Below are 72,089 nucleotides of genomic sequence, written 5' to 3'. Positions count from 1 at the left end.
CACTCAGCGCTATTGGTTACTATAAATGCCAGTTAGTATCTGTGTCAAGTCCCTCACTATCTGCCTGTTTTTGCAGGAAACATGATATTTGAGGAAGCAAACAACACTCTGCTTTCCATTTCATGGGATCTTGAACACACATACCTTCATTCAGGCTTTCATTCATGCACAATCGCCTGTTTAAATGCACAGACCTATTTCTACATCCCTGTGTGCCAATTATACATCCCGATGTTATCATATGTTTCTTAATTACATCCCATCTGTTGCAATTTTGCGGTTGGCAGTGGAAATGTGCAAGAGCGTACACTTATTTAATACAACATATTGCCACATTTTACCGTTGTGCATAAATCTGTTTGACACAGTTACAACTGTTATAATTACCTGCGACACAATGATGTCTTGTTAAAGGACCTTTATGTAAAAATACACCTGTCCTGTCATCATACATTAGTGTTACTACACCTAGTATGCAGTGTGCACATAGGAAAACAAATCCAGGATTTCTGGGTAATAAAGTCCAAACCTATAAACAGTAACCCTCTGCTGCCAAAGATGCACATGCAGCTTTACTTTCAATATAAAAGTGTGCTTTAGTTACATTCACAACATGTCAAACTTGATTTGTTTTCTCTTAACATACAAGCAAGTGCTCAACACTTCATGCGCCTCGCATTACATAACAAGGAGACTCACAATCTCTCAGGAGAGCCTCTCTCTGCAGATTTACTAGGAACTCTCACCTCTGCACCAGCCTTGTCATCACGTTCAACCATTCACAAACAGAACAAACACGTCTACAGTGAACAGATGATGCAGCACCCTCTTGTGTCAACTGTTGGCAACAAATTAAATCTCTGGGATTGAAATTCAAAGGTCGTACCCAAGCTAATAGGTGTTTTTATTAGATTCAGAAACGAATTTAATGTCAGATGAAGTCATTTGAGCTTCTGCACGTGGTTCTTTTTTAAAAATCTATTTACACTCTACACTACCAGTGCGTTTCCTTCTATAAATTCTAAAAATACACAAAACACATGCCAGTTATAAAGAAGCAACAGATTTTACCTGCAGAAAATGAGTCTTGTTAGGTGCCATCTGAACAGGTGGCCTCAATTATGTCCTCCTCCACTACAAGACATGTCATCCCCACTGGATACATGCTGAGGATTTACTGCCTGCCAGCACTTTATCAGTATTCTGATGAACAGCGAAAAAATCAGGTCCAGTGGATCTGTTTAATTTGACTTGACAAATTGAGAAAGTCCCTTTAATAAAATAGTTGAGGTTTTTTTTTTACATAGTTAGAGGCAATTCATTATTTTCCACCTCTATTAATTTCCCATCAGTCAAACAAGATAATGAGATCTGTCAAAAAAAGAAGAAAATGTTTATATTCTTTGGTGGTTTATTGTGGCTATTAAATGAGAATAAAATCCTTACATTTTATTATGGGGAAAGGATTTTTTTGTGAGGTTAAAGATTAAAGGCATGTGTGTGTGTGTGTGAGTCTGTGTGCACACAAAAACAATGAATGGGCTTTAGAGGGATATAGTAAAAGCATGATTGTTTGTGAATAATGCATGGACAGATAGCAGTATGAGTCTCTGGGGTATTTAAAGTAGACCTCTCTCAATGCCTGGGCCACTCAGAGGCAATTATCTTGAATAAGCAGTGAAACAAGTCAACAGTATACACAAGTGGGCCACCAGGTAACCCTTTCTCTAAAAACACAAAGACTAAATGATCCCCAGGCATCAGCTGCCTAACAAGTAGCATCAGCACTATGACAATTCAGAGATGCAGAATGAAGACTAAAAGCACCTAAAATCAAATTACTTTTTTTATTTTTTTGGCTTTTGAAATCCGATTTGTTCTCCTCTTATTACTTCAAAAAGAAAAGAGTACTTTATAGATGAAAATGACTGTTTAAAATGCAGATTTGAAAGCCTTAAGGACTCTTTATACTTCAAATGAACTTGTTTCTACAGTGTAACATCCAATCATGTCTAAAGGCGAAAGTGTTTCTACCTGCTCCGAATGGACACGCTCGCTGCATACCCTTCCATCTCCCTCCCGGTTATTCTGTTTGTTTTATGAGTGCCTTCTAACCTTGATGCAATGAATCGCACACATTTGGGATAGCAGACAGTACACGCAGAAGTAGTTGTCCGAACAAACTTCCATTCACCAGTACAATTTATGTGAAAAGTGAGTTTTATTGTTTGTTTCAAACTTATCAGATGCAGCACTCCAGTGATACTTCCTCCGGGAAGTGTGTTTCAAGCGGTGATAGCCGATCCATCAAGCTCTTTGTTTCAATCATACTGAGTCTTTTACACTTCATCTTGAGTCTTGGCCTGTGTTCAAATAATCTGTTGCTTCCCTTCGGCACTTGATATTCTTAGAGCAATACATCATGCTTCCACACTCTGACCTGGAAAAAGCCATTCTCACCCCTTATTTCCTCAAGACTTGTCCACTGTAACTTGCACCTTTCTGGCATAAATCAAAAGTCTCTCCCTGTACTCCAACTAATTCAGAATGTAGCAGCTCGCCTTCTTGCTGGTTTTAACAGGCGACATCACATAACCCCAATCCTGGCTTCCCTCCACTGCCTCCACTGTTTGTTTTTAAAAAATTCAGGTCCAGAGGATCAGTTTTATTTTGACTTGATAAATGAAGAAACAGCTTTCCAATCCAAGCACTTGGATAAAACAGTGTTTTTGGACACAGAGGCAATTCATTATCGTACACCTCTTCATTTTCCATCAGTCTGATAAGGTAATGAGACTAGAAATTGTTATTTTGTCAGAACATCACCCCGATCCTGGCTTCTCTCCATTGGCTCCATGTTTGTTTTAGAAATAATTTTAAGATTTCACGTTTAAAGCTTTCTTGGGGCTTAAAATTGGGGGTCAACATTTCGGAGTGACTTTACAACATTAGCTCTTGAAGCAGGGTATTTCTGGCTGTTCCAAAGTCAAGGCTTAGATCTAATGGTGACCGTGCTTTTAACATATATGCAAAGTCAGTGACTTCTTTTAAATCCCCATTTTTATAGACTTGCGGTTATGTGATGTCTTTGTGTTGTCTTTATCTTATCTCATTTTAATTTAGTTGTGTTTTTGTTTTTTGTCAATACTGGTTTTTAAATGTATTTCGATTTATCACAGACATTTTTGATTCAAATAAAAATGTAAATGAGAGGCACTCTGTCTCCACTGAAGACTGGTTTGTGAAGCAGTCATTTGTCTAACTCCCCATACTCTTTCTGAGCATTGTTGGAGTGTTTTAAAACATAGAAACAATACATAAAGTAAATGCATGCTGGGCAGTTTGCAGTCTTGATCTTTCAGAGCAGGAGGCTGCACACACAGGTATAACTGATGGAGTTATCACTCATTTAATCCCCCTCCATAAGTGTCAAATATCCGATATCTAAAAGAAAGTATGTCTCTATTGCGTTTCCTGCATGGACACTGTCAGAGATGAGGTGTTTTAAAGCTTTAAAAAGCCTCCAGTCCCCCTTTAAAAGAACTCCCTGTGGTGACTCACTGGCAGTTCTGTCATGCAGAGCCCAAACCAGTCTTGCCCAAAAAGAAATGAATGTTATCGGGGTCCAAAGGCTTCAATATGAAGCACCTCAAATATAAATACATTGAACACTAACTATGCGACCCATGGCAGATGATTTCTACTCTGAAGTTGACTTTATGTTTCTGGGAACACAAATAGCCTGGCGAACATGTTTTTCTCTAATGATGCACACAAACAATTTCATTTTGGATATTGATAGTATGTCATCACCTCACCAACTGTAGCTGCTAAATGACAGAAAAGGATGTCTGTATACCTTTGATTAGGAATAATGAGGTGTTCGAAGTAACATAGAAACAGTTTGTTTATTTTACTGAAGCCATTTAGTTATTCATTATATTCAGACTGATGGTGTAAGACAATAATCCATCTTTTAACAAACCAAATTCTTCACAATAATCCTGTTACCATGACAAGATCACTGTTTCTAATGAATGAGAATCTAGAGAAAATACAGCAGCTTTACTGGATTAACAAACCACACACATTTCCTCTCCCAATGTGGCTAAATGTAATAATTTGGCAATACATTCAGGCTTGTGTTACAAAGAAGATGTCCCATGTTGCTGGGCCCAGTGAAACCCAGAATGTATGTAGTTTTGGGGAGGAAGCAAAACTTAGTAGAAGTTCAGTAAGAGCAGAGCAGAGAAGTTCAGAAAAAATCTTCTTCATCACAAAATCCTCAGAATGAAGTGCACTGTATAAACTGGGGTGCAAGCCTATCGGTTGATAAGTCTGGTCCAATTTATACAAGAATCTGTCTCTTTGAAAACATCTTTCAAATCACGGAGTGCAGACGGAACATGGTACTGAACCTGTCCTGCCACCTGCAGATAACCGCATGGACCTAAGCAGGTGTGGATGACAGACAAGGCCAACAATCACTCCTTAATCTAGTCTTCCCTGCTTTATGGTCTTCTATTAAAATTGTATATTTGATGTGATGTGGAGAGATGTTTGTTTGTATGTGTGCGTCTGCCAAGTTAAACCTCCTGCAGTTGCATCAAAATATGATCTTAGAGGAACACTGAAATTACATCGCAATTTGTATTTACTCTCTCCTCAAGTGTTCATTTTAATGCAGGCGACGACATGATGTGCCATGAAATTACCAACTGGGGTAATATCCACTTGTGTCCGACAAAATTACCATGTTGGCAGTGTGAGGTCTGAGGTCTGCAGCAAAACAGGGGCTTTATTTTGTTAATGTGACAAAATGAATCTCTGTCTAACTCATGACAGCGATCAGATTATTGGTCCGTGCTCTCTCTTGACAGAATTTAGGAATATGTTTTATAAACTTTGAGAAGATTGGTTTTATAATTGCACTTCTCTTGCGCATTAGTTGTGCGCTTTGCTGCTGCTCATGGCCCACTATAACCAAAAGTAACTTGTAGAGAACTGCAGCGCAGCTAATATGTCATCATAGCTTCTTTATTTATGACACCTACCACCAAATTACGCTAATGTAATTTTTCCACATTTTGTTGCTGTAATATCTGCTGCTTTTCCCACCATTTGCTAACCTTGCAAGACAAGAGATTTGCAAAGATCACAAAATCACAAGACCATGTAAAAATCCACCTTCCAGGCTTTATGCTATGCATTTTTGTCTAAGCACAGTGGTTATTAGTGATGGGAATTCCGTCTCTTTTTAGTGAGCCGGATCATTTGGCTCAGCTCACCAAGAAGAGCATCTTCATTTTACCTTTCATAATTCAGGCAAATTTGGCGCTGTTTTTACTTGCGATTAGTATTTGAACGCATATATCACTTGAATTTCAATAATTTGCTGTAGCCAACTGCATTTACAGCTGTAAAATCCCTTGTAACTCTCTGAAACCACCCAATGAACGCACTAATTTGCTTGAAGAACAACTCTGCTACACAAAGCAGATAGAAACGCCTATAAAAACCTAAGTATAGAATAAAAATAAAAAAGACAGCTATTGACATTTTATTTTTTTATATTTATATAAACACACACCACACACACACACACCACACACACACACACCACACACCACACACAAAGTACTGAAATTATAAATTAAATAACAACTCTAAGTAAATGTGCTTTGTTACATGCCACCACTGACATCTGGACAAATAAAACCAAAATGTTTTTGGTATAGTGTAAAAAATAAAATATTTTTGCACCACACTCCTGTCTCGTCCTCACACCTCTCTCTCCTTCAGCATGTCTCCCTCCTCTTGTGTCTTGTCACCTCTCAGCGCTGCTACCCCCGCCCCTCCCTTCTTGGTGGTACGCTCCTTGTCAATCCTTACATGATTGGTTGCACAGCATGCACGTCACACCCGTAGCCAATGCCTGCAGTGCCTGCAGGTACTTTTCCTAAAGAGAAAAGTTTAAAATAAATAAATAAATAAATAAAATAAAATAAAAAATAAATAAAATAACCACATCACTAGTGGTTATAGCTGGCGACTCCTAAAGAGGTTAGAGTATTTCTTCATCAGTGAAGAGCATAGAACAACTGTTTAGGCATTTCTGGATGGAAAAGACTTATTCTGGCTTCTGTAAGAGTTTGACTGTTACATTGTTCGTTGGTGATGATCCAATCACTTGGCCTGTATTTTTTGAAAGTTCCTGCCCTTTTCCAAACAGCTTCCAATGCCAACTTTTCAGGTGGCATAAACTATCCAGTGCAGTCAGGTTATCCAGTACTCACCAACTTAATTGTTGAAATCTGGTAGAAACATGATTAGTCGGACAATCGAACAGGTTTCAAACAAATCTTTACATTATCTAAACAGTAAAAACTGGTGAAGTGACTATTCTGACTCCTGGCTCAAATCTGACCTACCACACTTGCCATAGTTGTGCATTCACAATGCGCTATGAGGGATGATTACAGACATTCAGAGCTTCAGCACTATGATAAAATGGTTTCGATAATCTGTCTGGTTATTTGACTTCTCAACTGTCTTTCGTCCTAGCGGTGTCACCATCCTTTCAGATCTCAGCAATTACTTTAATGAGTACAATGTCACAATCATAACTGATAGAAATGATAGGCAAAACTATAAAAACTGGAATTATGCTCTAAATTATGACTTGTCTGGTATATTGTGGTTTCATCTAGAGCATATTATGACAGGCACTCTCTGTATTTAGGACAAAAACAAGAAAAAAGGCTTCTCTTTATGTAATGATGTTGGTCATATTAAATGAATAATTCACCACCCCAGCAGACTTCCCTGATCTGCAAGCCCATTTATTTGACTGTGAGTTGCAATAATATATTCAGTCCATATTCCATCCAGCCCATGCACTCTGCTGTCCCTGACAGTCTGTATCTGTCGTCGAATGAGTGGTTGCCTCCTTTTTACCAGCTGTGTCCTTGATCATTAACTTCTGAAAGAAAGAAAAAAAAATCTGCAGAGAGAGAAAGAGATGCAAATATGTGTTGGACTGTTTTAACTCCAGCTTCCTCCCTCAGCTGCTGACTTCCCTCTGCTAAATAATATTCACCTAACATTCATCATCTATTGGACTGATACAAGCATCTTTGTACACAACAGAGTCCAAATGCAGGCTTTGTTTTGCTGTTGTTATTCAGAGCAGGAGCATAAATGAAAAAAGAATAAACAATCTCTGTTAAATTGCACGCCGTGTCTGGAGAAATCTGATTAATGGTCTCTTAACAAGCGCTCCAAGGAAGCTCTGCCACTCCCGTCACCCAGGAATCCAGTGTGAAAATGAGGGAGTCAAGGGTAAGAGTGACCTTTTCAAATATGCTTGTTCGTAATGGTTCACACAGACGCCTGAAATTCTGCCCTTAATTTTGGCTGCACACAGTTCCGGCACACAGACACAAACAAGAAATGAACAAACTTCTTTTTTTTTTCACACATCTCCAGGCTCAAGTTTTAGCTCTGCGATACTGATTGGAGTCCCACTGCTCTGAAGGGGAAAAAAATGACCATTCGTGTTATTAGGTTAAAAAAAGTAGGCAGAGCCAAACTTCTTCCTTAATTCAAAGAAAGAGAGAAATTTTATGAGGAACCGATTGCAGACATGGATTTAATGGCTCTGGTAACAGCCAAGATGGTGGGCCTCAAAACTGTATCATTAATATTTTGGGTTTCTCCTCTTTGCGTGTCATAACATGAGCTCAAAAATGTTTTTGTTATGAGGTCCCATCTTAAGGAAGCCCTGCGAGACAAGTGAGGAAAAACAATCCGATCCATTTTTCTCTGATTTGAATATTTTTCTCCTGTGTTTATGACTTAAAGGTGGATATGTAGTTCTAGTTGATGCACCTTTTTTTCAGAAATTAGAGATGTGCACAACCACAACCAAAGTGGTGGTTGTGCACATCTCTAATTGGGAAAACAATATATTTACTTAGACCGAGCCACACAACACTAACTTGTTGTACCAGCCATTCCAGACAGGATTTGTGTCAGGTAATGTTAAATTGTTTGTCCGTGGACATTCAGCTTAGTTTCTAGTTTGCATTAGCAACAGTTTGTAAACCCACAACATTGCTAACTAGAAAATGTTTCTAAATTAATTATTTTTTCATCTGTAAAAGAAGGTGCCTTTTTTTCCAAGTGTTATTTAAGGCAGTTTAGAAAATGGGGTTTTTTATATTTTCACAGAAATAATAATAATAATAAGATTATCATGAGAAACCTCTGTTTTCCCCACCTGTTCAAGAGAAAACTATTTAGTTCAAACTTAGAAAATGGATTCTCAGAATTTAGTTTTGCCTCTCAGGGCTTCTGTACAGTCAATGTACAATACAGTCAGTCAAACAGATCAACATTATGTCTAACACTGAAGGACAGTGTTTGACAAGTGAAGAAACTGGTGCTCAGCCTCTTTGTTCTATTATAAATGACTTTCAAGGACGGAAAACTTCCTCAGCTGTTAGGCTGAATGTGTCAACCTGACCTGAATGAAAAACAACCCTGTGTTATGCTCATGTTTCATATTAGAAATGCTGATATGGATACTGAAAAATACTAATACTAATAAAACCAACATGTCTAACCATCAGGGTGGACTTTACTTGAATTTATGACAAAACAACAAATTTTCAGGGTTGCTGGTTGCTTTTTCAGTTTGAGTGTTTCTGCCTCTTCGAATATCCCAGTAACAGCTGTGTCATCTGCCCCAGGAAATATTCTATGGCCATTTATTAGAAATCCATTTAAGGGAGGATGGTGAAGAACCTCAATAGCCTGTCACTCATCTATATGTCTGCAAACCCTGCCCTCTGGTGGCAACAACTCAGAGAGTCATAAATTCAATTTTAGTATCCAGTGGAGGCTTTTCTTCCACACAGTTGTGAATGTGTGACTCCCTGTGATCCTGCAGAAAATGAAATAAAGGGATGACAGTGTGAAAGAGACCTGGCCTGTGACATCATTCGCCTAACTGATGCTACTGAGGCAACTACTACTACTGAGCAGCACCTACTGTGCTTACACATCTACCTGCTCCTGATTATGTTTTTTTTCATGTATGATTTACGTGGTGTGCCAACCCACAACACACAACCACACACACCACACACACACACACCCCACACACACACACACACACACACATATATTAATATAATATATATTATATATATTATATATATATATATTTATTTATATTATATATATATATAACTGGCGTAATCCACTGCTAAAAATACAAAGATTATTAAGCAACAGCAGCAAAGGATAAAACCGTTTTGATGTCAGACATGTTATACTAAGGTTATAGTTTTCAGTGCAATTTATTTAATGGAGCACAACTCGAGCTGCCTCAGCACAGCCTCAGCGCCCACCTGCAGGAGTTTAAGGTATTTGCTCAACTCTCCTCAATATCTATGTATACATATCTGCTGGGAGTGATTAAGTCGGAGCCTAGACGACAAAGTCTAAATGTATTCTGCTGCTACAAATAAAACATTCAAATTGTGAGTCTGCCATTATGTGAACCTTCTCTGCTTAACACATGTCCATTAGTGTACCAATAAAGATAACCTTGATCCAAGACCTTGTCCAGTCCAACATCACCACTGACTTTAGTTATAAACATACAGTTGAATTAACACCTCTCTGAAATTTTTAACAAACATTGTGTAGCCGTAATACTGGGCAGGACGTGAACACACATACTTCACAATCCTCTTTGCAGAATAAGTGCTGATCACTCTTTCACTAAAACAATACATTGGAGACCAATTCTTTAGCAAAGTTGGGACAGTTCTCTTTGATTCTTTAAATTTTTCCATCTCTAAATGCTATTTGGCATGGCTTCAATATGAGTGTCTTGGAACAGGTCCACATGCCCTAATTAACATTATTAGTTGCACCGGGGTTTTTTCCTGCATTAACCTATCAAACTGTGTGGTGTGTAAAAAAGACTTTTGACAAGCTTTTGTCCTTTTATGTATTTTATATGTCCTCATGAGAGGCAATATAGTGTTCAAAAGTGCAACCAACTGACCACTGGTCTTCTAACTGAGAGCTGCAGGTTGACGGCCCGAGGAAGTTCAGTGCTTAGACTTTTGTCACAGATGCTTTGTCATCATGCTTTTGTAATCAAGGCTGAGTTCTGTTTAGTGTCCCAGTTACTCATCCTGCAAACCAGCGTGCAAGTCATTATAAATGTTATGGATGGTGCCCTTGCTCGGTTTGTTTAATGTTCTTATGCCAATAAGTAAATGAAACAGAATTACTGCAGGTCATTTATGGATTATCCTTCCTTCCTGCCTTCAGGGCCAAGCATTCTTGTTGTTGAGATTAAACACTTGGAGAGGAAGTCATCAGACTAATAAACTTTTGTTAAAACAACAGAAGCCTGAGTTGGTTTGCAAGGGGGATGTTTCCCCATGCTCCAATGGCTGAGCGTACACCCCTCGTCATTTTCACTTACAATTTCTTTCGAACGTTTTATTCTCAAACAGGACTTTGTGCTTCCACTGCTAGGGCAAGATGCCTGGTCAAAACCATGCCGCCACAAACAGCACACCTGACAATAAAAACATGGCAATAACATTTATCACCTCGTAAAGTTGATTTGGCCTTTTAACAACAAACTGGCTACTTTTACATCCAATATATGTGGAGTCATGTTTCTGTCCACTTGTATTGATAAGTCTGATATTCACTCTCATTTTACCTCCATTTTGTACTCGAATTATCTGTCTTTTTACCTGCTAAATGCTTCACTATTCACTATTTAGTCATCAATTCATTTTGTTTGGTGCTGTGTGGATTTATTAGAGCGTTTTTTTGTTGAAAACAGCTGCCTACAGTTTTGTGAGCTAGGGAAAAAAAATGTTCTCTGTTGATTCATCACTATGAAATGTCCTCTTGTGATTATACAACAGTATTTTCAACAACTTGTGCAGCTTCAAAGAAAAGGGTACTATACGTGGCATATAAAAATGAAGTCAAATTATGCATGTGCGTTTGCACCTGCAATAAACACCACCTTTTTGTTACTTACAGGCAAAAAAGTCCAGTAGTGTAGGAAGCTTTGGCATCAAAACTAGGTGCTTGAGGTCTTGTGGCGCCATGCCTGGTGATATTTTGGAGCCCTTTCTTTTGGCCATATGTGCATTTGAAAGAGTGGTTACTGGAGAGGTAAATCAGGTTTTGGCACAAAACATTTCCACAGTCACCCCAACTCATAGACAGTGCAGGGATGGTGATAACATATTTGTCTCTCAAACAAATCGCTGGCTTAAAAGCATTTACTATTGTCTTTGTGGGAATTAATAATTTCCATCCGGCTGTGATATCTGAATATTAATCACTCCATGCCTGCTGGCTTTCACCACACATTTCAGAGCCAAGTGGAGATTTTAAAAATAACATTCAAAGGATAATGACAGCCAGTGGGTTCCACCAACAGATTTAAGTCCAATATTAGAAACAAACAAATGACAAATAATGACAGCATCCCAATATCTCCTCCTATAGACAAGCTCCAACATGCTCTATTATCGGCACTGCTAAGTGGTTGATTTGGAGTCAGGTGCCGTGCTCTGAAATTACCCTTCATTTCAGCCCGTTATATGTATTTTACATATCAGCACTCACTCTGCTTTGACAATCTGTAACTACTCGTGCCTGCAAGTCTTTAACATTCACAGTACACTGTGTACTACTTAAGCTCCCCAAGGATTCTCGTCAGTGACTCAGTATGCACTAATTTCTTCCTTCGGTTCACATAATTGCTATTATAGAATATGTAGATTGTCAAGATCTGTATCAAAACGAGTGTAAAGGCTGGGCTATAATTTTAAAATAGTGTGGGTGCATGTTCTTTTCTAAAAAGATAAGTCAGGTTAGTGTCAACAAATTGTATTGAAAAGACAACAAAAAAAAACATAATGCATTAGTCTCCCAAAGACTTTGACACGCCCAAATTAAAGACGTATATCTTTAAAAAAAATCTCTTAGTTGTAGTAACTCTGATGTACGGAAGCCCTAAAAGGCCATACGTACATACATTTTATTCCACCCGTTTTCCCGTGATAACAAGATCATTTCCTGTTTTCTCATGATAACGAGATAATGAATTCGAGATCTCGAGAAAACAAAACGATACTCTAGTGTATTAAATCAAGTGCGCCCGTATTACAGGATGTATGGCAAATGCATGTAGTCTATGATATGGAATGAATTTCTGACAAAGGCTGATACACTTCATCTCAGGACCATCCTGACTGTTCACCATCCTGACTGTTCACATCCTCAAAGTTCATTATTTTGAATTGAAAAAGACATTATGTACAATATTTACTCTACTGTAAAATCCCTTTGTCAGAAATTATAGATCAAAGGGATTTTACAGTGGCGTTATAGGTTTGTTCGCTCTGTATGCATTTGCCATACATTCTGTAATACGGGCGCAATTGATTTAATACACTAGACTATCGTTTTGTTTTCTCGAGATCAAATACACACATGAACCCTTCCAGTGGGTAAATACACACACTAAATGGTGAGGGACCCGACAGCTTGTGTGATCCATGTGACAACCAAAATCTATGAAACAAAAAAAACAAACAAACAAAACATGCTCATATAAGAGAAAATCAAAAGGTTAACATTCTCGCAGACGTGTTAGTCTGCAAACATCAGCAAGGCAGCGCCCCATGAAGTGTCCAGTCACACAAAAATATATGTCTGGCTGTTCTGGGATGCCCTGCTAAATGTGAATGGAAGAACAAGTGGTGCTCTGGATTAATTATCTCGTTATCACGAGAAAACGGAGGAAAATTATCTCGTTATCACGAGAAAACGGGTGGAATAAAATGTATGTATGTATGGCCTTTTAGGGCTTCCGTACTGATGTGACAGTAAATAATGACTTTGTTGGGGACAAGCAGCAACCTCGGGAAGTGAATCTAATACAAAGTGCCAAAACTGCAGTTCCTCAAATGGCCACTTGGGGGTTGGCTACATAATTAGTCTGTCTTTATAAGCCCCCAATGTTAAAATGTCCAACTTCACAGCAGAAATAAACATTGTTACAGCCTGGTGCAAGAAATAGTGTGGTCTCTATAGCTAATTTCCCTGTTCATGACAACTGTGAAAGCATGCATTCCAATTATTTTTATATATAAGGCTTAAAATGATGCATAATTAAGAGTGTGGGCACTTTGGCAGGTGGGTGCAACAACCAGGCTTCATTCAGTGCAACTCAGCTCCATTAGCCAGGGCTGGAGGGGGCAGGACTGCCAATGACGGTAGCCAGAGCCACCACACTCTGAACTTCACAACAGCTCTTCAGAAACTACATCACAGAGTTACAGTTGCTTTATTTATGGCAATGACAGAACCTGTCACCTAGCACATCAAAGTGGATTTATGTGGTTGTAGTAGCAATAGTTTTTCATCAACAGTGAAGCCCTATGGCACAGAGGAATAAACCATATCAGACTTTATATACCTAGGCAATGCTTATTTCTCAAAGTCAAACACGTCCTTAACCTTCTTGATTATGATTCTCCTGCAAACATCATGGCTCATGTAAACTGTCCAGTGTGAGCTGATTACGCTGTGGGAAAACACCTTGTTGTTGATTCTGGCTGTATTAGTGTGGAGGAGAGGCAGTGGGTGGATTAATGAAACAAAATGTTCTGTTACATTGTACTAAAAAGCTGTTTATTCTCTCTACCCAGCTCCTGGATGCAAGCTGATATTGGGCAAATGAGCACAAAGGGGAAGGAGCATGCAGTGCTACACAAAACACAACCTTTGCTAATCCTTTAAGAACCAGAGCTTAGGAAGGTAGCGGGTTTCAAATGTCTCTGAGTTAAATCTAATGGCATAATGAAATGGAAATAAGCCAGCAGCTCTCAGAAAGGTGCAAAATATATAATAAAACCTCACAAAGATCAGTGTGGAAATTGTTCAGCGCTAACATTTTCTAATTAGTACTAAACACAAAGTATAGCTGTTTAAGATAAATTTTCACATGATTCCGTACATGTGGTTTGCACATAAACATACTTTGCACATGGAAAACGTGTGCAAAGTATACATTTGGTACAATGTGTGAAGCCCATGACTTCTACATGTGCTCCACATGTTGAAACGTGACAACTGCTTTCCTCTATCTGATCTTATATGTGACCACATGTAATTCATAAACAATATTGGCGCTAGATCAAAACACAAGGAGTCCTCAAAGTGATAAGGGAACATGTGTACCAACTTAATTCCCAAACAAAAAAAACAATAAAAATCTCTGTTAAATAGTCCAAAGTGATGGACCAACCAACCGACTTTTGTTACCTTCCCTAAAAACTGACATGGCTAAAACTTCTGAACATAGTTCCCTTAATGCAAAAGTTTATTTAACTTTTAAGACTGAGGGCAGATGGGTTTGCTTGGTGGTTTGGATCGCGAGGGCTGTTTTGACCTTTGTTCATCAAGGTCTGCAGTGGTTAAGCCTGCTTGGTAATTCTGCCCTGCTGCCTTTTGCCCTTTGAATCTCACTGATAAAAGTTCGTCACATATTAAACAATTTATCATCTCCTCTAACCACAACTACCAAACTGATCCCATGTATTTTAAGTGTCTTGGCTTGAGGGTCATATTCAAACCATACAGCTTAGATTTTACAAATGCCAGAATCAAACTTTATCTTGTTGTTCATTTTTCTGATCCAAACTGATCCAACTAACAAGTCATGCCCCTTAATCCTCAGCTGAAAATGCTTCCAGACAAATGTATTTACTCCAGCTTGAATAAGGTTTGCTAAAGGTTTTTTCGGAAATTACTGAGTTTTGTTTGTCTGTTTTTGAAGATCATATCTTCAGCTGTCCCTCTCCAAATAAAGGCACAGCAAACCAAGAAAGAAATCAATGGGCTTGGTTGCTGAGAGCTCCTTATAGGACAGACTAATTGATTGTTGGCTTTGGTCTTTTCACTGGATTTGATGGCAATAACAAATAAAGCATCACCAGTCTTCAACTCCTACATAGACAGCTTGAGACCTGGACCAAGCATTTAATATTTCTGTGGCATTTCACCTTTAGTACCACCAGATCATTAGGGACAAGGATAACAACCATGGCAGTGGAGAGAAGAAGAGTCAGGGAGAAGATGATGAACTTTAGAGACAGTTTATTTAAACTTGAGTTCATTTACAGCAGTTCCACTGGAGAGGAAAAGGGGTTTGAATGACGTTCTAGCCACATTAAACCTACAGTCCTATCTACTGTATGTACAGGGAGGAGGATGCAGCTCGATAGTGCAGAAGGCACAGAGTTGGCTTAATATTTGCCTGTAAGCGCTACTAACATGACAGAAAGGATAACAAGGTGAAGTGGCAGCCTTATATTGGAGGCTTGTGTGTTCGAGAACACTGTGAGATGCTGCAACTAAGGAGAATATGACTCCTCTGTTTTGACTCCAATCCATAGTGATATAGTGGAGTAGTTTAAAAACTACAACAGCAAGCATCTGCTCCTCTTTCAAACCCATTTCTCTAAATGTGCACTTAAACAAGCACAATAGTTTGAGCTTCTTAGAGCTCAAATGTGATAAAATAAGTAGCGTTTGGATTTGTTTCTGTAAAGCCAGGGTGTTTTACAATATGTGATATGTGAAACAAAGCAAACTTAAATGGAACTGGTCAATGTTAAGGCATTTTGCAATTATACAGATGCAATTCTAACCAAAGATGAACATAGTAAATCACACAAGGAGGGGTAAGAAGCAAGTAAACGCAGGTCACTGACATAAATCATGATGTTTGGCAATAATACGGCATGCTTCAGTCACATCAAGTTCCCGTCACTCGCACACACCCAGCCAAACACCACCCGTTTCCCATCCGACGCCCAAACATTTCCAACTGTCCAATAAGAGCTGCCAAATCATCCCAAACAAAACATGAGTCCCACTGTGAAAACGCAGGAGATCGATGACAGTAAAAGCAACACATTCATTTTCAAATATGATACACATCAGAATTAGGAAGACTTGTCCTCACATCATTCAGTATAGGGGGTGGGGGGGCGCAAAACACTCATTCACCAACATACTCACAAAAATCAAACAAATGTACAAAGTGTGACAAGAGATTCATTTTTTTTCCTCACAAAAGGATAAACCTTATATGTATACCACTCTAACACACAAAAAAAAACAATTCAAGTAAAGCCTTTTAAACTGGAAAAAAAATCTAACTACATCATAGTTTAAAATCACTTGGAATTCTTGCATCTTAGATTTAGATTCTGCTGCTTATAAAAAAAGTACATTCAATGGGTACATCAATTATGGAACATAATTGTAACACAGAGGTAAGTAAAATCAGTAATTGCTATTGAAAAAAAGTCATACATAACAGACATTAAAGGCGGACTTTGACTGTTACTCTAGTTTTTTTTAAGACTGTTTTTTTGTGTCGAGATAGCACAGTGGATAGCTGTTGGTGACTCAGGAATTGAACATTGACACATTGACAACAATCTTAATCCAATTAGATACATTGTGATCTTTATCCTAGATCGAATTTGAGCTGCACTACATTTAGAATAAATGATTGTCAGTCTGCCGTGCTCTCGAAATATGAATCCTAATCACTGGAAGAGCATAAGTTTCATCCTTAAAGCTACAGTAAGAGTTTCAGCACAGCAAGTCGAGTCACATTGTGCACACAATTCATGTGAAAATGTTAAATTTCAGTTCAATTCACTTGTGGAGAAGAATGAAGTATCCTTTCATTAGCAGATGTTTGGTCACATGGAACTAAGATTGACAGTCTAAATCCGCCTTTATTTATCTAAACATTCCCCAAACTCACTTACACATTCGCACACCGAGTGAGTTTTTGCACATTTTGTTGTACAACAAAATACAAAATAAAAAAATTTAAAATTTAAATGATTGAAATCATAAATATATCATCATTGTTAAATAAATATAATTATATACTAATATATAATTATATTTATTTTCAAAAAGTCCCAAATAAAACAAGGTTTATATAGTTCAGTATCAGACTGTTTACATGTGACCTTAGACAAAAAAAAAAAAAAAAAAAAAATCATCACATGAGCAAATAACACAAAATGTGCAAGAAATCTAAAAGGTGCACTAACTATGCAAACATTTGAAGACGTGCAACTGATAATGTTTTGCTTGAAATAAAAGCACAAATAATTCAAAAGCATCCTAAAATATAATCACCCATTAACATTAACAGGTCAAAGATCCTCGCACAGGAAGAAACAAAAAGAGAAAGGATGACCATGGAAGAAGGGACCAGCGAGTTAATGTCGGAAAGGGAGAAAACGATCTTCTATTTTCAAGCAAGCAAGTCCACCATAGGGTAAGGCAAGATAAATGTTTTGCTTCATCCAGGTGCAACAGAGAAGACTGTACTGAACATCACTTAAGTCTAGAAGCCCAAACTACAAAACTGCTGCAGTGACGGGCAGCAACAGGCAAGAGGCGGGTGAGTGATGAATCCAAAGAGGAAGGAAAACAAAAAAGGCAGAAATTCATATTTTAAGTGTGACAATATTTTTTTGTCTCAAAGTAAAAAGAAGAAAAAAAAACACAACAAATACAACTTTCAACACAAATCACAGGAAGTACAGCAGCTTATTCAACTGCCATTAAAATGGACTTACTGATAAGCCTAATAGGATCCAAACGGATTAAAACTGCGGGACTTAACTTCACTGTCAACATTTGTATTCTGTTCATATATTAATGTGCACAGTGCAATCATCTAAATACTTTGCTATGTTTGTTGACATTGCAGACACACAGGGAACTGTTAATCAGTAAAGACCTAATACAACTGAGAGTTCAATTAAATTAAACCAACTGCTACTTTCAAAACAGAAATTTGTAATGTCCAAATTCTGATCAGACTTCTGATTACACCGTCGCAGAGAAAAGTGCCAAATTAATTGTCTTCCCTGTTGAAGCTGCAACAAGTGCATACCGAAAAACTTAATTATAAATGTGTTACAAGCATCTCATCCTCAAGCGAATATCTCCACCTGCATATTCAGGCATATTTAGTTCATATTTCAAGTGACTAAACATCATGCTTTCTCATCATGGGAGATAAAAAATACTTTGTTTACACACGGTTTTTGAGATATCCAAACATTTACAGCAAGAACTGAAATCTGTGATGAATGCCATAGGGTGGATTCTCTGTGGTTTTTCTCTCTTGCTTGATAAATGAGGCCAAATGACTGCTAGAAAAATGGTTCTTGGATCTGTCCTTCTGCTTTGTTTATGTACTGCATGTTCTGACATGGCACAAGGGGACTCAGGCAAAATAATTATTATACAATAATAATAAACAAAAAGAAAGGAAAAAAAAAGGTTTTGCACAGAATATCAGAGTTCCTACAAATATTTACACGACAGATACAGGCACTTGTATATCTTTGGTTGGAGAAACCCAACATTGCAAGAGTAATGCATTCACAGAGCTTTTGTGTCCCTTGTCGTATTTCCAAGGTTCACTAGGCAACTGGTATGTTTATTTTTATTTCTTCTGTTTCTTTGAGTTTGTCCATGTTACAGGTAAGTTCTGACATAGCTCTCTGATGTCTTTTTAACCCTCTGACAACGCCACCTGCAACAGAAGAAATGGGGTTTAGAGCAACTAACAAACTCAAAAACAGAGATCCCACACAGACTGCTGATATGGACAAGAGTAGTGCCGTTAGATGAACACAAGTTGACAATGAAATGATTTGTTATTCGATCAGATTTTGTCAGGTCATGCATTGGGTCTGCCAATTTCATAGGTTGGGTTGGGCTGGGTTAGTCCATTTTGAAACACCGAACACTGTGTGTCACATCCAGCTGAGGTGTGTTAAGTTTTTGCTGATGCTTCTGAACCAGTGTTAGATGTTTATTGTGAAGCAGCTACACAAAAGGAGACATATTTATCACAGAGTGAGTGAAGCTATTCTTTAATAAAAGATCTAAACTATATATATATAGACACATTCTGCTCTAGTTGGTCAGCAGATGAGTTTGATATGATGCAGGGAGGAATAGAACAAGCACAGACAACCAAAGTGAGCTCTTAGACAAAGAACTGGGGCCTCATTTATAAAATGAACCTACAATCAATTTGAATAATTTGCCTTGTGTTTCTACAGAGGGTGCTCCACTATCAGCTTGACCTACTGACCTATCAGTAATCTAAGCTCATAATGTCATGGTGTTTGCTACGTAAAAATGGAGGACACCAGTGAGCAAAGCTGCCTTGAGTCAACAAGAATGACACCAAAGCATCTGGGGAGCAGTGTATGGAAGTGTTTTAGGGTTGATGTCGTAGATGGCAGAGTAACAAAGATATGATAAGTCTGTAGTAGTCGCCTTACTCTACGATGACAACACATCTGCAGACTCGCCTGCTACATTCCCAATCAAGTCAGGTAGCGGAGCCACCAAGAGGAGCAAAGCAACCTCAAGTGTACAACCTCGTCTGACTCCCTGTATAATGTTTATATATTCCTGTGTGGTACTATATGTTTTGGGATTATCCGTTTTTTAAGTTGCAATTTTATTTTTGGAGAAAGCGACTGCCCCTTTTTGGACGGGGAAATGATCTTATGTGTTTGCAAAGTCTAGACTTGATGCAAGTGATATATATTTACTTTAGCTGGATCGAAAAAAAATTATAAATTCGCTCTGTTGTTCCCACAGTAGGGTACTCAAAACCATCTGTTTGGCCTGACTCTGGCAATGACTCAGCACTTGCTGTGCTATCTTAAAATTGTTAATCCCTGGACTGGTGTGAGCTGGCACCTCTTACAGTGGCTGTGATGATTACATGTGGGCAATGTTGTTGTGTATGTTGTGCAATAGCAAGCAATAAGACCAAAGAGGACAATCTTCCAATAGCTCTTTCAAGCAAGACTCAACTATGCAGACGCAGCAGGACCACCAGCAGCAGCACATAACTAGGATTTATAGCTTTTGGAAAGTTTGGAAGTAGCAACAACACCTCTCCTGCTGTAATCATTTTAATCAGTTTAAGCATAATTAGCAAAATGTTTGTATCATAGACAGGAAAATTAAGCAATAAGGATTTCATGTACCAAAAGAAAACCATTACAGATACAGTAAATGTCCATGTACTTTACACAGTAAGTAGAGAATCAGCAGTGTGATTGGATCAAGTCTTTGACCAATCACTGGTCAATCGATGCTTGGCTTGAACTACCTGTTCACGTCATATAGCACTGCTGGTGTCTGTTGTACCTTCTCAGGGCAGAAGTCAGGGTTGGTTTGTCGTACTTTGCCAGGTCGCCCCTTGATGACTGCATAGCAGAACATAGTGATGACCATGACAAATAGGAAGTAGCTTGTGTGCATCAGGTGCAGGTTGATGAGGGAACGGTCGTCCTGGTAAGAGAGTTACAAAGCAGAATGAAATATCTCAGAGTAATTGCATTATATGGATTATTTTAACTGCCTTACAACAAAACACGTCCTCAATATACTCAAAGGTTGAAATTAGACCAAATCAATCATTGCAGCGATGAGCCACAGGGTTGTGCAGAGGTGTGTGCGCTGCGAAACAATCAATGACTTTCTAGCACTCCTTCTCCTTATTCATCTGCTATGTTGCTGGACTCTCTCTCTCTCACTCTCACTCTCACTCAAACAAATGGACCCAAACCAAAACAGAGAACCCAGACACAGACGTAAAAGCTGGGTACACGAAATAAACAAAGTGGAGACACAGCTCGGAGAGGATCATAGTTTGCTCCAGTTTCAGTAATACTTCTGGATGACTGTGGAGCAGTTTGACCGGTCTGAACGGAAAACGTCCGGTTGCATTTTTGCTTTTTTTTTCAAAACTAGATTCGGTTTCAACTTTTCTGCAACAGGATGCATCGTCTGTGGCCCTCACTACTGTCGCCTAAACTGACTACCCTCATTCAGTATATAGGAGGACCAGCCTTTTTGCTGATTGATCTGAAGTGAAGTATTAATGATCAGTGCCACTGCCTGATACTTCTGAGTTATGACAGGATATCTCAGTACATTTGCTCCATTGCAACTTTGATAGAAGTTGATTTTAATGCAGTACAAACTCTGGAATAATAATATTTCATTGTAGAACTTTGCAGCTTGGTATGACATGTTGTGCTTTAAAAAGCTCCAGTGTGTCACATTTACAGTAGGGGGCTCTATTTGCAGAATATGGCAGAAATTAATATTTAATTATCACTTAGAAATAGGAATTATGTTTTTGTCACCTGAATGTGAATATTTTTAATGTCTATAGATGCCATGGGTCATCATCTACAAAGTCTGCCACCTTTAAAGAGTTTTAGAGCTAGACCTAGAGCATCTCCAGGCTTTTTATAGATGTTTACGCTGCCTAAATATCAGAAAGAAAATGGGGACATCGAAAGTCCATCCACTCCTCTGTTATTTTGTTAATGATGGTGGAAAGGCCTGTCTCTAGCACCAGTCTCAAATCTGCTGTGTGTTGAAGTTGGCTGAGATCAGGTAACTGCGCAGGCACAGCATATATTTTCAAATTGTTTCCAGGCTCACTGGACATTTCAGTGCCCAGTCGTGGGCTGTCAATGGGTTCATTGTAATCCTGGAACAATACTAAATGGCTTTCAGAATGGGCTTTGTGTTTGGTCACATTTGTCCTTAAAAGTGGGTGGGCGAGTGATCATATACCACCTGAATAGTTACAAAGCACAATCATTCTGTCACATTTTGGTTTTCCTGGATTGTTTTTTGTATTGTGCTGTGCTACAGTGACTTCATGAATACATTCTAGAAAAGAAAGTGTATAAATATAGTATGAACATGAAGAACTACATACTTTCAATCATCTGTTCAGGACAGCAGTTCTAACCTTTCCAAGAGGCTGCTTACAGATGCTCCATCTTGTAAATGGACTGTACTTGTATAGCGCCTTTTTAGTCTTCCCACCACTTAAGGCGCTTTTAAACTACACATCTCATTCACCCATTCACACACATTCATACACTAATGGCATTGGCCATGGCCATGCAAGGCCATGCAACTGGTCATTGGTTTTGGGAGCTAATAATTCATTAACATTTTACACACAGATGGGGCAGCCTTTGTGAGCAATCTGGAGTTCAGTATCTCGCTCAAGGACACTTCGGCATGCAGACTGGAGGAGCCGGGGATTGAACCACCGATTATAAGTGATGATCATCCTGAGCCACAGCTGTCCCCTTGTGTGTATAGTCAGTTTTAAATGAACTAAATATATAGATAATAAGAATGAATGATTTAGGAAATGAAAAACTGTATTCAAGTCACACCAAATCTTCAGCAGAGGTGTTCACAGTAGGTGACTACCGCATAGTTTTGTTGACTCATTAGCTTCCAATTAAGTTAACTGAGACATGACATTAAACACGTGAACCTATGGCTGTGATGATTATTTTCATTTTTGATCAATCTGTTGAGAATTTTCTCGATTAATCGATTAGTTGTTTCTTCCATGAAATGTCAGAAAATGGTGACAAATGCTGATCACTGTTTCCCTAAAGCCAAAAACATTGATAAGCAGCGTTGTGGCAGGGTTAGAAATCATTACAGCTCTATTATAATAACTGGAAAATGTTTGCAAGCAGATAAAAAAAAAAAAAATAAATAAAATAAAATAAAAAAAGGAGGCAGTGACTCACATCAGGAACGATGACAGTGAGCTTTGGGTTGAGTGCGTGGTACACCTTGCCGATGGCTCCTTTGTAACACCAGAAGGGGTTGTAGTCCTGACTGTATTTGGTGTCTGAGTCACGGACCGTGGTGAACACCTTGTACCAAGACGTGGCGTTGGTGTACGTCTCTGGCACGCAGTGTGGTGGCTGCCTGCAAACCAAAACAAAGATTGCTGTCTGTTGACTGGTGTCAAGGTACTTGCTCATTGAACTCAGATCTTGAAAGATTCTTATTATTTATTTGATAGATACTGATTTATTATTGGCTCTTTTGTAATTTAATAGAGAACATTATCTATAAAACAAAAAGGACAAAAATGGGATGTGAATGTATCTGGAGGTAGGAAAGCGAAAGAGCAAAACTGTTATTCTTATTATTTACATTTTTATATATTATGTTTATCTCTGGGCTCCCAGAGCCTCCAAAAAGTATCCCAGACGACTATAATACTTCCCATTTAAGTGAGATACACTGACATATAGAGTGAGATTCAAACTGGTTGTCCACTCTGGAGGCAAAGACAAACTACCAATAACTCAGTCATGTCTGACATCTGATGAAACTAAATATATCTGACAGACTCTAAATGACCCTGCTGACAGCTCTCAGTCTCACATTTGTGCTGCAGCCTGACAAGACTGCTCATCCCTGAAGGTTTCACCCGATCTGTAACGTGTAAGCTTTAATTTGCTACATGAGATCATTCCTTCTCGCTCATTAAGACTCGTTTCACTCATCAAATCGAGCTGCATACTTGCTCCCGATGCATGAGCAAAGAAAATGCACTGTAGGCAAATTCATAAGCAAATAATATTTGAAGTTAAATAGGGAGCTTTCAATGACTGCTAGCTAGATAGTAGCATTGCTCCCACACAGAATGTGAGACTAGGTAACTGCTAACAAAGCTAAAGCGCCAGAAGAGCAGAGTGGTTTCCCCTCTAAGAAACTCTATTATGGTATATTTACAGTCTGACAGACAAATCAATGTGAAGCGGGAGAAAATGGGTGTATATTTACATGTAAGTTTATCAGTTTGAACATTTAATATCTTGTCTTTGTACTAAATTCGACTGATTACATTGCCCGTCTTGCTTTTCTCAAACTAATAACTATGATTAATAGTATGGAAACACTAATAGTTACACTCAAAATATTGTCAGAAATGATTAGACGGTTTTCGAGTCACAAACGTTGCGATACTGCATTTCATTTTGGCAGTATCAGCCAGCTCAAGTTAGACATATAAAGTGTCCCGATGAGTCAGGGAGGCAGTCCAACTCACACTGTGACTGGGAAGATATTGCTGGCCGCAGTGATGGTCATGCAAGTGCTGAACACCACCTGCTCGCAGTGGCCGTGCAGCACACAGTCATCTGAGTTCCAGGATAAAGGCAGGGTGAAAGTGATGTTTATTTCTTCATGGGCTTCCCGGCCTACGCACAAAAATCAAATGAGAGCATGTTACAGAAAAGATCTGATTTAGAGAGGGTCATACATCTAACCACATTTTCTTACTGGTTATGATGACATGAGAACAGCTGCTCTGGATTAGGATCCGGCTAAAAAAACCTACATGACTAAAGAGAGGCACCACCTAAATAAGATGACAATTACTAGATCCAAACACAGTCTAAATGGCATGCATAAAACTCCCACAGCAAACAACCAGGGAGAGGCACGGCAGCAACATTTGATATCATACCAAGCTTCTCCCCTGATAGCAAATGACAGACTGACTCCGCATGCTTATGGAATATTTATCAAACAGCAAAGGGGATTAGATTATCAGTCAAGCTGAGTGGACTCCTGGGTGTGACTGAGGATGGATGTGTTTGTGTCTACATTAAGTGCCAAATAAAAGGAATTGCACGTCTCACAGGCAAAGTCAAACAACTGAGGACGTGAAGTTCTCTGAACCTCTCCAGTCACCAAACTGAATATGTCAAATACATCTGATGGCTAATTGGATGGAAATGTAGATACGCCCACGGTAACATCCAGTCATATTCACACAAGAGCACGGGGAAGGGTGACCATTTTTTCCTCTTGTTCTGATGATAGCAGCTCCTCCAGTTGGGGAGAACTAGTGTTCATGTGTGTTTGTCATGCGGGGGATTAGTTCTCAAGCAACTTCTTGAATTATTTGAGCGCTCCTTCAAAAGGCAGTCTCCCAAAGCTGGTTTGTGCTCAACAAAGCAAAAATGTGACCCTTTTATGTAGGGGTGTAACTGTTCTGAAATTGAAACTGTGACACAGCCTTGAGCTTCAGTTCTGCCTTCCAGTGTTGTGGTAGCTGTGTTTTGCAAAAACACACACCTACTGAGTTTCAGCCGGAACGTTTTTTTGGCAGTGCATCAGCTGTTATGTATCAGCTGTAGCGTAGTCCTTCAGCTAGTCTGCTAAAGTGTCGCCAGTCCACTGTGTGGGACCAAGACAAGTGTCAAACAACGTGCTGTCACTGTTTGACCTGAAGTCGGGTTTGTCAGTGGAAACACTTCAAAACACGGCGACAGCATCACTCCAAAGGGTTGAAAAGCAGAACGAGCAAAAACTTGTGACTCTCTCACTGCAGATTCAGAAGTAATAACTAAGTATAGAGTAGAAGATCTGAATATTTATCTCCGGATATGTGGCCAGGCTCAATTTAAAAAATAGAGGATTTGAGCATATGATCAAAGTACTTCAGCATGTTAGTCCGTCTGTTGTGCAACTCTGTAATCGAGCACAAGGTCAGGAATTAACAGATGCCTCACTGAAATTTCTGCTTTTACACTAATCTCAAGAGTTTTTTTTATTTTTTATTTGGTTTGCAATATAGACTGCTCCTTTATGGCTATGCATTGCTATCATTTAAACTATGAACAATCAATCAATTTTATAAGGCTCCTATGAAAAAAGACACCGCCTTTGTTTATTTTGTATTCACCTCTTGTTCACTGTAAGCTCTATACAGACAGGACTATTTGCTGTAATAAAAATATTTGTAGAGCTCATTATTGACTCAGTGGCTTTAACACTTAAGAAAACAAGCACATTTCTTTTGTAAACTTTTGTATGTGAAGTATTGTACATTCAGTGATAATACCAAGACAAAAACTGCAGACAAAGCCCATCTGGATGAGATTCGGTGTGTAGTTGTGTAGTGATGTAGTGTGTGTGTGTGTGTGTGTTTTAAATGTCCTCACGACAAATCAATGAACATAAAGTACACCAAAGTTCAATCTACTTGGTTTACCTGCTGTATGTGACCACATATTTCATTCTCTTCAAAGATGACAGTATAAGAACTCTGCTGACTGTTTGCTGAATTTGTTTCAGTGTTGCGTTTTTTTTCTTTTGTCCTCCTAAATTCTTTCTCTGTGGAGCTGTGCATGCCTCAGAGGCGTGGGGACAGGAAAAACACACGTTTCTTTAGGATACGTCTCAAAGCATATACTCTACTAAAGTGTGTAGATAATGATAAGCCAGTGGTATTAACTTTTCAATTTGCTCTGCCTTTTGAAACCTTAAAGTCTGAAACCTATAGGAGGTACGGCTAAATGGGCTTAACGTTACACAACGCTGCCACTGTTTGCTCACCACATTTGAGTAAAGTCACCACACACAGAGAGGTAAGTTAAAACCCACTAAAAAGGACAAAGTGCCAGCCCCAAAAGGGCTGAATTACCCCTGTACAGCAACCGCACAAAAACAGCCCATGTAAGTAACATACAAAAACAATCAAATATACACAATTCTAGAGTTGCAAAGGGGTGGAAAATGTCTGGTAATTTTTTTAGAAACTTTCCATGGGAAGTTAAGATTGGGAATTTTGGAAATATTCCAAATAGGAAGCTTTCCATGGGAATTAATCAGAATTAACTGGAAATTGGTTGTAATTTAGTAAATTGGGGGGAAAGCTACCATCACAATAAGATGAATGAAGATCAATGAAATGATGCTAGCTATAGCTTATTTAACATCTAACTTATCAACTAGGAATGCACTGAATACATTTTCATGTGCTGTTTGCGAGTTAATTAATATCATACATTAAATATATTTACCCCATAATGTCATCAAAACCTACTTCTTACTTCACTTTATGTAGTCCACAGTCTCAAATGTGTGGCTTCAATAGTCTTGTGTGTGGTCCAGGTTGTGCAAATCATCAGTGCACGTGAAGGAGGAATGCACAGTGCATGTAGGGGGGCGTGGCCTCAACAGCCCTGCAGTAAGCAGTGTGCTACGTGCATGTGATTGAGGAACAGCATAGATACTCAAGTGAACTTGCATGAAATCCAGTTGTTTTAGTCAAGATTATGCTAAAATATATTTTCCCCAACTATATTAAAGTTCCGTGTTAAGGTCCAGACTTCATTTCCTGTTATTTCCCATGGAAAGTTTCATGATGATCATGAGTCAACAGTGCAGTTAAACAAATTTGTAGTGACGCCCTGAGTCTGATCCTGTCTGTTTTTTCTTTAAGCCCACTGCGCTCTGTGTCAGCTGGCGTGTACGTGTAGTATATTTACAAACTGTGGCAGCAAGGAATTGCTTTTAAAAAGTTAATACAAGCTCTGTAGAGATTTGTGGCTATGCTGTACATGGTGCAGTCATGACATTTTCTTTTGTGGAGGATTTTTTTGGGAATTGGTGTCACACACACTCACCAGAACAGTTGCTTGATATTTCCCCACAATTGATTTGAACAAATTTCACATTTATTAAAGATATACAGTCTCGACTTGACTTGATTTTTTTAAAGACATGACTACACACCAAATACAAACTAAGAGAACCTACCAGATAAGCCAACTTGCTGCCCCAGCACTGTGGCGTACAGGTGGGTGATATTGCGAGAGTACCCTCCAAACGGGCGCTGGGGGTCCAGCGTGAGGGTGATGGGGACTGAGATGTTGATGGGACCCGAGTCCTCCAGCAGGAGGGGAACCTGGGTGCTGGAACGAGCTTGGCCGCTGGTCACAACCATGCTCTCCGGCGTGGTCGACTCGTTCAGACCGTGCTTTATCGTCTCATTCTCCGACACACAAAAGTCCAGCTCATTGAAACGCAGTAGAAAGGTATTCCAGTCCTGGAGAGAGAAAGAGTGTGTGTTTTAATTGTTGGACAGGGTCAACAAACACTTATTACCTGATCCAGACCTGACACATCAATAAAGTCATATTTCACTTTCCTGCAGACTGCCATGCCACAGAGCTTCCATTGTTATATTTAGGTTACAGACTGGCAGACGTTATCTCAACCTACATGCAAGTGTAAGTGCTACTACAGCCTTTTTGATTTGCAAATTGCTTCCTGTTCAGGTCCACATGCAAAGGTTTACTTCCACACATGCACTTTATAATCTAAACAGTCATGTGTACATTTGAGCTAAGCAGAGAGGGTGTCAAATGTACTATGAAGCTTGCATAGTATACAAAGATTCTTTACTTGTCATGCTAAAATGAGTTTGAGCCATACAGACTGAGCAGGGTGAGACTAGAAAAGGCTGAATAGATCACAGCATAAATACAACATGGTTCAAATGTTTTGGGGCAAATGTATCCTTGTGGCATGAAGCAGGCCACAAAGGTCAGCGAGTGACATTTAGCAGTAGCAGTGGCCTTGTTTTACTGGTATCTGAGAACTACTTAATGGAGCAGATCATCTCATTTCATCTCTTTTAACAGAACCACCTGGGTGTGACTCACCTCCGTCAACTCCGGAGACTTGATCTCCTTAATCTTGAAGAAATAACCGATGGTCAGGAATGCGATGGCCACTGCACTGACACTGATCATAAAAATGACCAGCGGTGGACGGTTGTTGATGTAGCTTCTCAGGTTGTCTATAGGATTTAACAGGTACACCTGCGTGTGGAGAGAAGAGAGAGAAAAACAACAACACACATTTGAGCATGAAGCTTATGTATCAGAGGGGACTGAATTACATAACAGTGGTTAATATTAACTTATTATTAACAGACTTTTTATTATCTGTATCTGTCTCTATCTTATCAGTAACTATGTCACACATTTACAAGGATGTCCAAGAATAGACAATAGCTGCCATGACCTATTTAAGTAATATCAAAGAAGTGATGCAATAATAGAAAATGTGGTAAAAACAAACAAACACAGATGTTAGTCGTGGATATAGAATTATGCAACAGTAAAAGGTAGTTTATAAGCATCTGACTGCTTATAATGTTGCGTTGTGTCTAACATGCAAATGTATGGGCATGGCATACATTGCTGCTACTGATATGAGGATAAACTGAGTAATGACTTAATCTAATCTCTACAACATAAATATTCTAGCTAGAAGAGTTGTTGAATCAAGTACAAACGCTGTACGATGCTTCAGTCGTAACAGCACGCCTAAAACAAAACACCAGGAGGAAAACTGCTTAAGAGTGCACCTGTGTCCGGATACAGGTGCAGTACCTTTCAGGTGTGTTTAGATATGTGTGCACACACATCTCAACCCGTTTAGCGAGATGCTTTAATGAGAGACATGTCTGCAGAACTGCCTCTTAATCCTTGTTTCATTTGTCAAATAAACTGGCCTGACAATACAATACAATACAATACAATACAATGCATGTCAGTTAAGGAGTGCTACATGTAATATAAAGGAATGATGGCTTGTCAGTCTTTAAATGTGGCAGACACTTCAATTGTTTTACAAGCCAACGTACGAGAAAGAAAGAAAGTGCTCACAGTCTGTGAGTGTGATATACAGTGAGGTTTTATTATGGCAGAACAGTATTATAACTACCTGTCACCACTCATTACACGTTGTAACTACCTGCCTGTGCATCCTGTTCATCCAGTTGCACCAAAACAAGTCTACATGTCTACTCCCATGCTCCAAAACACAGCGTCGCACGATGGCAACAATTCAAAAGTTGACATTTGTGAATAACGCCATTGCTATCAAACTGCAGGGACCCTAGCTGTTCTCCCTGGAGGCTCCGCAAAGTGTAAACATTATGACATATCTAACAAGACGACATAGCTGCAGGGACTTTACGTTCAGTGCTGCTGTGTTTGTCTGTCTCCATCAAAGGGACCGCAGCCAAGACAGAAGCTGTCAACCTTGTAGCATGAAAAGCTAGCTACTTACCTGGCCCTGTGACAATTGTTCCGAGATGTGACAACGGCGTGAGAAACCTGACACATTAAGGATCAAACTACAACACGCAGCTGGATTGATTCAATGGAAGAACACATTTGGCAGCTCTCACCATTTTTTCTTTCTGTGCATGCGACGGATGCTAGCTGGGAGGTTCGTTGCGGGCCACAATAAAGGCAGCTGTTTAGCTGCGAAGCTAGCCTGTGCTGCTAGCTCTAGTCCCTCCTGGAAATACCGCTGAAGAGCAAAAGTCGGTGTTCAGTGGAGGCAGCCAGGCTTTCAGCGTGAGAAACAGCACGTACACTCCTTCCCATTCTTTGCTCTAAAGTTGCACTGCAGCCCCGATGAGAAATATCTCTTGCGTGTAGACTGGAATAACGTCAATAATATATCTGGGTCCTCCCCGCCGACATCTCCTCCGCGTACCCGCACTGCGTAGAGGGAGCGTCGCAGCGCTGCCTTCTCGTTATTTCCGTAGAGCGTGCGGCGGAAATCGGTCGTAGAGGCGTTGGATGACGTTCACGCGTACGTAATTTACGTAGACGACGGAAGAGCGTTCAGCGTGTTTACTTTTTTTTTTTTTTTTTGCTGCTTTCAGGTACCGTCGGAAATATATAAACCTAGGGAAGTTTGCGCAACTGAGTTAGGTGTGATTGTTTCATGTTTTAAATTAGCATTTATTTGTGGTCGTTTCATGATGTTAACATATCATAGCATATATATATATATATATATATATATATATATATATATATATATATATATATATATATATATTTTTTTTTTTTTTTTAAATATCATTTACTGAAGAGGTCAATGGATAAATAGATAGATGCAGTGGCAAGATGATGGTAATAGTACTGATGTTATTGTTAATAATAATAATAACAACAGTATATAATAGTAATACAGTATAAAATAATAATAACAGCGGTATATGATAATAATAACAACAACAATAATAATATTCTATATCCTATATCTATAGAGATACACATAAAAATGTGTCATAGACTTAGCCAGTGCAAGGTGCAATGTTTAGTATGCACACATGTATATAATATCCTTAAACAATCAGTGTATTCTCAGAGACTAAATTCTTTATTTACTTTCTTTACATATTGTATAGTTCACTGTTACTTAGCTTTTATTTACTGTTATTACTGTTATTTATACATGTGTATATAGTGTTTAAATAGGATATCTTATAGGTATATAGTGTTAAAGTTTTGTTTTCCTGCTATTACTTACTATCTCACTTACCGTTTGGGAGCTGCTATAACAAACACAATTTCCCTGCGGGGATTAATAAAGTATTTCTGATTCTGATACTGATGTGTATATATATACACACGATATGATATGGTGTATAGTATATGTATAATATATGCCACACGATATGATATGGTGTATAGTATATGTATAATATATGCATAATAAATACGTGACTACAAGATATGCATGCTATAAATAATCTAATATGAATATGTAAATAAAATGTGCAAAAAGATAAGAATGTGGTATAAATATGATATATAATATCATTATGGTTTATATTAACGTCAACAGTAAGAATATAATAATGAGTTTTTATCATTAGTTTTGTTGTTATACTGTTGTCATTATTTGTATCTTTATTAACTGAGGCACATAATGACCAACAGTGTAAATAAGTGCATAATGCTGATTGGTCTATCTGTATGAGTGCTCCGGTTCAGCAGATGGCGGTAGGTACGTCGTGCCCCGTGTTTAAAGGTCTCCCACTCCTCTCTGAACCTCGAGCTTTGTGCAGCCCCTCCAGCCCATGCTGAGCAGTTAGCAGTAGTATTAGCTTTGGCTAGTTGCGACAAGTTAATCATATCAGAACCAGAGAGGCACCGGAAATGGCAATTTTATCCTTCACAATAAAGTATTAGTTTCGCCTTTTTAAACAAATAAGGCACCTCGCGTGGCCTACAAGGTGGGGCAACAATAATATTCTGTTAATAAGGCTGCACACATGATTATATATACACGCAACTTAACAAATTCAAGTTTCTCGGTACGTTCGCTTTTATTTTGCAGAGCCAAGCCGGAAGTGTTTTGCATCTTTATAACATGATTGCAGGACGCTTGACACTGGGGGAGCTGTTTGCTAACAACAATGAAGAACGCTAGTAATGTGAACCGTGCTATCATATTTTGCTAAGCTTCTACAAGGTACAGTAGCCAGCTATGTGCAGAGACATAAGCGATGTGTTTATCCTTTTTTTGATAGCTAGTTTACAGTCTGTTTGCTGGCTTGGTTAGCAGTGTGTGTGTGTGTGTGAAACAGAGGGAGTGTGGCTAAAGCTAATCTATTAGTTAGCCTCACAGTTGCCTTCGTGTCACTTCCACGTATCTTGTGCACCAAACATGAAGTTTGAAGTTATTTAGGAAACTGAGGCGGTAAACCGAGACGCTGTCTTTAAACACGCGCAGCTGAGGCCATTGAGAAAGTCCAACTATTGTCGAAATGTGGAGGAGGAGGAGGAGGCACATAAACACTTTGTGTGCCTTATGTTAAATTTCACTTCAGTAATGGAGATCATTCTGGTCAAGATAGAATATATTTTCAAAATAAATATGCTTATTTATACTCATTTATCTGTATCACTATCTCTGCACTCTTTAGTTTATGTTCTTTTAATGCTATAGATTAGCTCTTTGTGTTTAGATGGGTCATCCTCATTGTCTGTAGAGAGAGTGATTAGTCAATATGGCCTTTGCACATGTCTGTCATTTGAGTTATTTAGTGATATGTACAGTGTGCATATACTGTGTATCGATACTAGCACTTACCAGTACTCTTTCTGATAGTGCTCGCCATCATTTCCTGCAGAAAATAAAGACATGACGAGGTGTTAAAAGATTCAAAAGTCATTTTATTATTACTTTTTTTTTGTTGCAGAAATAAGTTAAATAGTTAATTTTTTATAGCAGTTTGACCAATAGCTAATTTATATTCCATGATTGACCAGACAAGAACTGGTACCAGTTTAGTACCAGCTCCTGATACCAATCCTTACAACTATTAGCACTGTGGGAACACACGGGAGTTAATCTAATCAAACATATTGGATTAAAAAAAAAAACAGCTAGAGGGTCATGACCAACTTTAGGCTGAGTTGGTCAGGCTGGCCTTGGTTTTCTGGTTTAAGCAGTGTTATCACTAAACTGCAAACAATTTCATAGAGAAATGGATGCAGATATGTGGGCCCAGAGTCCATCATCATGATGCAACAACTGGGAAAATAATGCCAAACTGAGTCGGTGAAGGTAGTTTAAACCTTTACACAAGCTGATGGTTCCATTAATCAACCTTTTATATAGAACACACAAATGAATTATATCTTTAACCATTATGTCCCTTTGCTTTCTTTAGGTTGCAACTTTCCCACCACCACAACTGGATGCAGAGACCACTTGTTTTTTTAGCATACAAGACTGTCTGTGTAGGCCTACAACCTCCTGGAATAATTGTCGGGTGTCAGCAACTCCCTAAACTGTGTAGAGCCTTTTCAGCTGTTCATGTGTTAAATTTTCCCCGACAAATCCATCACTTCTCCTTGGTATCCAATACACACAGACTCCTCCAAGTCGATCCTCCCCAGCTTTCTCTACATCAGCGTTTCTCCAGCCCGCCAGACATGTCAGAACAAAGGTTCATCGTTGAGTACGCCAAACGTGGCACTGCTGGATGTAAGAAATGCAAAGACAAAATCGCAAAGGGCATAGTACGCATAGGCAAGATCGTGCCCAACCCTTTCAGCGAGTCTGCAGGGGAGATGAAAGAGTGGTACCATGTGAAGTGTATATTTGAGAAGCTGGAAAGGGCGAGAGCCACCACGAAGAAGATTGAGGACATCACAGATCTGGAGGGCTGGGAGGAGATGCAGGATGAAGACAAGGAGCTCATTAATAAACATGTTTCAGGTACAAACAGACTCCCATTCAAAATGATGTCACATGTCTCAGCAATATTCAGTCTGCTCACAACTGCTGTGTACGGGCTCTGGCCTTTAGCCTTTCAAAGAAGCACATACAAAGGAAGATTTATTTGTCTGTTAATGTGATCAATACGGATTTTTGGACCTATGAGTACTCAGTAATCATTACTACATTATGCCTTGATGGAATAATAGGGGTTCCCACTCATTTTCAAACATCAAATTCAAAGGACTTTTCAAGTACAAGTCCCACTCACAACAGTTGGAGACTAGCATCAAGGTTAATTCCTGTTACAACACATTTAAGATTGAGAAGCAGACTCACAGATTGTTTCTAATAATAATAATTATAATAATAAAAAAAAAGAAAAACTTTTTCTTTTCTTGCTCAAAATGTATAAATTCAAGGTCTTTCAATGACCTATGTCTATGTTCAAAACCTTTCAGTGCCTTGATTCCCCCCCCCAAACTTAGAAACTGTCTTTTCTTGCAGACCTGATGGCTAAAGTCAATGCAAGTCCAAAGAAGAAGGTGCAGGCCAAGTTGAACACCACCGGCCAGCTAATGGCCCCTCCTGCGGACCCATCTGTCAATGCTCCACGCAAGTTCTCAGGCTTCACTGGTAAGATATGACATCTGAGGTCAAGCGGTTTATTATTTGCCATCCACAAAAGTCAAGGAAGGAGGAAGTAAAAATAATTGAGGCACAGAATATTTTACAGAAGAAGATGGTTTTCTCATTCTGAGACCAAAATGAACATCTTGGTCTCAGAAAGCCTCTGTCTGTTTACTCTTGATTTTTAATGCTCAGAATCTGCAGACTATTAGATCCAGAACGTACGGCCAAATATGTCCGGTTCACATTTTTATTGTCCCGTAAGAGAAAATCTTTTTCGCAGAAGGGCAGCATTAAAACATAAATTCACTGGACATAAACACAATAAAAACCCAGAGAGACAGCTGATGATTAAAGTTCAAACATAATAAAAGTGGTAATGATTGAAGTGATAAAAGCAAGAAAAACAGCAACAATTAAGAACAGAGATAAGATGAAGTGCTAAGCTGTGGGCACCTAATATTTAGAAGCCTGTATCTCTGACCACATACAGATTTCTAACAGGCATCAGTAATAAACTCATATTTATACACTTACATTAGATTAGGCAGGGAATAATGATTTGTATGCAGCCTGAGAAGCTCAACTAGGACAGAAAGTCCCAACAGCTGCAAGCTGTAATGTTACCATGATCATTTTGTAAATGTATTTTTGAAAATGGTTCAGAAAAATTATGAGCCAAAAGTACAAAAGGCTGAAGCGGGATTATCCTCTAAAAGCGGTCAGTAAATTCTGTAACTAACAGATAATCACATAAAATGTTAAAATGAGGATAATCTGACCTTGACTGCTTGTTCCACTGTGAATCCAAGGAGAAGGTACTCGCTTTTTGTCAAATCTGTTTCATTACCTGTACCACTTCACTGTCGTGTCAGCTACAAAGGCCGGCAGCTCCAGCTCCAGCCCGGGGCCGTCCTCCTCACCTGCCAAAGCCAGCCAAGGCAGCACCTTGTCCGCTCAGCTTTGTGACCCCCAGCACAAGGACTGCCTCCTGCGAGAGTTTCGCAAGCTCTGCGCCATGGTGGCAGAAAACAACAGCTACAATGTCAAGACACAGATCATTGAAAAGTTCCTCAGGAAGGGCTCCGGTGGAGGTTGGTGTGTTTTATCACTTCTCTTTTGTTCACTGTGGTCGTGGGGTTGTGACAGAATCAAGGCCAAAGTGTTTGTCCGAAGTGTTTGTTTGAAATCTTCTTTCCTCTTATCCTAGATAAGTTCCATGGAGATCTTTATCTGACGGTAAAGCTGCTCCTGCCAGGCGTCGTAAAAAGTGTCTACAACCTCAACGACAAGCAGATCGTGAAACTCTTCAGTCGCATATTCAGATGCAACCAGGATGACATGGTGCGCGATCTGGAGCAGGTATGTGATCCCTGTTCCCACGCAGGAACTCTTACGCTTTACAAAAGTATACCACAAAAAAGGATATTCTAAGAGTGGAAATAATATTTCTTTGGGGATTTCAGTCTGGATTAATTTTAGTTTGTCTTGACATTATGTCTTGAAAATGATGACAGAGGAGCTAATTACCAGAAATGACACTTGTAAAATTTAGTGTGTGTTGTCTGTTTTTTTTGTAAGGGCGACGTGTCTGAGACGGTGAGGATGTTCTTCGAGGAGAGTAAATCATTCCCAGCGGCTGCCAAGAGCCTCCTGACCATCCAGGAAGTGGATGCCTTCCTGACCCGCCTTGCCCAGCTGACGAAGGAGGATGAGCAGCAGACCGAGCTGGAGAATATTGCCAAAAAGTATGATAGTACATCATTTTCATATTAATTTGATTGGGTTGTAAAACTGCACCGATAAGGTAATTCAGTAAAAAGATAAAGTACTGCAGACCTGCTACATTAAAAACAGTTTGAGGCTCTCGCCTATCTTTTTTTTTTTAAGATAATTTTTTTGGCCCTTTCAAGCATCATTTTCGACAAAGACAGCTGAAGAGCGACAGGAAATGCGGGGAGAGAGAGACAGGGAAAGAGCCACAGGTCAGACTCGAACCCTGGGCTTCCATAGCAAGGACTGAGCCTTCGCACATGGGGCGGCTGCTCCACCAACTGAGCCAAACACCGCCCCAGCTCTTGCCTATCTAACAGCAGCACAAGCATACATTTTATCTTTGCATATGTCCTGGTGTCGTAACTTCTCATCGGTACATGAAACGTGTACTCTAAATCTGCAGCTGAAAATACTCCCCAACAAAATGCAGTTTACTCCTGTTTGACTAACATCTGCTAAAGACTTCACTATCCAGCTGTTTTAGGACATCAGGAAACTTCAGATTTATGATTTGTTTTTAAAAGCTTATGCGATCAGACAGACGGCGTAGAGAAGCCAGGAAGTATTCAGGGATTTTTTGACCATTAAAAACAGAAGAATGCTGCTAGCCTTATCGTGTAAGACGAGAACAGCCAACTACACAATACAACTTAAACTTAAAGTCACTGCGATATTAACTCTTATATATATTCTAATAATAATAATAATAATAATATTCTATGAATACTAATAGTGATATACTAATGTATCAACCCTAGTTAGACTCATAACACAAGTGATCACGTGAAGCTAGGGGTGGCCAAAGCAAAAAATCTTTTTTTTACTCAATTTTGGAAAACTCTGAAGACTGTAGCCAGATTTGAAAAAACATATGAATTATAAAATATAATATTGCAATGAATATTAAAACCTGAGTTTAATTTTGAAGTTGTAAACCGAAGGCAAAATATAACAGAATGATAAAATAACACTTTTATTAGTAACCACCCCAACCCACAACTTTAAAGCAGCAGACGTTTTAATATGAAAATATGCAAAAGTAGACATATTTGTTCATTTCTCGTCACAGTATTTGTTAATAATGCATTTTTTGTTCTCACTTGTTTTGATTGCACTGCTTTTTTTTATTGTTGGTATTTGTCTATTGCAGTTTTCCCTTCTCTTTAGATTGTCTCTCTGCCTCGGGCATTTCTAACACACACACACACACACACACACACACACACACACACACACACACACACACACACACACACACACACACACACACACACACTTTAGACCATCTTCATTTGACATTCTACCCTCCTCAGCAGCAGATGCCACAGTGGGATTATGTTTATTTGTCATAAATTGCAGCTTGCTAGCTGTAATCAGACAGAAGCATAATTTTGTGCTGTACTAAATGACACAGACGGGGCAAAGCGGGACACATGCGTTGAAGTTGTGTTCTTGTCTGTCTCACACATTTTCACTCCTCACACGAGGAGCTGCGATGTTATCACGCTGGCAAAATCTCTCGACAGACAGACATATAAACACCTGCCATAGTGCTGATAACAGGAGGTGTCTCTGGGTGCACGTTTTGCCATGATGAGACACACAAACACTCACAAGGTGAAAAGCTGTCGTGGCTAGAAATACAATCCAGAGGCATCATACATTAGTCCCATTATTATTATTAGTATTAGTATTCGTAGTAGTAATAGTAGTAGTATTTTTACCTTTAATATCCAGAGATTTGTCATTTCTGGGTTAACTATGAATGAATTTTACTCGACAGCATGCTGGGTGTGTCTCACACTGACCTGTTCAACCACAACATCTAATCAGATGGCTTAACATTCCACGTGAGCAAAGAAATGAAACAACAGATTCTGGACCAAAACATTAGCACATGTAAAATTACTGTGTGTAGGTTAGGTATTGTACATGATTGTGTAGTATTGTTTTAGAACCTTTCTGGTTGTAACCGCTTATATTTCTGCTCCATAAGCTACTGTAATACTTCAGTATTTGCTTCACAGTGATAATCTGCATTCTCTTTTCATCACAGGTGCACCGGTAATGACCTGAAATGCATCATTCGACTTATTAAACATGACCTGAAGATGAATTCCGGAGCAAAACACGTGTAAGTGTCTTTGTCTCCTGCCTGGAAGTTATTAAACACTGCGTAACTAGGTTATGTTTTCATACCAAGCTTGAACTCCTCTTTTATTATCGCCTGTTATTGCAGCTTGGATGCTGTGGATCCAAATGCGTACGATGCCTTCAAGGCCTCGCGTAATCTGGGCGACGTGATTGATAGGGTGTTGAGGAATCAGCAGGAGGCGTCTAATGGATCGGGACCCAGGAAACTCCTCACTGTGGAGGCCTCACTCATGACCCCCGTTCAGCCAATGTTGGTGAGTACCAACACATTAATTTCTATTTAGTCTTAAAGTGATTCAATGCAAAGCTGACTTGTTTTAAGGAAGTTACATTCAAAAATTGCCTACAAAATTAAACAATTACCATCCTGATCATCCTGACATCTGACCTTTGTGATTTCATGAATTACTTTAGACACACTTGCACGTACAAAATGTGTCAAATGATTATGTGTCCAGCAGGTAATGGTGTCATTTATTTGTTAATTCATTATATATTATGTATCCAGCAAGAGGCCAATAGTGTAATAATCCATTTTTGCTTCAGGGCAACAAACATGTGGGTTATCTGTGAAAATAGACGGACTAAATTAGAAATAGATTTTCAATGAAAGAAAGTAATTGTTGCTTTAATAACTTTTGTTTTTCAGAAGAACAGAGGTCAGAAATAAGATGTGAAATCCTGGATTGTTGAATCATTTAATGGGATGTTTTTTGTCCTGATGCCAACAGCACCGTTTGACCTCTTTATAAATGTTAGCGCAAAGGCTTGAAGTAGATTTTAATGATGTTGTATTCAAGAAAGAAATCATTCAGTTCAGAATGTCAGCTATTCCTTTTTTTTAATAGATTAAGATGGCCTTAGATTTATTATAAACACCTCCACACCTACATTCAGGGGAAAACGGCAGCTGGACCTCACAGATAACTCTCGACTGTTAGCACGCAACCTTCCCAAATATCTCCTTATAAAAGCAAGTATTAATTCTGCATGATTTAAAATGTGTTTTCATGTGTTAAAAAAAAAGACTATTAAATTGTGCATTACACAGCAGACCTTTAATGACACAGTATGAAAGTAAATTGAAATCCGCTGCATCACTTTTCAGTACATTGCCCACTTGTCCAGCTCCTGTTCAGGCATGACACCGGCTCCGCTCCTCAAAAGAAAATCTGTGAAATCGCTGGTGGTCTGTGACTCAGTGTCCTAAAGCATTATGCACTGTTCATGTGTGACCATTTGATCAAAATTACAGAGCGGGAATGATGCCGTTCACCTGATGACAAGTCAGCGTAGCATCAAAATGATTTAAATCTGTTATTTTATGGTCGAAAGGTTACACAATGTCGCCCTAAGATGGTGAGCTCTGAAAAATGGTTACTGCACTCAGAGCAGCAGGTGAATGTGCCGTCACATTGCCAGTGTAGTCACATTGATTAGTGTGGTGTATATTACCCGCATGCCCTGCTATGATATTGAGAAGGATAAATGAGGTTCTAGGTGAACGTTGACACAAACACGCGTCCACCAGAGAATTGCATTCTTGATGCAACTCTGCTCTGTACCATTCAGGCCTCGTCTCAACTGGAAAAGGTTTCTCTCTCGCTGTCAGTATCACTCTTGCTCTCTCCTTTTAAGTAACGTAATTTCTGTCGGTTATTGTAGTTCTGTGCTCAACTAAGTAACTGCTGAGATCAGGGAACAACAAAGTCAGGTGGGCCAGACGATCAGACAGGTTGTAAACAAGGCAGTAGTTTAGCTAGATTCCAGTATCTAAACCAGCTGGTATGTCAGGAATCATGTTTACAGCAGATAATTTGGCTAATCTCCGGTTTTGTTTGCAACCTGTCTGACAGCTCATGTTTCCTGACCTGTTGGATTTCTGGGTAGTGGAAAATGTTGATCTATATCCAAAAGACCAAGGGGACAATATCTTGTTTTGTCCACTGCCTAAAGATATTCAGTTTGTCATAGACGATAAAAGAGCATTTGGACATTTTTCCTTCTAATATTGCTAACTATTAACAATGAATATATTCATTTAAGATAAGATTAATCAGCTTACTGTTGCCACTGGAACACCTTTTGGACAACATTTTAATAAAAAGTAATAGCATATTCGACATCCTTGCTAGTAGCTTGGTGAATTATTGTTCTTTTTTTTGTGATTTCAGGCAGAGGCGTGTAAATCCGTCGAGTACGCCATGAAGAAATGCCCCAACGGGATGTACTCTGAGATCAAGTACGATGGAGAACGTGTGCAGGTCCACAAGAATGGAGACAGCTTCAGCTACTTCAGCCGCAGCCTCAAGCCGGTGCTGCCACACAAAGTCAGTCTTCCCCGACACACACACACAGACACACGCACTCACACACACACAGCCTGCAAAGCTCTATACCGATTAACGTGACAATGCAACAGAATCTGCTCAGGTTTGCCCCTGCAGGATTAGTAACTAAAAAGGCATTTCCCCCAGCGTGAAATTTAGACATCTCCCATGGTGATTTCCTACCATTTGCTCTCTCAGCATGAGGCCCCGGAGCCTTGAACATGCAGGGATAAATCCACACAGATCCACATCAGATTCATTATCTCGTTCAAACCACCAGAGGTTGCTGCTGTGTACATAATATAAACCTCACAGCAACCTCAAACCACAGTAACATCAGTAAAGAACACGAGGCATTTAGACACAAGGTTAAAAACAAGCGTTTTCTGGCTTTTCTAACAATTCTGCAGGCCTTTCAACGATACAAGTCTTTTTCAAAGCTTCTACCTCAGCTTTACACCTGAGGGACACCACTTATGAGCAGCTTTTCAAAAACCAGCATTCACCAGCATCTTTCCCTCCTAGGACTCTGTATGGGCCCCCTTTTATCCTGGCTGACATGTTGCCCTGGCAATGCTACCCATCAGCCAAATGGCTGGTAATGGACCATCAGCCACTGTAATTAGGCAATTTATGTTAATGCTAGGTTAACATTCTGAGGGGGTGGAATTGGAGTCTAATTACAGTAGTTTCCTAATGTTTTTTTTTTTTTTTTTTTTGTTCTGATGAATGATAACACTGCAGAAAGTAGTATGATGAGTATGATGAAGGTGCGTAGTGGCTACAAGCCTAAATATGAAAGAGCAAATGAGATGTGGCATGAATAAAATATGTTTTAATCTACATCAGGTCGACAGTAATGCTTTAAAACACTCCATCCATACAAATGCACCCAGGTCGTATTCAGAAACCTACAGAGGCGAAGTGTGACAGAGGAGATTTCAAACTAAATGGTGTGATGGTTTTTGGGGCTTAAAAACCATTAATATATTTTAGCAAAACTTCAAGTACACCTAAAAAGTGTAAAGTATGAGGCCTTTTAAGTCTTGCCATAATAATTGCTTCCAGTTTGCTTATTATTTCTCTGCAGCGCTCAGTGCATGTGTCCATGTCGATGTTTCAGGTTGCCCATTTCAAGGACTACATTCCTCAGGCTTTTCCCGGAGGTCACAGTATGATATTGGATGCTGAAGTCCTCCTAATTGACACAAACACAAGTAAACCCCTGCCCTTTGGGACCCTGGGTGTCCACAAGGTGGGAGCCAAATTGCACCTTTATTTGTTTATTTATTTATCTATCTATCTATCACATAGCTTCTGTGCTTGTGTTGTTTGTTTTTCACCGGTCATTGTTGCCATAATTTCACTCTTTCCTCTCCCCTCAGAAAGCAGCTTTTCAGGATGCCAACGTGTGCCTTTTTGTTTTCGACTGTATCTTCTTCAATGGCGTGAGCCTCATGGAGAGGTAACGTGTTTTCATTCCATTTGTTGTCTAAAGTGTCTTTACCTCCAAATGTGTCAAGAATAATGATGAGAATGAAGATTGTGTTTTGGCCTCAGTGTTGGTTTTATGTAGAGATCCCATTTCCTCAGTTGACCTCATGGGTTTGGCAGCTTTACTTTAGATTTTCTTTCCTTTCAGTACTAGTTTGAGTATATCTAGTAGCATGTTTTAAAGCCTTACTGAAAGATATTGAAAGATTCTTGTAAAAAAAATTTTTTTTAAATCCTACATTTTTAACTCCACCTGCAGTTATTTTCCAGAAAAGAGGATGTTTTCACATGGTGTATATATTTATCTACTGCTGTCATGTTCTCCAGGCCTCTGTGTGAACGCAGGAAGTTCATGCATGACAACATGGTTGAAGTCCCCAACAGGATCCTGTTCTCAGAGATGAAGCACGTCACTGTGAGTAAAACTCTGAATTGGTGTTTTTGCTCCGTGTGTGTACATCTGCGATAGCTCATGCTAATCGAATGTGTGTGTGTGTGTGTTTGTGTGTGTCAGAGGGCAGCAGATCTGGCTGATATGATAACTCGTGTCATCAGAGAGGGACTTGAAGGCCTGGTGCTTAAAGACGTAAGGGTAAGTTGCCTTTTCTCTTCGAATGGGCACAAACTGAAGGGGAATATGTATGTCCATGTATGTGGAAACATGTTGAGTCACCTCTGTATGTCTCTGCGTCTCAGGGCGGCTACGAACCGGGAAAGCGTCACTGGCTGAAGGTGAAGAAGGACTACCTGAACGAAGGGGCGATGGCAGACACAGCTGACCTCGTGGTTCTTGGGGCCTTTTATGGAAAAGGCTCAAACGGTGTGTAAAGCCAACAACCATCCACTACAGTTCAATCATTTCCTCAGTGCACTTGCAGGAGTCTTCTTCACCTTTTGATGCTCTCATATGCTCTGACAGTTTTAGTACCATTTTATATGCTTAGCCCACTTCCTGTAAGATGAGGAGTGTGACTCAGGGGGGGCCTCAAATTAGCTTACTAAGACAGTTTTACAATTACTCTAATTTTTTATTAATGCTATGAAAATTCTTCTAATGACCAGGGGGACCATTTTACACAATGTCTGAGCATTACTCACACTTAATAAAAACTTTGATAAGTATATGAATAAATAATACAATAGGATTTGGCACAAGAAAGTCTGTGCACGTATATATAAATGGGTTAAAATATAATCTAAAGATTGCGCATGGACTTGACTCAGACAGATGGTGAATTTAAAACAATACTGCTCTATTACATTATGAATACAAAAGCCCAGAATCCAGCATGTTAGCATTTCATTTGAAAAACAGAGGAGCAAATGTGCATAAGGAGAGCATGTCATTTGGTAAAGCATAAAAGCAGACAAGTCACTGAAGAGGCCGCGTAATGAGCACATAACACAATGGAGGCATAACAAATGCAAAAAAAAAAAGACACAAGGTAGAAATCTAAAACGCGTGGCTAATGAAGACAGCTCATGCAGTGTGAAGACGAGCTAATCGAGCAGAAACAACTTTTCATCACGTACTGTGGGACAAAAGTGGGAAGTCAAAAACAACTGGAACAACTAAAGTGGATATGAAGGGTCTAGTTTTCAGAAGTTAAGTAAAATAATACAGTGTCTGCGTGTTCTTTCGAAGCCTGCGGTGGGATTTATTCAGAGTATCCACAGGCAGCACGTTCCTAAATGTGTGTTCTTTTACCCACCAGGGGGCATCATGTCCAGTTTTCTAATGGGCTGTTATGACCCAGACTCCAAGAAATGGTGCACAGTCACCAAGTGCTCCGGAGGCTACGATGACGCCACCTTGGCCAGGCTCCAAAAAGAGCTGGATGTGATCAAAATCAGCAAGGTCAGAGAGAGGATCCACTTAGAAGGCCTGCCTGGAATATTGAACTGATGTAATAAAATTGAAAAATAATCATTTTTATCTGTGGGTGTCTTTTTTTTATTTTTGTGCAGGAGCCAAGCAAAATCCCAGGCTGGTTGAAAATCATCAAGAACTATTATCCAGATTTCATTATTCGCAATCCTGAGGTGAGATCACACCGTTCAGCACGTTTGTATTTCATGCACGTCCGTGTTGTATATCAGTACTGCAGACCTTTTACAAGAAGCAGTGAGTTATAAGCATCTTTTGCATGTTTTCTGCAGGAACTGTCAGTTTTCAATAACCCTGTCTGGCTTTTAAGTCTGAATATAGATTTTAGCAATGAAATCCTCAAACTTCTCAAATTAAACTGTCATATTCATGGCTTTTTTCACCTTCTGAACAGAAGTTAGATTTTTTTTTTTTCTTTAAATGGAGAAACAGCCGTCTTCCAACTTCCCGTGTCATTTATGTTTCACCTGATCCTGCTGTTGTGTTCCCTATGCTGCAGGAAGCACCTGTCTGGGAGATCACAGGCGCTGAGTTTTCCAAATCAGAAATGCACACGGCTGATGGCATCTCCATCCGCTTTCCCCGCATGACACGCATCCGTGATGACAAGGACTGGAAGACTGCCACCAACTTGCACCAGCTTAAAGTAGGATATCAGCATTTTTAAGCACATTAACTATAATATGATATTGCATTTTAGAGCAGAAGCGACTTGACTTAACTGACACCTAACCTTTAAGATAGCAATCACAGAAGATGCCTTAGAAATCAGTGACTTGGGATAACTTTGGCCTTACTTGTGTATTCCATGAGAATGTACTGTATGTGGAAGGTAGTTTATTAAACCTACTGTTGATCAAAGCACCCATGGGAAGCATAAGTTAAGCGTGATTTAAATTACGAGGACCAAATTTACTGTCAGTTATCCCATAAACACTGACGAATGAGCTGAGGCAGTTAACATGCCTGCGTTAAATTATTCGAATCCAACGCGGGTCTTCAATCTCTCGCCACACACAACATTACATCTCTTGGCCGAAGCCCATGTTGTCATTTCGCCTCTCTGTTTTAGGAGCTGTTTCGCATATCAAAGGAGAACAGCGACTTTAAAGTGACAGCTGGACCTTCCGACGAGAAGGGCTCGTCAGGAGGGGACAGCGGAGGGAACTCCCCGTCGCCCTCGTCCCGTGGAAGCGCTCCACCCAAGAAGACCAGTAAGTACACAACATAAGCAAGGAGGCTGAAAGTGGGTGGCACCAGAGTAACTTTTTTTTTTTGCATTGTATAAAGCGTATGGAACAGTTTATTATTTTTGAAATATGGAGTCATGATGCCTTGGCAAGCACATTTTTTTCATGCACCCACAGCAATGTCAAAATGTCCTGACCGTTTAAATATCTTTTTAAAAGCCCGTTTCAGGCAAAGATTAGATTGCAGTAAGGGCACAGTGTGACAGAAATGTGAGGCATTTATTTTAGTGGAATATGGTTCATATTGCAACTTTATTTTGGCCAGTAAGGCAGAAAGTAGTGTTGTACCAATACCACTGTTGAAAATGCCTGGATACTACCTCAAATGCAGGATCGGGTGTCTGCAAATATGCATATCAGTGCACCGATCTGAAACCGCATCATTTATTAGCCAGGAAATTGTCTAAGAAACAACAAAGGCAGTGCATACCAGCCAATTAGAGGCAGAGTCAGGCAGGCAGGAGTGTGCTGCACTGCCACCGAGCATCGACAACAAAGGTTTATGTTTCGGAAACGGTATCAAGTAGGAAACCTCTCTAGCAGATAGAGTTGTGTTGCTTGACTCGCAGGCAAAATGCGAGACCCCAGTATGATGTCAACCGAGTGCTGCAAATGCAACTTCATTTGAAATATTATCAATAACATGCGCTCACTTCACAGACAGCAGAAGCACACCCAAACCAAAGGTGGTGAAATCGGAGCCTCGCAGTCCAGGCCCAGAAGCACCCAGTGCCAAGAAGGTATCGTGTTTAATGCAGCAGACAGTATGTTCACGTGACAGGTGTTCACGTGAATCATTACAGTAATCCTGACAAGACCATTTGAGTGTGAACTGACTGTCTGTTTCCTGTCAGGTGAAAAATGTTCACAGCAACGGACAAAGCAAAGCAAAGGCAACCTCTCAACTGCTGGAGCCAAGGAACGACAAGGTTGGTCAACGTTGCGTCTCTCTTTGTTTAATTGTGCTCACACAAGAGAACTGATACGGTCTGTATTACAAATACATGCTCCCACATGTTCAATGTTCAAGTTAGGAAATGAAACAATGTTTTATTACCTGCAGAAATGATGTACAAATATTAAAAATCTGACAACATGGAGTTTATTATTGCAGCTCTGATCTTTTGAAACATTTTTTCATCCCATTGGAACAATTTTTAGTGAGAGCGAGGAGAAGTAGTTCAGCTAGCTAGTTCATACAACTTCAGAAATGTTAATAACTGTCAGATTATTAGGAATGAGTCCTAAAACCTGGAAATTAGTTGTTTTTTTTTTGCACTTCCCTCATCTCAAAATCAGTGTTTCGATTCTTTAAACGAGATTATGATTACATGCCTGAAATAAGGTCTGTTAAAGCTGAAGAGATTTTCAAATTTTGTTCTACAACATAAAATATCAGTAAATACCTCAACTTGTGATTTCAGAAGCTCTTAAAAAGAAAAAGGGGGCTAACACATGGCTAAACAAGACTACAGAGGTTGTCAGGAGTGGTGGCAATGTTGAAGTCATGTGACCAGTGTTGACAGTTTGTTTACTTAGCTTATTTTCTGCGATAATCCAAACACGTCAATGCGTAGGCTGGCCTGCAAAGATAAATCATCCCAGCAGCACTCTATTTAAATACTTTTACAATACTTTGGATTCTGGTGACACAAAATTAGTATATTACATGTCACTAAATTATCAATTAGAAAAATTAAAGTTACTAGAATAACAAGTTGTAGCCAAGTAATGCCATATCATATAGCGAGCTGTAATTTTATATTTCACCTGTTCTCATCATGTAGTGGTAACTGCAAAATTGAATCAAATGGACAAGCGAGCATGATTTCCTCCTGTAATGTTGCAGCTTTAACAGTCTTTGTATTGAAAACACATTGGGTGTTTCCTCTGCTGACCATCTGTATCCCTGCTGTAGACGCTGCTGGACATCTTCAGTGGGGTGAAGCTTTTCCTGCCGGACTCTGTACAGGACTATGACAAACTGAGGCGCTACTTTGTGGCGTACGACGGAGACCTCGTAGCGGACTATGACACCGCCTCAGCCACACATACGCTGGCTGAACCTGAAGAGGACGGCCAAGCCCAGAAAGTCTCACCCAGCTGGATCTGGGAGTGTATCCGCAAGAGGCGTGTCGTACCTCCCTGTTAACAATAAAAAGACAAACACATTTTATACACTGCGCTAACTGGTCAGTAAACTACTGCACATCAGTGTAACTTAACTCTAAATCCATGTTGAACAAAATGAACGTGGTTGATCGTCGTTTGGGGAGATTACTGTGCCCACCAGACACTGTGTCCATTACACAATGCTTTCACATGCTTTGGTAAGATTATGAATACTGTGGATGGATATTGCTAATTTACTGATGACCATTTTGATGAAATGACGTCTGTTTGAACAAATGTTAGTGTACCGTAGATGAGTTTTTGTAAGAAAAGTTGTTGAAGCAGCTATACATGAGTACTGTAAATCATGAAATACATTTTTACACAGAGATCATGTCAGACCTGAAAATGAAGATGCATTTTTTTTTTTTTTATCCGCACGGTACATAATTTTTACTGCTTGAGTGAAACATTTTCCGAGGTATTAAATCCTCCAGCTCATGAACGGAGAACAACCAAATCTGTCTGCCATTGGGAATAAACAAAAGACTGTCTCACTAACATCGTGCTCTTTATTTGCAACAAATTGTGCTTGAACGTTGCAGCTCCTTGCAGAAGATGTGGAGATATTACAGATCTGATGACACGCTGCTCTGGAATTTACCAAGATTATGTTAGAAGAATTAGTAGTTTTGCGGTTTTTAGGAGGTTTTTACTGCAGCCTCCTGCATTTGAATAGCTTTTGAGTACAATTCAGATTGGGATACTGTGGTTTAATTAAATATTTCTATGTACTGAAGCTCTGAGGAGGCACATGCGTATAAGCCTGCACTGCTTCCCCTGAAAGGCGGATACAAAGAGGAAGGAGTCCTATATTCCTCCCTCTTCTCAGTAGGTAGACAAAAGGAGCAGATTATAGACCTAATTTAACTCCTATGCCAAGGAATACCCAATGAAACGTTAATGCTGCTGCGCAGGACTAAAAGAACATCTCAGAAGAGTTTACTGCCAGTGTTGTGTTCTGAAATGGGTCAATTTTGAAGATTTATAGATGACTCTAATGAAATTAAAAGAGCTAATGCACTGATTGGAGTAAAGTTTAGTAATCGTTTATATATTTGCATAGTTCTGTGGGGTGGAAAAAAAAGGAACTTTAACTTCAAAGACACTTTCCTTTTGCACTTGGTCCAGAAACATTCATGTACCTTTGATCAGACATTTAGGCGGAGGATTACTGTTTGCTCTCGTCAGGAGTCAGTCTCATCCAGTTTTCTCTTTCCTGAGGATCCTTCTTTAGAGCGACTCCACCACTGCAAGTCGAACACTTCTTTGATGTGACAAGGCTAAGAAGTGGAGCAGACGACAGTGTTGATTTAGTCACTAAATTAAAAAACAACAACTCAGCTTCAGTATAAAACATTCATTTTGGCTGTTCATTCTGAATGTGCTTTGTCTTTGTTTTATCTGACGGACCTCTTTTATAACCCCAGAGCAGGAAATGTATAATTAATGTCTTTGCAGACTGTTATTCTCGAGGAGGAAAAACTAACTGTAGAAGTTTTCAGCAATAACGGTAATCTCATCCTGTTGTCAATACCAACTAAGTCCACTAATGTGTTTGTTTTACGTCAAAGCCTTTCCTGTCTGCTCTGCTGCAGAATTCACAGACACTTATTTTCAAAAAGCACTAAAACATCTCAGACAGACAGTCTGCTGCTTTGACTGATTTAAAGGACTGTAATTTTTGAAGGCCACTGCAGATATACAATGTTATATTTTAGAAGCTACACTTAGAGCTGATTGCACATTGCCTAAATATGGAAGTGGGATTTGAATTACAATAATCCATGAATCACATAATAAACTATAATAATACAGGAAATTATTGTTCCTTTAGTAAAGGCAAGTCCTTATTGAACAAATCACACACACACACACACACACACACACACACACACACACACACACACACACACACACACACACACACACACACAGTACAGTTTGATCTTTTCCACAGTTCCAGGCAGACTGGTTTCCGTTTCTTTCTGCCTTCATATCAGTGCAACATTATGTGGTAATCAGTGTTGGGTCAGATCACATTGAAAATTTTTAGTCAGTGGATAAATTACATGCCAATATTTGTAATTAGTGACCTGCTCCATTGGTTTCTAAACAAACTAAAACTTGTAATCTAATCTGTAATATTTGGAGTACTTAGAAATAAAATGGACACGGCCACGTAACGTTACGCAATGTTACGTGACGCTACAACAACATAATGTAACACAGCATAACATGACGTAATATAACACAACAAAAATCGTAATCCTTGACAACATTTTGTTTTTTTTGTTGTTAACTGTTTACATTATCCTAATTACATGTACGAGTTACTACCTAACCCTGATAATTCAAGTCTGCACTACAGTTTAAAAAGGTACTAATAGTGGATTTTTACTGTATGAAATAAATGGAAACCAATGGATGTATTAAATAATAAATGTTCAAAACACTTAGCTGTCATGTAAAGGATATGTAGTTTGTTGTAAAATTTGTTTTCGCAATACCCTTGCTCTATTAAGACAGTAGTAGACCGACTGCAGTGGGTTTACTAAACTTTTATAGTAACTTTGTTAATTAATTCACTAATTTATTGAAAATGTGGATGACGAAGCAGCCAGTAACAAAGAAATATCAACTTCTCTAACAAGAAAACCTACCGAAGGATTTTAAAGTTTCATAGTGGTCGAGTTCAGCTCAGCTTAAGTGTTAACGCATGGTTTTGCATTTTGTCACGTCTCGTTGATGGACAAGTGGTCGTACATGACGCTAGAACTGCTTTTGGGTAAAACAGCTGAGTGTCCTGGATCCAACTCAGCACAAAGAGACTGTTGTCTGTCGCAGCCTGTCTTTGTGAATTAGAATGATAAGACTGGCAAACTTTTCCCAAAAATATCTTGTTAAAAGGCGCTTTTGAGCAAAAAGTAAATAAATTAAGAGCAACTTCAAAGTTTCCATTTTAACAAGGCGTTTTGACGTTTGCCTCTCAATGAAACCACTTTGACAGAATCAATACTGAGCCACAATAAGGTGCAAGTCAACTCTGCACGTAGTACCTGTCTGGAAGACTTGATCAGCGTTGCAGAGCGCAGAGTGGACTGGCTGACTAACGCCTTCTCTACTTGCTCCAGAAGGACCCTGGTTCTGGGAATGTGACTCCACGACACGCCGAGGCCCGGCTGCACCTCCCCGCTGCCACTTCTTGTAACATGGTTTGTAACCTGCAGGACCAGACATCCTTAGATTTACATTTTTTTTCCCACTTTAAATAACTTGATGATTTGAGGTGAAAGCTAATTATCTTTGGTGCATGCTTTTCTAACATGATTAGATCATATTTTACATAATTATAAACTCCAGTCATTTCACAAAGGCTAAACAAATGCTTGTTGTTCATTTCGGGTCTCAACGTTCAGAGCATTTAGCATTCAGAGTAGCACACGTCAAGGACGGTGTCATCCTTACCAATGCAGCTACATTGAAGTCCTTTGCCATCGTCTTAAGGGTTCCTGCCACTTGTATCATCAAGGACATGCCTGAAGGCACAGCAAGTTTTAGAGAGCTTTGTTCGTGTACAGAATACTCTCAGCTGTCTTTCAGTGGTACTTTCTAAGGAATAAAAAAGTAGTAACTCCGGTGACAGACGTTATTGTGATAGTTACAGTCTTCAATATTCTTATGGTTGACTCATTTTGTTTACGCTGGCAGCAGAGCTCAAGGGATGCCAATGTTGTTCAGTCCATGACTGAAAATATTAGATGGGTTGTTGTAAAATTTAGTACACACGTTCATGGTCGCCACAAGATGAATTTTAACTTTGGCAATCCCTTCAAATCCCTAAAATCCCATGTTCTCCAACAGACTTTACTGTGACGTTGGGAAGCTACACGAATACAACATTTCCTGACAAACAGTTGTTGTTCTTTCACATGACACATTTCTGTACTTGTGGTTTTGTGCTTGTTGGGGGAAAAAAAGTGATTTGGCGCAACACTAGCAACAAGTGAATCAGAACAAACACCAGTGAGGTCATTCGCTCATGTTGCCGACGCTGTTTGTCATGTCTGATCAAACCGCACAGCCCTGATAAGGCAGACAGGCAACAACTGTCAATAAATAATAGTCCTCCATTCTAAATTTTAAGTCTCAGCTGTACTTTGTGTTTAGTTAACAAATATTACCATGCTATTATGCTAAACTGGGGTGTTCAACCATGTTGAACATTGCTTTCTAAGTGCTAAACGTCAACTATGCATTGTCATTGTGAGGATGTTAACATGCTGGTGTTAGCATTTTGCTCAAAGCACCCATCACTAGACATGTTAACGTGGCTTTGGACTCAATTCCATACCACTTAAATTGTTTATAGTATATACTAATCTTTGTAGTGTTTTGCAGTTGGTATATAAGAAACCAATGTAATTTACCACTTTATGCTAAAAGGAAAACGTGCACTGTGCAAAGGTAATTAAATTACAGTTTTACAATACTGCTGCCACTTAACCTGAGAGCAAAAAGGTTTTCCATTGAATTGTGGGAGTCTGGTCAAAAATCAAGAATGTATTCATATGCATATTGTCTGTTTTGAGTACTGTACACTTAATCATATGGATTTGGTACACAGCTGTCTTTTTAGCATGCTCAGTAGCTACCGCCATCTGTAACCTCAGCATGATTCGGCCACATAGTGTTCCGCACTCAGGGTTGCATCTTCAAGGTATTTTTGTGATCCCAGGTATCCACTGCTCCGAATGATAAAATTGTGTGCCCAGGCTAGCAGGAAACATTTACATTCAAGGCTTTCACAGACTGTGCTGGTCACTGCCCTAGCCTGCCATAACAATTTAGGCGAGCACAGTATGTGGAAAGGTTGGATTTGAATGTTGGCTTCACCCCAGGTAAATATTTTATCATTGTAACTCACTGGTGTATATCAGGAGTTCTGACTTCTCTGCAGTTTTGCAGAGGAAAGGTTTTGTGACTGAATCGCAGAGCACTGAGGTCAAATATGGGTCTAAACTTCAGTAGCCAAATACGCAGAAAAAGATTCTCATTTTTCAGAAAACTTTCTGACATTACTAATTTATTTATGTTGCAACTTCTTCATGATCACAAATGAATCTGCTGAACATAGCTAATACTCTTGGTCTTTAACCTCTTCATCTCACTGGGGGTGCAGACCTCCTCAGCAGACTCTTTCAGAGGCCGTAGCAGGTTTTAAAGGTAGAATGAAGATACTGGTATCATATAAAATAATTTGAGTAATTTCTAGAACACTTACACATCACCCAATTGTTACAATCTCCAAATGTCAAATTCTTTTGATATAAACATGAACATTCAATTTTCAAGTGAAAAAAAAGGATAATGTTGCACTGAACCTGTAAAAAATGGTATCAACCTAAAAAATTGCTGCTACAACAGAGACATAAAGGTGCATGGGAATGGTCGACACATGATTCAGTCATATTGGTCCAAGCCCTTGTGCACTATAAATTTGAATAAGAGCATAATCAAAACACAATGTTATTACACAATTACAGATTTATTTAAATCTGATACATCTCTTGATTGCATCTCAAATGTATCTTCAGGTCCCCAGCTTTTAGATGACGTATATCACTTATTTGTGGCATATACTGTTGAGCTGATATCCCCCCACCCAAGAGCCCCACTAAAATAGACAAAAATGAGTCTATGGTAGAGAGGGGTGGAGTGGAAGTTTGTAGAAATAGTCTATTGTGCTCCAATGTGGAGAAAAGCTCTATAGCAAAGCTCAAGCTGAAGTTTGTCAGCTGTTAATTTATTTCTGAATAAATGGGCCTACGTCTACCAGTAGTGTTTGTTTAAAGTGTTCTTTTTTGTTCACTCCGCAGCTTTTCTTAAAGTTTTAATTAGATTGTTTCTTTAGCCTTTTGTAATGTCTTTTTGCAGGCACTCGTGGCATTTATTTTAGATCAACTCTGAACTCTGTTGTATTCAGTGACTGTTTAATTAGATCACAGTCTCTATAAACCAATTGTTTGCCTGAAAGTTCATTTGGATTAAGAAGTTAAATTATTTTGACTGTTAAAAAGGTCAAACCCCATCTAGTTAGCATTTACTGTTGACTGTTAATGCTTCTGTGTTTTTTGTAAATACTTTCTTAAGATGTCATACTTCTGAGTTGTGTTGGGACCCTGTTGAGATATTTATTTCCAGACATTTAAGAGTTTACAGGCTCGGGTGTAAACAGCCTCAGGTATGATGGACTATGATGGACTGAACAGAAAGAGATATCACCTTCATTTTGCTTGCCTCCCAATAGAGGAGCGATAACAGCTGACACAGAGTCCACGATCACTGCCTTGACAGAGCCGCCGCCAACAGACGCCTAAACACAAAATGTGACAAAATTAGATTGCTGAAAATTTCATCTGTCTTTCTCAAAAGGTTCCCCGGGTACAGCGGGATTGTTGGTATATTTTAAGAAAAATCAGAACTGCAAACAAACCTGCTGAAGCCTGCCACTGCGAAGGCTGTGCAGACAGTCGAGTAGAGAGTAGACGTCAAACAATCGAAAGATGTGGATCCTCTGAAGAGCTTCCATCTGTAAAATGACATTTTTTTTCCCACCTCGATTTAAATTACACATCATGTGATATTTGTTTAAAACGCAATTCTTGTCAACTCGCCTGCTCTTCCGTGTTACTTGTTTCCGTTTGTAGCATCTGAAGCAAGCGCCTGGCAGTCAGCCCTCCCGTTGTATCGATAAATATTACACTCTGTTTCAGTTGGTAAGAAATGTGCACGGCAACGCCAAAACACACCTAGAAGACATGGAGTAGATGATGAAAACATGGATAATTTCTGTGAGCTAAACAAGTATTATTTCAACCAGAGTACAGTTTCTTATTCTAGGAGAGGAGAGTTTATTCTAAAAAGAGGGAATTTATGTGATGGAGAGAGAAGGTAGGAAATGTTCACCTGAGATTTGCCACTTCCTGGGCCTCCTGACAGCTCTGTTATCTCTCCAGTATACAAGCCTGAATCCAGCACTTTATCTAAGCTGCGAGAAACAAGGTACAATTCATTACTCACAACTGCCATCGGATGTAATAAACTATTAAGTCCAAGTACATACGCAGAGCCAACAAAAACTGCAGCTGGCTAGACCTAATACAAACAGAGCTTGTGTTAAGTTCCAGAATATTCTTAAGATATTTGGCCAGATCCTAATTTCAGTTGCTGTTTGATTGCCTCTAATCAAGCTCAGCCAGTGACTGCATCTTTCAAAGAGAATCAAAAATAAAATAATTCATTCATCTTTGTGCATATGTGGATGGGTTTGTTTGTTAGCTACAGGTCTAATGAGTGTGTACAAACAGTGACTCTAAGAGATTTTTGTGACATAAGTTCAGCGAGATTTGTCTCCTAACTAGTATAATGATAATGGGAAGCTATCATTGACAAATCAAATCCAAAGTGGACCCTTGTTGGAGGAAATATTTGTTCCGGCCCCATCCGTTCTCAACTCAGCTCTGGGTCCTAACAGCTACTACAGAATGTAACACTGTGATGTACTTTTTATGCAAGATAAATGTACCCCTTTTTGGTCTCTATCAGCAGTTGCAAGACTGGGCTAGAGTCGTCTATGAACAAATGTTCTATCTCTATATATTTATCCATTTTTATGCATAACTTGTACAGTGGGAAATGCTCTGCCATAACTGGAGTAAGACTAAAAGGTGTAACACAGGATTGATTGACAATTTATACTATATGCTTTAAATAACAGTCAAACCAGGTGCGGCCATTTTTGACCCCAGAGGACAAAAGGTGTATGGCAACTGGGAGGACATTATGAGGGTTAAGCCTGTAACTTCAGCTAGTTGCAGCTAAACGAGGTGAGATCATGTGACTCGAGTTCCACACGAGATGCTTTCAAATGAATCTCATCAAAAGTGAATTTTGAGTTAAGATTATTCTGTCAATCGACTGTCCCCAAAGTTAAGAATGTACTTTTGAGCATTAATCTTCTGCACCGCGTGGCATAATTAATTCTCATTTCACTATCCACTTTTCATTACATTATCTATTTCTTCCAGTATTATATACTGAGGAACTGTTCTGCTAGCTGAACTAGAAACATTTGCATCTCTTCCTTTAGAAGAATAGCCTCAGACAAGTGCATGCATTGTCTCAGTTGGATGGTGAAGTGTGGTTCTGTTCTTAAGATTTCCAACCTTGTCAGTCTTGTTATAGCTTCTTTGTTGTCTAAGTAAATCCTCCCTGAGCTCCACCTTTACACAACCTAGGTCATTTATACATGACCTCTTCCACTTCAGTGAATCCACTCTTCTTTTTTTTTATGTGTTCACACTTTAAGAAACTTGAGCAATAAATCACAAGAGCTCTATTAAAAATCCTACTGAGTTGAGTGAACAGAGGCTGGGCCGATGTGTGGATGAGGTTAAAAGTAGACCGTGTTTGAAGGTTTTCACAATCAGCTGTCAACACACAATAACATTCCTGTGCTACTTTAACCTTACCCTACCAGTCTGATTTCATTGTGTGAACAATAGTTATGTAAAATGTAGGTTTCGGGTTTGTTTACAGCCTGTACAGTCTTCCCAACAACAGAACACAGTGACAATCTTACTCCTCTTCTACTTATACTTCTTGTTACATTGATTTAAGTGATGTATTTGTTACTATAACTCTGTATGCTATTTTGGAAAAAGTTACAGCAACATAAAAGACTGATGCTTTAAAGAATTTTTGAGTTTTTATTGGCTCCAACTCAAGAGAAATTAGTTCTGTTTGCACTGTTTGTGGTCGTAATGCTTTAACCATCTGTTCCCTCAACAGCAAGTGTTTTGATTTGTCTATGCCGACGGTCAGGCTAGTGATCTGTGCAGTTTGTGGAATCTCATCGTCTTTGCCTGCTCGTGCATGATGGATGTGACGACGGTGCAGTTAAATCTACATATCCAAGGTCCTCTCCAGCTTGAAGGTTAAGCATTGCCACAAGCCTGCAGTTGCTTGATAGTGACTCCCGTCACCCACGACATGATTGTGAAGAGGAGAATTGGTAGGGGTAGACACACTTGCATTATTCCTGTCTTCTCCCCGGCATTGATGCAGAGACAGTTACACTGTTGTGTACTTGTAAGGGCTCAGAAGGATGAAAGTGATTGTCCTTGAAAAGATTCTGAATTTTCTATGGGCTGCACTCATCAGTGAAACCAGACCTTACTGTGCAGTCCTTGGACCTGAGTCCATGTTTTCTTCAACAACTTTTCAAAAGATTTGTGTCTTAATATTCCTGTGGACTGATATTTCTTTCACATGGCTATACCCACCATCAGAATTATAATATGAACAAGAAGAGTGGGAATCATTTTTTGTTGATTCTGACAGTCGCTGGGGACAAAAGCGTTTATTCCAACTGAATCTGACCAGGCAGCAGGCAAAAATAAAATCTTCTCGCTGATGGTCTTGTCTGTTAATGTACGTCATATAGAGGCATCAGTATTAATCTGCTCTTTCATAAGCAGGCTGAAATACTTGAGTCTGATTCATTGTAAGGTGGGCTATTGAGAGCCCCTAACACTGAACTCCAAGGCTGAATTTCTCATGAGGAGGCTGTGAAGGTAGACGATCGCAATTTTCGAGGTTTTAAGTGACTGTCTTGATTTGAGGTTGAATTTTAATCACTTGAGCACACAGAAACATTTCAAAAGTAGCCTGTATATGGCATCATAATATCATGGTGCTATTATACTGTCAAGTGTTGACAAAACATGATGTGGGCTACATGATGCAAGAGCTGATTAAAGCTATGAACCATTATCAGCCCTCATCATCCATCTTTGTTTGTATGAAAAATCACCATAGCGGCAGGAAATCTGAAGAGGTTTGTCTACTTTCTCTCTTTGTACATACTGCTTTATGTTTTACTAACTGAGCTGTGATGGAGCAAATTTAAGCAGCATGAATGTGTTTTGAGTGTTTTTGTGCTGCCTGATGATATTTAAGGAGACAGCTAATGAGAATACAGATACCCTGTAATCAGTTAAGAACCCACGATACTGTATTTTTTTTAAACATGTTATAAAGTGAGGATCTTCACTGGTTATGCAGAACTAAGTATAAAGATTTAAAAGTATCTTTAGTTACTCTGTTGTGTTATAGTAGAGTGGTTTCCTCTGAGCGCTTTTGATTTCTACTAGTTGGCTGAAATATGGAAAATCTCCATCACATTCTTTTCATCCCTTTCAGGGCTACAAACTCTTACTTACTCTGAAAATATCAAACAGCTGGAAGAAGAAATGGAAATGTGAGGGAAGAGAATGACAGACATTAAAGTAATACGACAAAGACGCTTCTAACAGCAGACGTGATTGAAAGCTGAAGTGAAGTCCCAACAGTGTTTACAGCCATCGGGATCTTGGGCTGTCTTTGTCAAGCACAATGAGGAAAATGTAAATAGTCATATTTGCATCATTTCAGTCAGGCTTTGTTCTCACCGACAAATCTGCTGTTTCAAGGAATACTGTTTTATACATCCAGTTCACTGATTCGCAGGCGAGATCCTTTCTTCTGTCTCTGCAGCCGATCAGCCGAGAAAACTAGTTTCACACTCAGCGATGGTAGGAAATATCATTCTGCATATCAACATATTACAGTCCCTCTCAGAGCAGCTGCTTTAATATGTTCTCTGCCCCATCAAGGACACTAAATAGTATGTAAACCTCTCAGGATAATTCAACTTCAATCCAACAGCACTACAAACTGAAGCCAAACTAGAGCTGGAAATATTGTCATTTTGAGTAAAAATGTCCAAATTCTCTGATTTCAGCTTCTGAAATATGAATATTTTCTGTATTCTTTAGTCCTCTATGACAGTAAACTGAATATATTTGGGTTGTGGACAAAACAAAACATTTGAGAAAGTCACCTTGGGCTTTGGGAAACTTTGTGATCAACATTTTCCATCATTTTCTGACATTTGATGGACCAAAAAACAAATGGATTCATCAATCTAGTTGCAGCCCTACTCCAAACTAACCATTGACACTGAACATTTTAATGCAGGAAGCATGTATTGCAGGACTGTTGTGTCAGACTGCATTACTTTTAGCTACGTATACCTAATAGACCAGCAAGTGCAGGTTTCATCACTCTAACTGTCTCTCGTGCACCATACTGACTGCACAAAGAGTGATGGACAGCAAAGATCATCCTTCATCAGTTTATGTTTTCACCAGTAGAGCGCAGCCAAGACACACAAATCACGCTGCCTTTATTCACATGCCTGATTCAGTTTCATATCACTAATCCAAAGCACTAACTAATTTATGAAAACCACTTAAAAAAAAGAGCCACAGGGAGAGAGAGAAAAAAAAACACCTTTGGTCATTAATTATGCTAAAACAGTGAGTTTAACTGTAGAAAAGCTACCATCCTATAAATTATACCATGATGGCCTATTTCACAGATTTGTCCAGAGCAGTCTGTGCCCTGGCTAAAGAATATTTCTCTTCTGAAAGTGGAATATTTATCTGCCATGCTTTGTGCTATGACTGCATACAGATGACTGAATCTTGTGCTGCCAGTACACGTCTCTGTGCAAACCTTTAATGGGATGCTGTTTCTCAGCTTTGCAGGTCAGTTTCATTACCGGTGTAACACAATGGCATGTTGGTAACAGTAGGAAGTTTGGTTTCTTTCAAGTTATTACATTTTGTATTTCTATTCTGTATTTTCTAATGTACTGTGAAAATGCTTTAAAAGACTTTTTTTTGTGTGTGTGCGTGGAAAGTAGCCAAGATGGAAGCCAAGTTAATGCGGCTGATATATCAGAAGCCACTTTAGTCTATGTTCACAAGCCAAATGGAACAACAAGCAAAGAAGTCAGCTTTAGCTGTACACGAGCCAATATGTTCTGTTGCTCTGCTGCTCAGCTGTATTTTTAACTACATCTACCATAGTACACATTCTACCACAGGTCAATGCAAATCTGATTTTAACAACACTGAAAATATTTTACTTTGATAAAAATGGATGAATGCAAGGGAATGTCATTACAAAACATATTTGGTAATGCATAATACTATCGATTCAACATGTTATACTGTATTTGTGGACAGTCAGAACTGGTCTGCAAAGCTAAAGAGCAAAAATTGCAAAAAAAAAAAAGTATTTTAAGCATAACTTCTTAGCATCAACCATCATGTTTCATCCCTTTCAAAGCACTAAACATACAGCTACTCGTGCTGCCAAATGAATCAAAGTCTTTAATTTAAAATAATATCTATAAGTGGCACTGATAAAGGAGCCACAAGGCGCTTAAACAAGCATCATCTCTAAGTCACTTTTGCCTCTACACTGAACACTGGGGAAATGTTTTTTAATTTAGCATGTGGAGAGCCGTCCTTGGGAATACATATTTGATTTAAGCTCTTGTGGCACTGAGCCCACCGTTAAATCCCCCCAAAAGACAAAGCAAAGTGTGCTCTGCTGTGTGTGTAAACTGGTCCTTACCTGGGATTTCCAGTGGAGATGATGGCTGTTGAACTCAGTAGCTCTTCATACAGATCAGCGCCTGACACGGGAAATGCTGTGTGCTGGGCCAGCAGCACGCGACGGATGGCAAACAGTGCCTAAAATACATGTAATTACATGAGGCTCACACCACTACTGCGTGGATCTTCTACATAACCAGTCAAAAGTTTGGACACACCTTCTCAATGTTTTTTCTATTTAATTATTTACAAAAGTATGAAATAACACCATATGGATTATATATATATATATATATATATATATATATATGAAAAAAAAGGTCTAAGCAAAGCAATATTTTAATATATTCTAGATTCTTCAAAGTAGCCACCTTTTTTTTCTCTCAGTCAGCTTCATGGAGTTCATCACCTGGAATAGTTTTCCCGACTGTCTTGAAGGAATTCCCACATGTGCCGAGCACTGTACAGATTTCCACTGGTCTAATGTCTATTCCTTGTGTTTCTTGACCCACGCAGCTCTCTTCTTCCTCCTCGGTAGTGCAGTAAGTAGTTGCAGAAATTCAAACATGAGGCTCTGACTCACGCTGTCTCCTCTGAGACACATCAGATGTGTTTTCTATTTAAACTCTGTGAAACATTTATGTGGACTTTAATCCGAGGTGCTGTTAATTGCCGATGAGGTCGCTAACTGTAACAAACTTATCCTGTGCAGAGAGGTAACTCTTGGTCTTATTTTCATGGGGGTGAAAGGAAGTCCCGCGACTAAGTCCCGTAACGATGGACTGTTGTTTTTCTTCACTGTCGTAATGTAAATTACTGCAATAGTCGAATAAGGCTGTTTACTGTATGCCAACATTGAACAACTGATGGTCTCAAACACATTAAGAAAGCAAGAACTTCCACCAATTAACTTTTGACCACGCACACTGGTTAATTGAAAAGCTTTCCAGGTGACTGAGAGAAGTGTACAAAGCTGTTAATAAAGCAAACAGTGGCCAACTGAAGAATCTAAAATCTAGTTTGCTTACCACATAACTCCATATGTGTTATTTCATAGTTTTAATGGCTTTAGCGTTAATCTACAATGTAGAAAATAATGTAAAAAGGTTCAATGGCATTTTGGCTTGTTTTGATGCAAGTGTTTTTATAAGAACATTATCACGTCCACACTGTTCAATCTCTAACATCACTGTTGGGTTAGCATTTGTTCTGACTTATAACTATGTATATGCGGTGAACATGTGGAGATTCTGCTCAGGCTCCAAATTATTTACAATGCTTAGTGTAAGGACATCAACGTGTTTCAAGATTGTACTGGGATTACCATTTAGTTTCTTTATTGTTAAGTCTGATTATCTTTTGTTTATTCGATAACAAGCCGAAAAATATCTAAAAATGTCTGTCACATTTTACTGCGTTTTTCTTTTTTTCTCTCTTCCTCTTTCTTCAACCTTTACACAGAGGTGCATGCAGAATTAATGCATCTCACCCATGTTCACATACACATACGCTCCTGGATCCTGTAGTGCAGTCTTTGGACTCACACTCACTCTTCTTTCTCTGTTTTCTTCCCTGTTTAATCTCAAAGATCTGTTGTGCTATATTGTGTGTTCTAACAACATATATATGAGAAAAGCAGCACATCTTCACATTTGACAATATGAAACAAGTAGATCCTTGTAGATACTAATGCTTCAATTATGGAGGACACTTTGAAAGTATAAGGGGAGAAACGCCCAAATTTGTGAGATTAATGTAGGGGAGAAATTCAGCAGATTTTGTGTTATTGTGTTGAAAAGAGGCCAGCAGCCAAGCAAAGGTCTTGTCTAGTATGGGAATACTTCGATTTGATATTTCCCAACTGCATATTGCTTATCTTGATATTTAAACTGCCAAACAAGCACAGTAACATTCATTGCCAATTTAAAACAAGCACAGTCACTGTCTAGACGAGACACAAAGCCTCCCTTTATTTAAACCGTAAAACATTCACACTAGCAAAGGGCACATGTGACAATGAGGTATCATTGAGTTAATTAGTATGGAGTCAATATAATGTTGTAGATCGATTATCATCACTGAGATAGCATTGATCTTGACAGGGATTGAACCACATCTCACCTCCGATCACGACAGCAAAACCACAGGGTCATAGACGCTGAAGGAGAAAGGAGATATTTCTACACAGGACTGAGCTCATCATTTCCTGCTGTAAAGTTTGCCCTTCGTGAAACACCTGAAGCCTCATGACATGAACCGAGTTTCCACAAAATTGCCTGGAAAGTCGCATTTCCTCAACAAGGCTTCATCTCCCTGCTGCTTACTTAGAAGTGCACTCCAGCAAATGAATAAAAACAAAAAAGTTCCACACCAAATCACAAAGACTACTTCTTCCTTTTGTATTTTTTAGGGAGAGAAGTACAAAACCTTTTAGTGCACACACACCATGAGCAGTAGATCAGATAATTTTCACCAATCAATCAGCTTGCAAACCAAGAGACTTGGAAGCAAAAGCTTTCAACATAAACGTACAGCTTAAAAATACATTTTACGTACTCTGCAATCGTATAGTATGTGTCAAACAGGTTAGGTTAAGTTAAGATAGAAGTACAAAAAACAACTCTTTCTTCTCCCGGTGTAGAATGACCCTGCACTCGAGGGTGTAATAAATGTATCCAATCAAATGTAATACAAGGCATCCAGTTAACCAGTCCCATCATATAAAACCACACTTGATGGCGAGTTTGGGGGTCACAGCAGCTCTCAGAGCAATGACATGGGTGATTTGTTTTCTATTGCAAATTTTGTCCTTTGCTTTCCGATCCCAAAAGCATGGTTCTTCATACACAGAATGCTGTACTCCTGCTATGGTGTCAATACAGGAGTCCAGGGTCACTACGACACACGCGGTTATGAGAGATCAAATCAAATCCCAATACGACTTGATCAATCCCTTTAACTCAGAAATAGGTCATATTGCAAAGCTGATGCTCCACTCTAAAGGTGGCTAGTCAAACACCTCTGACAGAAAGACCATTTCGAAAATATAGGGGCATTTCTCTTCATTTCATATCGCTTAAGAAATAAAGAACTTTATGAAAAATCCCCAGGAACCTGCCAAAAGTGTGTTGAGCTGCATGAGTGCCTGAGGGAGATGAACAAGCCCTTCTCATCTCTACAACAACAGAGGAAAGACCACACAGTATGGCAGACCAATCATATGACTACTGCCCTTCCTTTCCATCACCCAATGAGATCTTTGGATTTCTGTTTTAAATTTAGTGTGAGTGAGTATACGACTGTCGAGGAACATAGAATTTATTTGCTTGAGTGCAACATTTAGCTTTCTGTATACTTATTGCTGTTAACAGACTTACACTCTGATTAGTCTCTTCTTCTGCCAGGGAGGATTTTCTGTCAGAGTTTAGTAGGGCAAATCTGCTGGGTCTCAATTAGTTGGAATGCTGGCGCCCCCAATCTGGGTTAAAGGCTCCTAGACGAGTGTGTTTTAACATTTCAAGGAAACCTTGCGCAACGTTAACTGAACTGCAGGCTGCTTGTCAGATAAACGTGTCAGTGCAGATGACCTAGCCTTGACCTCCTAGCCGCTGTAATATGTGTGCTCAATAATGGTTCAAACCAACAGCAGGAGTCTGGTGGACCAGAGGGATGCTGGGTATCAGCTCAGGGGATGCCTGCAGGCGAAACGAGCTGGTCAGAAAATCTAGCTCGGTCACTAGGATGAACGTGAACCTGCTGCAGGCGTTGACGGACAAGGGAATATTCGGAAAAACGTAATGATCTTGTGAAGTTAAAAGTCATGCTGTGATGATGAGATGATACTTAACTCCCCAAAACAACAATATATAGGTCCAAAAGACAATGCACAGTGAGATAGTACAAAATGAATTTTTTAAAGCGATTTCAGAGGTTTTTATATTTCCCAGGGGTTACAAAAATATCTCATCTATACATGTCCACACTGCATGTACAGACACTCACTGTTCACAGACGAAGAGGTATTACTGACGAAAAGCTCTCACTCATGTTTTTTTTAAACCAAGAAAGCTTCCAGCTTGACTTCATGCTCTGTCCACCCACGCAATTATTCACTGATACACATTTATCTACAAGGCTCTTCTGGGCCTCCTTCAAGACTACTTGCTTATATGTCTGCAAAAAGTTTGGTGGGAAAACACCATTTAAGATCAAGAAAAATTTTTTTTTCCTGCTAGCTACCCTTAAGGTCAGAACGGAGTTAGGGAGTATTTCTTTCATGATCTCTGCTCTCTCCACAGTTTTCACTGCAAACCGATTTAAAACTGAAAGAGATGGCTTCTCTCTGCAAACTGATAATAAAGGACTTTGTGGCAGGAGTATAATAAGGAGTCTTTTACGTTTGCTGTCCTAAAACATTCCTTGTTTTTTATAGTTCACTGTGCACAGACATGAAATACAACTTCTATTTTTTTACAAGAGCCATTTTAGATTTTTTTTTTTGACACATTGTATCTACAGGAAACATTTAGTATAGCTGCACTTTCTTAGTGAGAAAATGTGATCTTAAACGTGGAGTCGAACCTATGCTGTGAGGCAATTTTCCCCTGACTTGTTAATCAGATGAGCTGGCTTGCCATAGCTTTACAGAACAAGCCCAGTGGGATGTCTGCTTCAATTAAGGATCATTTTCACTTAAAAGTGTAGTCCAACTTATACAACGAGTAACTCCTGCTGTGAACATTTGTGGAAGATCAACATGATATTAGTCAAGACCTAAACCTAAAGAAGAACATTTCAACACTGCAAAAGTAAGCTATGAATTGGATTTATAACAAGGGGATAACCAAGTTAGTTTGAGCTGTTATAAAGTAAGTAAGTGTATTATCTGTAGCAGTGCATGTTTGTGGTTATATGTGACTGAACTGGAAGTTTACCTACTGACATGCAAAGTATTCAGTGAATGAGCTTCATGTTTAATTAATATGTGCTATAAATACCTTATATGACACAGAGCATTTCCGAGCAAGTTCCTCAATGTCAGATGAGACCAGGTCCTCCACTGTGAAAGCAAGAAACCATGCTTGTTAATGCTAGTCTGTTTTTTGTTTTTGTTTTATTAAGATGAAGCCTCCACACAGACACACTCATGCACTGACCTGTTTTAACATCAGCAGCACGTAGGCTCCGCAATAAAACCTCATCCAATCCCGGACACATCCCTTCACTCAAGCCTGCCATGGTGTTACATTTTTAGTTACTATCTGCACAGCTGAACCTCCACAGATGCCGTACACTTGTTTTTAGCCTTAGCGGCTAAGTTACGCAGCTAACTTATCTTCCTGTGTGCTCGTTGAGGACAGCGTGAGTGACTTTTTCTTGAGCTACTTCTAAACTTCACGACGATAAAACTACAACAGGATCCACGCGAGACAAATTAACGCCTTTAAAAAACTTTTCTCGACTCGCTGCAGCAGTACGCACTCATTTCTTTTCAAACTGATTAGGCGAAGACTTAAATCTTTTAAGTCTTCCTGCTTGCCGTAGTAAAGTGCACTCGCGGTGTGTTTAGGGTAATGTAGTACACACCTCCAAAGTTTTGATTTTCATTTTTCGTCTATTTTTCCTATTTAATTTGTTGTTATGGACGCTTTCAATTCCCTTTCTAGTTTTTTATATATTGTCTTATACATTATGTTAAATAGTGAAATTAAATAATTAAAAAAAATCTACCCCGGAGTCAGTAAAACTACAACAAAAAAACAAAAATATTTCATTCTGACAATAAACCACATATACTTTACAATAACACATTTCAGATATAGATTTAAATGTCCAAATACACCAAAAACACACATTCAACCCAATGTATGGAAAAGTAAGAATACAATGAAATAAAGTAAAATATGTAAAAATACTACCATGTAACACAACCAAGTGCTGAATGCATGGCAGGAGAACATCACAATTTACTTTTTGTCAGACTTGTATAAAATTAGGCCAGTCATTTAATATGGTCAGACTCATTTTTTCTTTCATAATCATGAAGCTGTAATAGATTTTTTAGCATCCATGCAGTCCCTAGGATAGATTTTGGCCCTTTATTGACATTCTCATAAAGTAATAAAAGAAAAGGATTTTTGGGGTCACCTTGATCCCTTTGCAAAAATCAGTGCAACTTCAAGTGTGGAAGTGGTCATGGTACTCTGCATGTTGAGGGCACCTTTCTTAAGAGAAACTTCTTACTTAACAATGCAGTCATCATAGACCCTTTTACATCCTGCTCAAAAAGTCATTGGCTTTCAGTGCTCTCTGCTTCCACATCTGACCAATTTCTATTATTAAGTTCAGACTTTGCTCTTTAGCTGTCCTTGTTGGAGTGAGAGGAGCAGCATTGTGGGTGGCTCAGCTCTGTTTCACCCAAGTTCAAGGTCTGCCTATTTTTTATTTTCACATATGATCTACTTTTAGATTTTTATTGTAACTATCATTTGTTCTAATCTCCTATTAACAGATGACTGTAATTTCTGTGAAATTGTTGAACATTTATACAGTATCTGCTTTAAAAATTAGCATAGGATTTATTTGATCTGATATGATGTGGAAGAAAGGCCTACAAGAGAAAAATATGATTCTCTCAGGGATCAATAAAGAATACTGTAATAACCATTAATATGCTAATATAATTCTACCCAAATGAATCGTATTAGAGTTATGGATAAAGAGCTGATACTGTGTTAATCATCTGACTATGCCTACATGTACTGTTTGAATAATGAAGTCCTAATTTGAGTTTTGATTATATCTTGCTGCTCTGTACTATCCCTTATTGGAAGCTTATTCTAAAAAGTTATTTCTGTTTCCAGAAAAGTCCTATGAGTACATCAGCCTACTTAGTAAAATCCCTCTATCTTAGACCCGAAGTGACGTAAAAATACTGTGAATACTGTGCACATGGTTTGCAAAGTCTACTGCAAGAAGTACCATAATAATGAATGACTTAACAATACACGTCATGTTTTGAATTCTTTCTCATTATTTTGACTAATGTGGTGAGGAGGCCACACATGGGAAACTAGAGTCAGCAGTTACAAACTAGGACCAGAAGATTTCTCAGTGTCTGGTGAAGAAAATGAATAAATAAATAAATAAAAATAAAAACACAAGCAAACAGTGGAGGGAAAAATAGTACCATGAAATAAAAGAGTAAAAAAATCTAAGATCACAATTTGTACTGTGGAGCAAACTGAAAAGTTTCAAATGTCAAACTGGCTTGTTTATCCTCCGGTTAGAATTGTGTTTCCCCGTAGTGTCCCCCTCAATGTTTAAGGGTTAGCGCTTGGGTTACATTTGGGTGAGGTGAAGCGGAGATAATTGGTTGGGATTTGGTTTATGTTGGTGTCAAGCATCTCAGAAGACAACCGATTGGGATTAGGGATAAGGTGAGAACAGGTTAGGGGAAGGGGGAAACACATGTCGACAAAGAAACGCACAACGCAACATTGGCTCTGAAGTCTCTGTGTGTGTTTAAAGCTACAGTGTGTCAGATTTAGGGACCTTTGTTGGCAAAATATAGCAGAATAGAATGTGTTCACAATTTTGGTTAATGTACAGTTTCTTGGTAGTTCTGTACTGTTACTGATACTGAATATAATATGAAACATCCATAAAACATGTCAGTTCGTTGGTTTACTTAATAATAGAAAAGAGGTCCGTAAAAACATTGGGAAACATTGGACTAGTTGGTGAAGTGATGTAAAAAACACACAGGTAGTGTTTCTTAATAGCACAAAAGAAAAAGAGAAAAAAAGAGAAAAAATTCAGATGCGTTATCCCTTTTAGGCAGTTCATAATAAACAAAATCTGAACATATGGTACTGTATGTGCAAACTAAAACAGGCCAAATGTTGCTAATAGCTGAGTAAATGGTTGCTATGTGGGTTGTTTTGTAGAGTCTAAAATATACTGGTATCTCTGGGGTTGCTATTAATGGCTTTGAGGCAAATGTCAGCCACACAAAGCGTTACTGAGAAGAATTCCTGTTTTGATCAAAGTCAAAACTTTCATCTTCTCAAACTGTTCGGTGAGACAGCGAAGCAAACATGGTCAAAGTCATTCATTTTAGGGGTTTTCATTCTGAAGTTTGCGTCGGCATTCTGAAAAAGATTGATCTCAACAAGTGTGTTCACGGACCCTCTGGCCTTCATATCAGGTGGATAACATATCGAGAAAAAGTGAAGAGGCAGCACCACCTCTCCTCTACCTTCAACATCTCCAGTGAGCATAGATTAATAATGTATACGGCAGTTTGAAACAACTTCAAATGGCTGCAACATCTGATGTGGAAACACTGCTCAAAACAGACGGATAATCTTGTGAATCATCAACACATCAACCCTGTGGAGAAAACAATGGCTCAGTCCCTTTTTCTTTTTTTTTCTTTTTTTTTTACCAAATGGAAGCAATGTTGCCAAAATCAGCCTCACTCACACAGAGCTTTTTTTTTCACAAACATACAGCACAGCCATTCCAGTCGTCACCAGTCAACACAATTTCACACATGCCGAAAAGTCCAGATTGGTGTCTGAGACTGTGTCAGCTACTATCAGCACAAAACACCCAAATGAGGAAATGTTTGGTACGGGAATGGTGTCAAATCTCTCTAGTAGAACACCAGACACTTATCTATGCCAAGACTCTGTGAAGCTGTGAAGCAATTTCCAAATTACAGTGTTTCATTTTGGCAGTTAAATGACAGTTCTTACTAGAACCTGATATATATTTTTCAAGCTTGTCTTCATAAGACAAGGCCTGGTTGGACTTTGACCTTGGCTTTACCTCAATAAACCTCAGAAATCCCACTTAATAACTCAAAACTATAGGTACATCACTAATAAAGAACACATCGATATATATAGATTTTGAATGGTTTATTGCATATTATGGATGAAGGTGAAGTAAAGATGATGTACTATAGGAGGGATGAGAGATAGAGTACACCAAAGGAGTGAGGGTTGAGGGATGAGAGATGGAGGGTCAAGGGATGAAAGGTAGGTGGATGGACGGTGAGGGATGAAGGGATAAGGGAGAAATCAAGGTCATGGATGGATGGATGGATGGATGGATGGATGGATGGATGGATGGAGGAGTTCAGAGATAGACTAGTGTTGGCTTGTCACAGGAAGATGGAAGGACCAGGGGGGAGATGAGACTTTATGTGGGGGACTCTGCGATGCTTCATTGCTCGATGCAAATTAGAGCCCCGTCATTCCTGTATTTGAGTAAAAAGGGAGAAAGGTCAAAGGAAAAAAAAATGAGGGGAAGAATGTGAAAACTGAGTCAAAGAGGAAGAGAATGGATAAAGTGTGCTTATGTGCCTTAGGTGGGGAAATGGGATGAGTTCAAGGCGTGGTCTTTGTTCCCAAACCTAGTTATAAAACTTAATTTAAGTGGCTGTGACTGGATCCCTTGGTGTTCACGAAAGACCCCTTTAATACTTCTAAGATTTGAACAAGTGGAAAACATTTCAGAGACAGTTTCAACAAGATCCCTGTTGTATTCTCAAGGTCCTTTAGGTTTTTATGAAGCGCAATTTCATATTTCCTTTTTTTATTAGCTGGAAAATATCAGTAACAGTAAGAAGAAGACTATTGCTATCTTTGCTTCATGTAGGTGCAACAGCACAAAGCACAAGGAGGGCTGGCCGAAGTTGAATATAGATCAGAGTGGGTGGTGATTATTACATGCCCTCTAAGCCACTCACGTCACTGGTCTCATCGCCCCGAAGCAGCTGTGCCAATAACGATGACGCATGTTCGCAAAGAATAAAGAATCAGCTTCCTCAGGAAATCATGTTGCTGTCAGAATGGAGCAGAGTGACAAGTTGTGAACATATATCTGCAGCCAGAAGCAGATGGTGTGGAGTCTTTTTTAGTTAATTAGTACAATGAGAAATAAATAATCAAACCTTGCCTGGCAAAGCTTTATACAGTATTAGCTTCAGTTCTGCTGTATTTTACATTGTAAATTAATACATCATGTCAATTGTGACACAGCAGTCTTTGCATCATAATGGATTTTATGAATAAAACATGAACTAGCTGATTTTACTTTATTATTTTTTTAAAGTTGGAAGACAAGCTGTGACATATTTTATCTATTGTCTCCTACATTAACAGGCTAAGAGTTATACCAGACCCGCTTGATGGGTGCAGAGGTCTGTGTGGTAATTTTGCAGCAGCTTGGTTTGATTTGCATGTGATTTAATGAAGATACATGCAGTGGATGGTCATTTGTAATGGCACAGCACTCTGGCTTAGCACTTTTCAAATCAGAGGCTGCAGATTTATCAACATTCTGTCCTCTTGCAGACAGAATCAATCATTTTATAGATAAATACAGACTGATTTATTGTGTTGCTACTCTACCCACATTAAAGCTATTTTTCCAAATGCATTTAAATGCATCTGCTGTTTGGAAAGTGTTTAATTTAATCAGTTCATTTACATTTTAAGCATTATTCTGTTATTTCTGCAGTATTTAGTTTGTTCTTGTTGATAAAATCACAAGAAAGTGACAGCTGAGTGATGTTGCTCGAGAAACAGATGTGGTTCGGAGGTGTTTTCATTCTCAGCCCAATTTCTAAGTCCAATTTTACACAAAAATACTAACAACAGGCAAAGCAAACTTCAAGGTCGAGAAAACACAAAACGATTGGAATGCTACTCGTAATGGCTGATGTGCCACCACAAAAATAGGGCCCTCAGAGTTTACCTGAGGTCTGCTAGAACTGCCTGCTAATTTAAATCAGGACTGTCAGAGAGATAAACCAAAGTATTTGAAAAACAGATAGCTCAACCTAATTGTGGTGCTAGATTAACAGTCATTATCACAAAATACATAAATGACTGCACCAAATTTCACAGTAATCTATGTAACAGTTCTCAAGACATTTAACTCTGAACCACAAATGTCAACCTGCTGTTGGTGCTGAAGGAAAAGTATCAACCCAAAGGTCATTTTGATTCATCCTCTAGGAAACATTAATGTCTGTACCAATATTTGTCTCCAGATGTTGAGATATCTCACTGGATAGGTGAAAAGTCTGACCTGCTGGTCTGATGTGAAGATCTTTAATCTTTCTACAGCCACATGCTGACTTCTGGTCAATGGCTTTAACCTCTTCCAAGCAGATGCTGTGACTGGTTTTCTGGTACTGAGACAGATAATTGCTGATGGTGTCTGTTTGTAATGTTTACTCAGGGTCATTTGATGCCAAAGACCAATCTTGAACTATATATGACCACCTTTTATCAAGTGACTTAAGCTCACATTATGTCCCCTGAATTAGCACAACTCACTGAAGAAGACTGTGAGATACAAATGAACGCCTCGAAAAGCTAGTACTTTCAATATTTGTTAAACTTATACCAAAGGTCAAGACTGAACATTTAAATTATCAGGGTGTTTTATTAAGTGATAGAAAGTACAAAGCTTCTACGTTTTCTTCTGCTTGTAACGGCTTTGTTGATGAGGTCAGCGAGGTTGAACAGCAGATGCTTTTGGAAGCTCCATGCATGGTACCGCTGAGTTTGTTCTTGTTACAGACAGTGTGCAATTTTATTGAGACATCTGTTTTATTGTGACCTCTGACCGATGATAAAGAATGTGGAGAGACTCTAAAGATGAGAAGCATTGCAGCAGTCTCACTGTTGTTCAGGTTACGCTCATCAGATTCTTCTCACTTGAAGACTTCATACAGGCTCCTACAGACTGAGTTAGTGGGTGTATTCATCGCTAAAGTTGCTTAATAATTAGCAATCATAAGTAAAAGATAGATGTGCAACAAAAAAAACAGGACAAGTACAAACATGTATCACACAGCTTATTTGAGGGCCTGTTTTGAGCTTTTTTTCTGGTTTCATATTGATGGGTCATTCCCTTTTAAGCATGGTATATCGTCATAGTGACTTAAACTGCACATTGGTCCCAGCAT

The 72,089-nt window shown here is 39.1% G+C and overlaps 3 protein-coding genes across 6 annotated transcripts; 1 reads left to right on the top strand and 2 right to left on the bottom strand.

The window, feature by feature from the left end:
- Window positions 1-15,205: 15,205 nt before the first annotated feature.
- tmem248 (transmembrane protein 248) lies at window positions 15,206-30,445 on the bottom strand. 2 transcript variants are annotated; one of them, XM_010737224.3, is made up of 7 exons: window positions 30,050-30,445; window positions 28,512-28,670; window positions 27,604-27,892; window positions 24,101-24,251; window positions 22,785-22,968; window positions 20,315-20,496; window positions 15,206-18,709 (listed from the first exon to the last, which is right to left on the bottom strand). In XM_010737224.3, exons 1-7 carry the CDS (start codon window positions 30,050-30,052, stop codon window positions 18,652-18,654), a joined length of 1,026 nt encoding a protein of 341 aa, XP_010735526.1. In that variant the 5' UTR covers window positions 30,053-30,445; the 3' UTR covers window positions 15,206-18,651. The 2 variants fall into 2 exon arrangements, with proteins under 2 accessions (XP_010735526.1, XP_010735534.1); XM_010737232.3 differs by having other exon boundaries at window positions 20,353-20,496; window positions 30,050-30,441.
- Window positions 30,446-31,709: 1,264 nt separating this feature from the next.
- On the top strand, window positions 31,710-48,086 carry lig3 (ligase III, DNA, ATP-dependent). Of its 2 annotated transcripts, none has more exons than XM_027277638.1 (21): window positions 31,710-31,897; window positions 33,341-33,891; window positions 34,399-34,527; window positions 35,397-35,615; window positions 35,732-35,883; window positions 36,103-36,269; window positions 38,354-38,431; window positions 38,537-38,705; window positions 40,626-40,781; window positions 41,905-42,036; window positions 42,167-42,246; window positions 42,603-42,690; window positions 42,790-42,867; window positions 42,972-43,095; window positions 43,991-44,133; window positions 44,244-44,318; window positions 44,663-44,809; window positions 45,236-45,377; window positions 46,074-46,153; window positions 46,268-46,342; window positions 47,332-48,086. In XM_027277638.1, the coding sequence occupies exons 2-21, from the start codon at window positions 33,369-33,371 to the stop codon at window positions 47,563-47,565; spliced, it is 2,991 nt and encodes a 996-aa protein (XP_027133439.1). In that variant the 5' UTR covers window positions 31,710-31,897; window positions 33,341-33,368; the 3' UTR covers window positions 47,566-48,086. The 2 variants fall into 2 exon arrangements, with proteins under 2 accessions (XP_027133439.1, XP_019108398.2); XM_019252853.2 differs by lacking the exon at window positions 31,710-31,897 and adding an exon at window positions 32,007-32,136.
- Window positions 47,421-65,623, bottom strand: rad51d (RAD51 paralog D). Of its 2 annotated transcripts, XM_019260229.2 has the most exons (11): window positions 65,254-65,623; window positions 65,095-65,156; window positions 60,117-60,235; window positions 54,555-54,636; window positions 54,263-54,397; window positions 54,082-54,177; window positions 53,871-53,961; window positions 51,054-51,124; window positions 50,645-50,809; window positions 48,731-48,868; window positions 47,421-47,558 (listed from the first exon to the last, which is right to left on the bottom strand). In XM_019260229.2, the coding sequence occupies exons 1-10, from the start codon at window positions 65,333-65,335 to the stop codon at window positions 48,773-48,775; spliced, it is 999 nt and encodes a 332-aa protein (XP_019115774.2). In that variant the 5' UTR covers window positions 65,336-65,623; the 3' UTR covers window positions 47,421-47,558; window positions 48,731-48,772. The 2 variants fall into 2 exon arrangements, with proteins under 2 accessions (XP_019115774.2, XP_019115775.1); XM_019260230.2 differs by lacking the exon at window positions 60,117-60,235.
- Window positions 65,624-72,089: the final 6,466 nt, after the last annotated feature.

This window comes from Larimichthys crocea, chromosome III (genome assembly GCF_000972845.2).
Source record: "Larimichthys crocea isolate SSNF chromosome III, L_crocea_2.0, whole genome shotgun sequence".
NCBI classification, from domain to species: Eukaryota; Metazoa; Chordata; class Actinopteri; family Sciaenidae; genus Larimichthys; species Larimichthys crocea.
Note: the sequence above shows the minus strand (reverse complement) of the source record. Positions and strands in the feature narration are given on the sequence as shown.

What these genes read in the sequence shown, in the direction of transcription:
- tmem248 (XM_010737224.3), bottom strand. An exon ending in GCAGCAAGTTGGCTTATCTG is followed by an intron (nt 24,252 to 27,603) that starts GTAGGTTCTCTT and finishes TTTTGTGCGTAG; the next exon opens with GCCGGGAAGCCCATGAAGAA. An exon ending in TCACTGTCATCGTTCCTGAT is followed by an intron (nt 20,497 to 22,784) that starts GTGAGTCACTGC and finishes CTCTCTTACCAG; the next exon opens with GACGACCGTTCCCTCATCAA.
- lig3 (XM_027277638.1), top strand. Translation starts at nt 33,369, where the DNA reads ATGCAGAGACCACTTGTTTTTTTAGCATACAAGACTGTCTGTGTAGGC. An exon ending in GGACCCTGGGTGTCCACAAG is followed by an intron (nt 42,037 to 42,166) that starts GTGGGAGCCAAA and finishes CTCTCCCCTCAG; the next exon opens with AAAGCAGCTTTTCAGGATGC. An exon ending in GGCGTGAGCCTCATGGAGAG is followed by an intron (nt 42,247 to 42,602) that starts GTAACGTGTTTT and finishes CATGTTCTCCAG; the next exon opens with GCCTCTGTGTGAACGCAGGA.
- rad51d (XM_019260229.2), bottom strand. Translation starts at nt 65,335, where the DNA reads ATGGCAGGCTTGAGTGAAGGGATGTGTCCGGGATTGGATGAGGTTTTA. An exon ending in AATGCTCTGTGTCATATAAG is followed by an intron (nt 60,236 to 65,094) that starts GTATTTATAGCA and finishes CATGTATTTTAG; the next exon opens with GCACTGTTTGCCATCCGTCG. An exon ending in GCAGTGGCAGGCTTCAGCAG is followed by an intron (nt 53,962 to 54,081) that starts GTTTGTTTGCAG and finishes TTTTGTGTTTAG; the next exon opens with GCGTCTGTTGGCGGCGGCTC.